At 32.3% G+C, this 72,089-nt stretch overlaps 2 protein-coding genes and 1 pseudogene across 2 annotated transcripts; 2 read left to right on the top strand and 1 right to left on the bottom strand.

Annotated features, from left to right (window-relative positions):
- Window positions 1-544, top strand: part of LOC132268654 (cytochrome c oxidase subunit 3-like) — a 799-nt pseudogene extending 255 nt beyond the window's left edge.
- A 28,805-nt stretch (window positions 545-29,349) lies between these two features.
- On the bottom strand, window positions 29,350-41,211 carry LOC132270273 (F-box protein SKIP23-like). Its single transcript, XM_059771460.1, has 3 exons — window positions 41,058-41,211; window positions 30,093-30,326; window positions 29,350-29,984 (listed from the first exon to the last, which is right to left on the bottom strand). Exons 1-3 carry the CDS (start codon window positions 41,209-41,211, stop codon window positions 29,350-29,352), a joined length of 1,023 nt encoding a protein of 340 aa, XP_059627443.1.
- Window positions 41,212-47,471: 6,260 nt separating this feature from the next.
- LOC132270272 (F-box protein SKIP23-like) lies at window positions 47,472-48,662 on the top strand. The gene has a single exon (XM_059771459.1). The coding sequence runs from the start codon at window positions 47,472-47,474 to the stop codon at window positions 48,660-48,662; it is 1,191 nt and encodes a 396-aa protein (XP_059627442.1).
- The last annotated feature ends 23,427 nt before the right edge of the window (window positions 48,663-72,089 follow it).

Genomic DNA, 72,089 nt, shown 5'->3' with positions numbered 1-72,089 from the left:
TTTCTTTTGTTTATCGTATCGGAGGTTATGTTCCTTTTTGCTCTTTTTCGGGCTTCTTCTCATTCTTCTTTGGCACCTACGGTAGAGATCGGAGGTATTTGGCCCCCAAAAGGGATTTGGGTTTTAGATCCTTGGGAAATCCCTTTTCTTAATACCCTTATTCCCCCTTCATCCGGAGCTGCCGTAACTTGGGCTCATCATGCTAAACTCGCGCGGAAGGAAAAACGAGCAGTTTATGCTTTAGTAGCTACCGTTTCACTGGCTCTAGTATTCACTGGCTTTCAAGGAATGGAATATTATCAAGCACCCTCCACTATTTCGGATGGTATTTATGGTTCTACCTTTTTCCTTAGCAACCGACTTTCATGGTTTTCATGTGATTATAGGTACTCTTTTCTCGATTGTATGTGGTATTCGCCAATATCTTGGTCATCTGACCAAGGAGCCTCACGTTGGCTTTGAAGCAGCTGCATGATACTGGCATTTTGTAGACGTGGTTCGGTTATTCCCATTTGTCTCTATCTATTGGTGGGGAGGTATATGAACGAATCAGTGGATTGAGGAATGAAAGCTCGAAGACAAAGAGAACCGGGCTTTTCCAAAGAATAACTACTGCTTTTCCACTCCCTTTTCTTATAATATACAAAAAACTCTATTCCACTTTCCTACCAAATCTTTCTTTATTCTGGCACATAAATGAAGGGATCGGAGAGATTATGGCAGATCATGTTCACCAAGAAATGACCCGAAATTGGATCTTGGTCTATTTGAGATTGTTCTTTTTAATCGTAATCAAAGATGTTTTCTTGTTTCTCGTTTCTTTTCTGAACAAATCGAAGAACCTAATGGATCGAACTTGAACTCTAGGTGACTTTACAGAGGACCCCCGGGCGGCAAAGCGGTTGGTGGATCCAACCACAGGAAAAATAGGGTTTCGCTAAATAAATGCAGAAATTCAAAAATGATTCAAAAACCTCTGGGGTTATTTAAAGCTACAAGCGGGGGATCGATAAGATTCTTCAAAAGCGAAGCTTCCCTCGGTATCGGACTATACTTTACACGTTTTGTGGTATAAAATTTCACTTCCCAAACCAGAGCCATCGGATTCCGTAGAAGTATTACAACCAAAAATGGGGTGGGTTTGTCAACGATATTTCACACCTATTTGATGAAAGGCATATCCCTCCTAAGGGGCATATCTAGGAAGAACTATCACAAGAGCTTGTTTACTAGAATGACGGACACGAGGGATATCGATATTGAGACATGTGGTAATATATTCATAAACCCACACAACTTGACCAGTGATTTCACCAGTCATTCTCTTATTATATGGCCAAAATGATCCTAACCTCATGGAACAGCTAAACCAATTTCATGGTGGTAGATTTTTGCTTTCTTTTCTTTTTTTTGTTTGTTCTGTTTTCTTATAACAAAATCGTTTTGTGTGTGTGAGAGAGGGGGGAGAGAGCAAATTATCTGAAACCCATTTTTGATTCCTTCTAATTTCACATTCCTTTACCATTCGGAAAAGGGAAAAAAAAAAAAAAAAAAAAAAAAAAAAAATCTCTGCTTTGTGAATGTTGTAACCAGAAGATAAATTTAATTACAATTTTTTTTTTTTTTTTTTTGATTTTAGCATTGAACTATGTTTTACTCTTAGATGCTTGATGGCATGAAGTATGTGTGAATGAGATAGAGTGATGGAGATTTTTTTTTCCTGCTCTGCCCTTGTTGTGGAGATTGGGTTAAGCTAAATTGTAGAGATTTTCTTTTATTTATTATTTGTTGAATAAGTTGCATATATATAGATAGTGAAAGAGAGGTTCAGTGTTGATAAACAATATATGTGTATATATACATATATATAGATGGTGCATTGGGTGGGGAGAGAGGTTCAACGAGTAGAGACGATATATATATATATATATATATATATATATATATTGAGAAGAGCAGTGGTGTTTGGCTGTGTGGATAAGTTAGAAGTGTTTGGATTGATGGTAACAAAATGAGTAATGTTATCCTTTCATATTCATAAGGGCACTGTGGTCATATACATTCAAAATGCGTGTCAAACCAACAATTGGTAGGGTAAAGGCACCGGAATGGGTAAGTTGCAACCAAACAAGTAATTGAAGGGGGATTTTCTGCTACTTTAGAAATTCAGGGTGTTTTTTTGCCTATTGGGATATAATTGAGGGGGGTTTATTGCACTTTACCCTAATTTAAATTATATACAAAATTTTCTATTTCTATTACCAGGCTTATGTGTTTTTCTTATTCTCTTGCAATTCTTGTTAATTGTTAACAACAAAATTAGAACTCTCAGTAGGAGACTCCAAGTTGCCAATAAGATGATGTAGTGACAATGAAAATAATAATTTCATTGGCAGTAGCAAAAATTGAACTCTCATTAGGAAACTCCATAGTGATCAAACAAAAGAGGTGACTATCATAGGATTTCAAAGCTAAGACAATCACTTTAAAAACCTAATTGTTCCAACTATTTTTTTATTAATATATTATCAATGTAATTTCAAGTAATTTTCTTAATATTCAATTCTTGTAAATATTAATTATATCCAAGTTTTGTGTTTACTTTTCAATTGTTATTCTTAAGTTTCAATCGAATCAATTTGTTCCATGAAAAGTGTTATTTTGCATGCTTAACTTATTTTGGCAATGTGTAAGCTCACACCTAACCAAATAATAATAATAATAATAATAATAAGAAGGTGTGAGCTCATATTGTTTTCAAGATTATTTGACCGTAAATCGATGACCTATTGCGAGATAATTTATTTTTTATTTTAGCAAGAAATTTACTCGTACACCTAAGGAACTTGAAAAAAATATTACCAAATTACTAATTTACTTGTTATTTATTTTTATCTTTTTGGTAGTAGAAGGGAGTCTAAAATAAAGAATATTGTTTGTAAATTTTTATATTTTTAAATTTTTAAATTTCTAATTACAAGAACAACTGAAGAAAGATAACATCCTTACTTTTGAAAATTTAATAAAGTTATAAAAAGGCTTTAGTCGCATAACTTCTCATTCTCAAATAGGGAGGTTCTCGTTCAAGTGTCATTAAAAACATGTGAACAAATTAATAATAATAAGTGGCGCGTGTGTGTTTTTTTTCTTAAAAAAAAAAAATAATAATTAATTAACAAAGCTTCCAACTGCACTTCTCCAGCTGGCCAGCATTTTTTTTTTTTTCAAAAATTTAAGCTACTGTCATAAATTAAAATAGTATTTACAATAGTGGGCCTAGGCCATAACAAGTGAGAGACAACAGGTCCAAAGGCAAATACAACAAGGGACTAGCCCAAACCAAAAACCAATTGAGAGAACAAGCTTACAACCAGTCACGTGATTTTACATTACCATTTTTGCCCAAACAAAGACTCATTCTAGAAATTAAGTCAATTAACAAAAAAAGGTTTAGACGATGACATAGGAATGATAAAGCATCTACATTGTAAGCTTTTATTCTTTCTCTTCATGTAGTATGTATATATATAGCTATTTTTGTTTTTCTGGCAACTAATAAAGCTTTTTTCATTAATATTGATTCAGGGCAAACTTACTTTACTCTTTATGTATTCACGCCAATCTTATATGTATTCTTTATATGCACGGTGATATTTGCACTCCACTTTTTAATATTTGTATTACAATTTTAAATGAAATGACTAGTCTAACCCGACATTTACAAATAAATAATTATTACTTTTTACATGACACAACTGCTCTTTTATAATTTCTCTCTTTATCTCTAATCTTTAATATTTTAAGTATTTTTTGACAACACAAATAAAGTAAAATAAAATTGAATACTTTTTTTTTAAGCGACCAAAAAAAAAATTTATTATGTTGAATAAATTGTCTATTTTGGCCGGATAAAAAAATAAAAAGTAGCCACTTAAAAAATTATCTCTTTCGACATGAAGAAAAAAAACCAAAAAAAATACATTTATTGAATAAATTATCTATGTTGTCGAGATCTTAAAAATAATAATAATAAAAAAAAGTATAAAAGGAAGATGATTAAATATATATATATCTCTAAATAAAGTGGTATAAAGGGTAGTTATGACATTATAAATTAAGGAATTGTACATTAATGAATTCAAGGACTTTCTTGTCATTTTCTCTAAAAAAAAATAATAAATGTAGTGCAATTATAAAAAAGTGGAGGGTACATATCGCCTCCGTATATTATATTACGTTACATTATATACACACACACACTTTAAAAGTTTCGTTGTAAAATTGTATATTCTGTAAATGGTAGTGGAGCACTCTGTAGTCTATGCTTTGTTTCATTTTCATTACATTATATACACGCACACACACTTTAAAAGTTTCGTTGTTGTAAAATTGTATATTCTGTACATGGTAGTGGAGCACTCTGTAGTCTATGCTTTGTTTCATTTTCATTTGTTAATTTGGCATTCTGTACTTTTAGAATTTTTTTAGGTCAAACGTAACAATCCTTTTGTATTAAAATGGATGTTTCATTTCGGTAACTATAAAATAATAATGCAGTATTCCAGATCAATTTCTTTGTAATATGGTTATGGGACAGCGGTCAAAGAAGGGAAGGAGTCATGGTGGTGGCAGTCCAGGCTCTGGATTTATTAAGGGGTCGTGGTGGGAAGGTATCTGCAGAAGATCTTGATGCTGATTTGGAGAAATATCATACAGAAGCAATGCAGACTAACTGAAGGCATAATCAAAATTTATAGCTCGTCTCTTCGCGCTTGCTATTGCCACTGTGTACTTGATGATGCAACATCCCCTTACTATTTTGTGTATTTCTATCGACATCCAACTCTTTGAGTAAAAACGGAGAAAGTACTTGCAGAGAACTGTCGGAGAAACTTTATTTAGAGAGCGCGGGCTTTTATTTTTTATTATTTCTTTTGATGGGTTAGTGGATCATTGTTTAGACTGCACCTCAACTTTTGGTTCCATTAGCTAGCGAAGTCGTCATTTCTTTATCCCTCATGCAGAGGCATAAAAATGGGAACTATTTCCTTTTGTTGACCGAAACACAACGATGGCATTGTACATCAGGTGGTGGAGAATTAAGTTAAAGGAGAATCTCTACTACTGATGGCATTGTCAGTAAGGTGGTGGAGAATTATGCTAAAGATGAATCTCTACCATTTGAAATGCTGGGATTTGCTTCGGCTCGTTAACATCGAAGAGATACCAACTTTAGGTAATTTCTTTATGGTTTACTTCTGTGAACTTTCTTGACTGTTTAAGTAGCATCTCTTGCTTTATGGCACAATTATGTGGTTATTAGGTGTTTAGTTGTTTTGGGTTGCAGTTTTTATTCTTCTTTGGTAGTACCCTTTCCAGGGATTTACTTACTAGTGTTTATATGAAATGAAACTTGACATGGTACAGACAACAATGAGATCATATGAAATTTGACCTGTTGACATTTGTGGATGAACAGGTCAATATAATTCCAATGGCATGGTTAAAAGGTGGGGAAGAAGGAAGAAGTCGAATGATGTTTGCTTGTTTGGAAGCACATCTAGAAGCAATGCACGCAGTTTGGAGCGCAAGAGTTCTACGGCTTCGCGGGAAAGAGGAATAAGCTGGAACTTGAATCATGTTTGCTTGTTTGGAAGCACATCTAGAAGCGATGCACACAGTCTGGAGCACAAGAGTTCTATAGCTTCGTAGGAAAGAGGAATAAGCTGGAACTTGAAGGAGGGGCCTACTCACTTTGGACTGAAACCATGCAATAATTCCTTATAAGTCAAAGGATCTAATAAAGGTTGCCTTTCTTTGTGTTGAAAAGTGATGATGTGTATCCTTAATTTCATATTTCATATTAATGTCGCTGTATAGCATAAACAACAATTTTGCCCATGTTACAATGTCTATTGGTTTCGGACCAGAATTATGTAATAATTTCTCATAGGTCAAAGAATTTAATAAAGCTTGTCTTTCTTTATATTGAAAAGTGATGATGTATACCATTAATGTCATATTAATGTTACTGTATATATTCAAAGACACTAAGACAGAAACAACAGTTTTCAACTTAAATGCCCATGTTACAATGTCTATATAATCTCATACAACACATATTCATCTCATACAAACACATCAGGTTATTATAGTAAAGACAACAGTTTTTAGGGTTTAAAATTTAAGGGCCAAACTACACCTCCAAGTACTCTTTCTTTACATTTCTGAAAAGAAATTTGACAGGAAGCATAAGCAAATCACTGTAGAGGAGGATATGCCAATCTTATAATATGCATTCACTCACTAAAACCAAACTCAAATTGGAATGTTAAAACATGAATCATATTTCTAATTAAATTAACAATTCTTCACTGGCCGACAAATTTTAAATTTAACAATCACATTGCAATCATGCGTTCTTCATAATGAAAATTCATATTGCATCAATGCCAGCCTTAAAAAATAAAATATAAAAAATAAAAAAGTCTCTTGCATTTCTGCAGAGTTAAACTCTAATAAATACATAACCGTATATCATAAACATTAATAACTGTACATCATAACCATTCATTACTCTAATCACTAGGTTTGCTACTACTTTGTCAAGAGGAGCAGATCCACTTCTCACTCAGAAAGCCAACTGTAAAAAAGTAATTTGGAATATTAGTTCTTCTGAAAAATGTCAAAAAAAAAAACCCAAAATTTAAAATTAAAAAAAAAAAAAAAAACACATATGGGCACCATCTCTCCGAAAGTACACATGGCAACAAAAGTACGGTGTTGAATCATGAAGTGCACCAACCAGTGCACAGTTCCCATCAAACAGAACTAAGAGGAAGGGGACTCCATTTGTATCACACATGGCGCCACCTCTCCAAGAAAGCTTTAAAATAGAGTTTACTCAAAACACAATCACTTGCAATCACACTTTCAAAAATATGATGTAATTGATTAATATGTAGTTCTCTTTGAGTGCTCGTCAAGGCTTTTACAAAATGGAGATCGACAAATTGCAAAAGATTGGATATAATAGCAATGGTGTGAAAAATTTTAAATTTAAATTCTTTGGTGTCCAAGTTTTTAATATTGTGTTGCATCTTAGCTATCAGCTGCAGGGACAACTCATCCATTAATATCCAATTGAAAAAAAAAACGACTCTTACCTTGACACACAGGTACTCCTCAAAATGTGAGGTCTTCACAAAACAAGACACCAAAATCTGCAATACAATACAGGCCAAAGAGAAAATATCAACATCATTAAAATAATGGTCTTCTATTATAAATTTATAACTAATTAAACATACCAAATCCGGCAATTTCATAGTACGTGAATGCTTTACCAATCAATAAATGTAAGAATATAGTATGTACTTCTAATGAAAAAGGAAAATGTGCGTTTTTGATGTCACGTGTGATATTTTCTTGGATCAACGAGAACAATCGAAACACCCATCCCTTTTAGATGTTAAACTAGCAATTAATCACCATGTTAGAAGACTACAACAGCTCTGTTTGGAACAATGAAGTATCTCAGCTAATGAATAGGCAGCTTATGTTATTCAGTGAGGATTGAAAATTTTGCGTTATGAAGAGGGGCAACTCACAAGCATATTTTTTACTAATTCAACTATGCATCAATATATCAACAAACATAATATTTCAATTCAACCTAACAGAGCACCGCATATAGAGTTCTAAGAACTTCAATCAAACATAGTAGTAAGACGACTTTTCCATATATTCACTTTGCTGATCAAGTTGTATGCTCAGTAAAAAAAGAAAAAAAAAAATTATGAAAAAGTAAAAAATGATTGTGAAACAAGACAATGTGAAACGCTTGCTAATTTTTAATTACTTCATCCCTTGTAAGTTTTGATAGGCCTTTTTGTCGGCCAAACACCTCTTCTTATTCTAACCGGCGCATCTTCGGATCTACATTGTATATGACCATATACCTAGGTCCACTTTCTCTAATTTTATCATTAGTAGGCATTGTACCTAGTTTTCCTCACTCGTTCATTTCTATCTCGTTTGGTCACTCCTATCATCCATCATAGCGCCCTCATTTCCATAACATAAATGCATTATGCTTCTAGTACTTTTCAAATTTGCTATATTTATTTTAAATTACTAATTTTTAGGCCTTTTGTTTTTAAAATCTTTCTCCATGTTTTTTAACTTTGTAGATAAGGCTTCCTTGCAAGTATCTAATAAACTATGTCCGGCAAACACATGCACCATGAAAGGTTTTCTTGGATATCTTACAATACTTCATCAGACAATATTGTAAAAAAGGTATGGACTTATCATATGTATACACAAATAAAAGATATCAAATTAAATCCTTCCTTTTGTGAAAGTTGAACTTACAGAGTTGACTCCACCTCTTGCAGCAGCTCTTGTAGAGCCTGCAGCTCCCCTTATTCTAACGGTGCATCTTACAGCTTCATTGGGAAGAGGAATAAGCTGGAACTTAAAAGACTCACTTTGTTTTTGGCACGAGACCATGTAATAATAATAATTTCTCAACACAGAGTAGGTCAAACGATCTATATTAATGTTCTGTATATATTCAAAGGCACTAAGGCACAAACAACAATTTACAACTTGAATGCCCATGTTACAATGTCCATATAATCTCAAACAACACATTTTCATATCATATAACACATCAGGTCGTTGTCGTGTTATGATTATACTGAAGACAACTTAAAATTTAGGGTTTAGGAGGGGCCAAACTACACCTCCAAGTACTCTTTTTCTTTACATATCTGAAAAGAAATTTTACAGGAAGAATAAGGAATTCACTGTAAAGGATATGTCAACATTCTAATATGCATTCACTCACCAAAAACAAACTAAAATTGGAATGTTGAAACATGAATCATCTTTCTAATTAAATTGCCAAATCTTCAATGGGTAATAATGGGTTCTTCACCACGAAAATAAGCATTACACCAATGCCAGCCTTAATTAAAAAAACAAAAAACACAGTTTCTTAGGGTTAAAACTACTAGAAAATAAAACTGTAATACTCTCCGATTCTATTAGTACAATTTTGAGTTCTTTTGCATGCTTTTGCCTTATTTGAAAAAATGCTCTTCTGCATGCTTGCCTTGTGGTGGCAATGTGTAAGATCATACCTAACATAATAATAATAAAAATAAAAGACAGTGTGTGTAAGCTCATATTATTTTTAAGATTATTTGACAGCAAAAATAAAAATAAAAATGAGATGTCAAAACAATCAAATCGAGATAATTTTATTTTAATTTTAGTAAAAAATTTACTCATACTCACCTTGTCTCGAGATATATGTATATATACACACCTACTAAAATCAATATTTAGTTTCTGCATTTCCGGTAATTTTTCAATTGCCCTAGTTTGTAGGGGCATCCCCTCATAGGGGTGCAATTGCCCTAGTATGTAAGGGCTTCCAAGGGTGGCAACTAGGTAATTTTAGCCTTGATTTGAATTTGTTGGCAATCCCTATTGCAAAGCTTTTTTTCTTGACCCCATTCATATATACCTAAATATATATTTGATAAATATGATTTGATCCGAAGTCAAATTTAAAAGTTTCTTGTTTATCTGAAGAAAAAAAAAAGAGAGTTTTGTTACATGAAAAGCATGAACGAGCTATTTACAATTTCTTTTTTCCATAACGCATCCATATTGTAAACATAATAGTATGAAAGGATTAACTTTTCATCAAAACTGATTGATTCAATTGAAACTAAAGAATAAGAGTTGAAAAGTAAATTGAAAACTCAAATGCATATTTTTCACAGAATTAATATTACAAGCAAATAACATAAAGAAAATTACTTGAAATTACATTAATAAAATTTTAGTAAAAGGTAAGGCTTTAAGAGTGATTATTTTAGCTTTGGATTCTTATGATGGTCATCTCTTTTGTACAGTCTCCTAGTGATAGTATAATTTTTGCCACTGATATCATTTTTCTCATTTTCAATGTTGCACTGCACAGTGTTATTGACTCATATTTACTATTTGATGGGAGTTGTTATGATGTTTTAAAAAAAATGAAGTTTACCAAAATGTTGAAGCGGACATAAAAAAATACTATTTATTTGTCCAAACTACTTTTACTATTAACAAAACATGTTGGTCAAAAGCTACCCCAAATATTTTCTTAACATGAAAATAGGTCTTAGTCATGTCAATAGCATTTGGAAAAGGCTAATATACATTAATTGATTTTTTTTTTTTTTAAATTTGTGTAGAATAACTCAATTCAACATTTAATTATTAAAAAATTTAAATATTTTAGTAATATATTAAATGAATTTTTCCTTAAAATTTTAAATAAAGAGACTCGACTAATAATTAAATATATATTTAAAATTCAAATATGTATTAAAAAAAAAAAAAAACTATATTTAGTTAGCAAAAATATTTATTTATGTGGCTTCTAAACTAAGTTCATCTACATTTTATTTGCCACCCTTGGATGCCCTCCATACAAGGAAAAAATGCGGATATATACCATATCATTCTCCATGTCATTTATATCATTTCCCTATCTCATCAGCTATGTTTGGCCAGAAGGGTTAAATGTAAAAACAGGAGAAGGTCTGCATCACTTGGATGTAACTTAGATGGATGAAGAAACTTGGTAGTTGAAGGAAGAATGATGGGTTTTTGATTTGGCCTGTGGGAATGTGTGTCAGTGTATCATAGTGAGAGGTGAGTTACATTGCATCAAGATTAATTGAAGTCTATTGTGAGTATGTATGTATATGAAAAAATGACGTGTGAATGAGTTGTGCTTGTGTTTGAAGTGGGGTGGTAAGTATCATTGGGTTATGCTATGGTGTGCCTAAGTGTACGTGGTGTAATGGTGTGAGTGTGTGGGAGGTAATATTTGAGTGTTTGTGTGGTGGAGAGTGACGTGCTGGTGGGTTGCTAGTGTAACGGCCCAATGAGGAATGTTATGGTGTGGCTGAGTGTATGTGATCTTTGGTAAACTAACAACGTAAATGAAATATCATGTGTACTATCACTTATATGATGTACTAGCACTTATATGCAATAGTACTAGCATGTATGTCTTCTATTGCTTGCATTTATACATTCCCATTGTAGCCCAACAAAGACTCTTTCTAGCCATTAACTCAACTAACAAACAGAAAAGTATAAATTGGACTCACACTCTCCACTATTCAAACAAAAGAGGTGACCCATAGGAATCAAAAGCTAAGACCATCACTCTAAAAATTTTATTGTTTTTTTTTTTTCATAAGTAAAATTAATTTGGAAAAATAACAAAAACTGGAAAAGATTTAGCAGGAAATTATTCACTACAACCGGCGAAAATTATAAGCGCAGTGACTCAACTCTCTTGCGATTAATCTGTGCCTCTAATGCGTGTATATACACACAGAGAGACTCTAAAAGTTTTATTGTTCAAAATGGAATGTCTATAATATCAATTTTCATATCATTTTTACTATTAAATTTTACAAATATAAATACTTTTTTCGTTAATTAGGTTTTTTATTTTTTTTTTTTTAAAGTAAATAAATAAAAATTAGATAAGGTAATATAATATTTATTAAAGAAGATTAAAAAGAAATAATATATATTTTTTATTTAACTATTATTAAATTAGATAAATGTCTTTAATGAGTTAAAAGTAAGAAAGCTATTTGTGCAAATGTCAAGGACATCAATGTAATTTACCTTTATAAAAAAAAAGTTACTCTTAAGTTATATATACAATCGCTTACCTTTTTTTCATTTCTAAACATTAACAAATCTTGACTTAAAATCACACATGTTACACAGAAAAGTACTTATCCTTTCCTCTTCGGTACACGCACACAGCCTCCTATCTTCTTCTTCATTGTGGAAAAGGATCACACCAGACAAATTTTGCACATCTCATCCATCGAAAGTTTTTGATTCGGTTAAAAAAGAAAAAAGAAAAGGCAAGCGACTGTATATGTAACTCGAGACTCTCGATGAATGAGATATGCAAAATTTGCTCTAATGTGATCATTTTCTTTGGGATTTTAATTATTAATATATAATTGGTTGCATGATTTTGAGCAATTGACTTAGATATTCTAAGCAATTGGGATTTTAATTAAATAAATTGGTTTTTGATAAATTAATACATTGTCTGAGATTTAATTATTCTAAAACCATATTCAACCTATTCTTATTGTGTGAGATTGGCGGCTAAGGGCTTCTCAGACAATAAGAATAGAGATCATGCAATGGTGCATCACCCCTTTTTGTAAATGAACGTTTTCATAGTCTATGCCTAGGGAAGACAATTTATATACCAACATTAGTTAGAAATAGCTAGGTAGATAATTCGTGCTATTCAAAGATAGGTTATTATTAATAGAAATTCATGATTCGTCTTTCTTTAAATTGAATTAAACGAATGTTATTGAGTTTAATTCTGACTTATACATAATATTGAAATCCCAAGGTTGGATAATTGACCATAGTATGAGATGCGTGGTGAAGTCAATCCCTAAGATCTTCTCTCTCTGATCTCAATCCCTTTACGTAGTTTAATTTTTGTTCATGTTATTGAATCACAACGCACAACAAACAAATCTTTCTCCTAAATTAAAATAGTACTTAATTGAAAATTTGATAAACCACCATTGTCCTTGAGATTCGACACCCTCGAAGTAGCCGTATCCTGCAAATGATTCGTACTATTGTGAGTGGTAAAATAAACACACATCAATTTTTGGCGTCGTTGTCGGGGACTGTGTAACGGATTTATTGAGTTCGAGATCAGTTCTACTTTAATTTTTAGTTTTAGGACTTTTTGATATTTCACCTTAATTCTTTTTCTCTTCAAGTGTAGAAATCTAGCAGCGAGGACGACACTTAAGGAACAGAAGCTGCGGTTTCAAGACCTTCTGTGAGTTCTTGTCAATATTTTTCTTTACTTTGAAATTTTCTTTTTGTTACTGTTTTCACCATTAAACCTAATGCATGTTAGGTCGTCGTTCCTTGTCAGAAGTCAAAATCATCACCTGAATACGACCCTAAACTAGAAAGAACTCTTAGGCAAATTAGAAAACCTAAAAAGAATTCTAAATTGTTAGGAAAATTTGATAAATCAAACATGGCTACTAATGATGGTGATAATGCACTAGGAGCTCATATACCATCTACACCTGTTCCTACACCACTGAGGGATCATTACATTCCCACTTCATACACTTCCCCCTTGTGCTTCCAATTCCCAAACACTAATACAACCCACTTTCAGATCAAGCCTGTTATGATCCAAATGCTTTCTTCGTTCCACAGGTTTGCAACTGAAGATCCCTATTAGCACTTAGATGAGTTTCTGGAATTGTGTTCAACTACCAAGTTGTCCACTCTTTCTGATGATGTTTTTAGGACGAGACTCTTTCAATTCTCTCTCAAGGACAAAGCAAGAACTTAGTTGCATGCCCTACCAAACAATTCCATAGGCACATGGGATAAGTTGCAACATGAATTCTTGAAAAAGTACTACACTATGGGTAAAACCACACAAATGAAAAGAGAAATCATGCAATTTACCCAAATCTCGGATTAACAACTTCATGATTCTTAGGAGAGATATAATGATCTTCTGAAAAAGTGTCCGCACCATGATATTGCTAAATGGCATTTGGTGTAGATCTTCTATGATGGATTATCATATCCGCAAAGAAAATGGTAGATGCTTCCAGTAATGGAGCTTTCTTTCATAAGAGTGCAGATGACGCTTGGAACTGTTTGAGGCCCTAAGTGAAAACTCCATACAACATGCTTCTTTCTCTAGGTCGAGGTTTACTCTTGGTGTCCATAAGGTTAAAAATCTATATAAAATTGAGAAATCTAGAGAGTTAGCTACTCAAATAAAAGCGTTGAACCGAAGATTCGACCAAGTTTTATCATTTGGCTATGTTCCCATCTTTTCTTAGCATGCCTCTTTTCCAAGTCTTATCATCTGGTGTGTTCAATCTATGCTAATCCAGCTCATCTTACTGATAGTTGTCCTCTTATAGGTCAATCTTCTGAAATTCCTCAAGAGCAAGCAAATGCTACAATCTCCAGACGAGGGTATAATCTATATTCTAATACCTATAATCCAGGCTGGAGAGATCATTAAAATCTATCATGGCAGAATCAAAGCTAAGACAATATTGTTCCCCAATCTCAGGGACAGTACCAAAATTTATCCAATCCTCCGCCCCAAAATAATTCTTTCAATCAATCTTTTATCATCGTCCACCTCAATTTAGGAATCAATCCACTCAAGTTCCTCTTCCTCATCCTCCTAGAAATTACAATAAAGAAGAAGATAGGAGGTTGTGTGCGCGTACTGAAGAGGAAAGGAAAAGTACTTTACTGTGTAATATGTGTGATTTTAAGTCGAGGGTAACTGATGTTCAGAAATGAAAAAAAGGCAAGCGACTATATATATAACTCGAGGGTGGTTGATGTTCAAAATGGAAAAAAAGGCAAGCGCCTATATATATAACTCGAGAGTTATATATATAACTTTTTTTATAAAGGTAAATTACATTGGTGTCCCTGAGATTTGTACAAATAACTTCCTTAAAGTGTACAATTTTTTGTTTATCTAATTTAATTATAGTTAAATAATATATATATTATTTCTTTTTAATCTTCTTTAATAAATACTTTATTACCTTATCTATTTTATTTTTATTTTAAAAAAAAAAAAAACCCTAATTAACAGAGAAAAAAAATTGTAAAATTTAATAATAAAAAAGATATGAAAATTGATATTATAGACACTCCATTTTGAACAATAAAACTTTTAGAGTGATTGTCTTAACTTTCTATTCCCATGGGACACCTCTTTTGTTTGAATAGTGTAAAGTGTGAGTCCAACTTATACGTGGCTATTTGCTAGTTGAGTTAATGGCTAGAAAGAGTCTTTGTTGGGCTACAATGGGAATGTATAAATACAATAGAAGACGTACACGCTTGTACTATTGCATGTAAGTGCTAGCACACATGATATTACTTGCACATTGTTAGTTAACCTATGATCACATACTCGAATATTACCTCCCCCATACACATTCCACCATGTATACTTGGGCACACTATATCATAACCCATTCATACTTACCACCCCACTTTGAACACAAGGACAACCCACTCACACGTCATTTTTTCATACACATACATACACACAATAGACTCCAATTAATCTTGATGCACTGTAACTCACCTCTCACTATGATACACTCACACACATCGCCACAAGCCAAATCAAAAACCCATCATTATTCCTTCAACTACCAAGTTTCTTCATCTATATAAGTTACACCTAAATGATGCAGACCTTCTCCTGTTTTTACATTTAACTACACCTGTCAATGGATCGGATTCTGATCCGAATTCGATCTGATCACTTAGATATGGATTGAATAAAAAATCCGATAACCCGAAAATGATCCGAATCCGATAACTTAACAAATCAGATATGAATTAAGGGTAATCCGATCCGATAATAATCCGATCCGATTAAATTGTGCGTGTGTGTGTGTGTATACATATATAATATACATTATATATGTATGTTATATATATTGAATTGTTATCAACCATTAGATTCATATTTAAGAATCATCTACCGTTAGATTGAATCAGTTGCATACTTAAGATATACACCATCATATACCTTAACATCACCTTAGTACTTTAGATAGAAACCCTTACAGTGTTTCATGATTAGGTTATTAGTTATTAGAAGAGTCTAGGGACTCCACAGATAAGAGGCAAATGAAGAAGACGAAGCATGATTTGTGTTATTCTCTCCATTTTTCATTCTCCTTCTTCTTTTTCTTCTTCTCTGTTCAATCTTACAAACCCTAATTTGTGTTCTTTTTCCTCCCTTCCACATAGATCTAATTTCATATTTTGTTTTCTTTTTCCCCTTTCTTCTTCATCCTTATTATGAAAACAAAGATTTGAAGAATGAAATTATGGGATGAATTCGGTGTTGAATATTTTTAGGGATTATTAGCAAAATATTTTTTTTTTGTTTTGTTTTTCCTTGTATTTGTTATGGGTATGTATTATTATAATGTAAATATAAACAAATGAATGAGGTTTACAGGTTAATTTTTTGTTTAATTTTCCTAATTGTTTGTTGATTTGAGCAAAATTGTGTAATTGGTTTTCGGATCGGATTATTGGATCGGATATCCGAATAGAGAAGATATCGGATATGGATTGAGTATAGAAGGATCCGTCGGATTTCCGGATCGAATTGTCTAGTATACTTATCGGATTCGGATTGGATCGACCATGATCCAGTTCAAATCCGATCCGTTGACAGGTCTACATTTAACCCTTCTGCCCAAACATAGCTAATGAGATAAGGAAATGATATAGGTGACATTGGGAATGATATGGTATATATCCGCATTTTGTACTTCTATGGAGAGGCATCCAAGGGTGACAAATAAAATGTTGATAAACTTAGTTTACAAGTCACATAAATAAATGTTTTTGCTAACTATAAATATAGTTTTTGCTCAATATTTATTTGAATTTTAAATATATATTTAATTATTAGTCAAGTCTCTATATTTAAAATTTTAATGAAAATGTCATTTAATATATTACTAAAATTTTTAATAATTAAACGTTGAATTGAGTTATCCAACACAAATTTTAAAAAATCAATTAATACATATTAGCCATTTCCAAATGCTACTGACCTAACTAAGACCTATTTTCATATTATTAAGAAAATGCTAGGGGCAGCTTTTGACCGACATATTTTGTTAATAGTAAGAGTAGTTTGGACAAATAAATAGTATTTTTTATACCCGCTTCAGCATTTTGGTAAACTTCATTTTTTCGAAACATCATAACAACTCCCATCAAATAGTAAATATGAGTCAATAATACCGTGCAGTGCAGCATTGATAATAAAAAAAAATGAGATCGGTAGCAAAAATTGGACTCTCACTAGAAGACTGTACAAAAGAGATGACCATAATAAGAATCCAAAGCTAAAACAATCACTCTTAAAGCCTTACCTTTTACTAAAGTTTTATTAATGTAATTTCAAGTAATTTTCTTTATATTCTTTGCTTGTAACATTAATTCTGTGAAAAATATGCATTAGTTTTCTGTTTACTTTTCAATTCTTATCCTTTAGTTTCAATTGAATCAATCAGTTTTGATGAAAAGTTTATCCTTTTATACTATTATGTTTACAATATGGCACGTGTTGCTTGATGAGCTTTCATGTTTATTAATTTTATTTTCGGTAATTTAATAAGCTTTCATGTTTAGTTTGTGTAATTTTTTACAAGTATTATACGCATCACGCATTGACAATTTTTTTTTAATTTTTGAAATAACCTTTTATGGTTGTTTCAATTTTAATGATATTATAGTATTTCATAGGCTAATACTCTCCGACTCTATTAGTACAATTTTGAGTTCTTTGGCATGCTTTTGCCTTATTTGAAAATTTGTTCTTTTGCATGCTTACCTTGTGGTGGCAATGTGTAAGATCACACCTAACATAATAATAATAGTAATAATAAAATAAAAAAAGACATTGTGGGTAAGCTCATATTGTTTTTAAGATTATTTGACAGCGAAAATAAAAAAAAATGTAATGTCAAAACAATCAATCGAGATAATTTTATTTTAATTTTAGTAAAAAATTTACTCATACACACCTTGTCTCAAGATATACGTGTTTATATACCACCTACTGAAATCAATATTTAGTTTCTCCATTTCCTGTAATTTTTCAATTGCCCTAGTTTGTAAGGGTATCCCTTCATAGGGGTGCAATTGCCCTAGTATGTAAGGGCATCCAAGGGTGGCAACCAGACAATTTTAGCATTGTTACCAGTCAGCAACTTCAGACTTGATTTAAATTTGTTGGCAATCCCTATTGCAAAGCTTTTTTTCTTGACCCCATTCATATATAACTATACCTAACTATATATTTGATAAATATGATTTGATCCAAAATCAAATTTAAAAGTTTCTTATTTTGTTACATGTTAAGCATGAACGAGTTATTTACAATTTCCTTTTTCCATTTCAATCATTAGGAGCTAACGAAGTTAATTTTTGAAATTTCTTACTACAAATAACATTTTTATATATACATTTGTCTTGGGTATAGAGGATAACTTTTATATGCATTGGTACCAATTTTTGTGCAAACAGGTACCATTATTATTATTATTATTTGACCATGTCATTAGGTACCAATTTTTGTATGCTCAGTAAATAAAGAAAAAAAAAAATCATGAAAAAGTAAAAAATGATTGTGAAACAGGACAATGTGAAACGCTTGCTTATATTTTATTTCTTCATCCCTTGTAAATTTTGATAGGTCTCTTTGTCGGCCAAACGCCTCTTCTTATTCTAACCGGTGCATCTTCGGATCTACATTGTATATGACCATATACCTAGGTCTACTATCTCTAATTTTATCATTAGTAAACATTATACCTAGTTTTCCTTACTCGTTCATTTCTATCTCGTTGCATCACTCCTATCATCCATCATAGCGTCCTCATTTCCATAACATAAATGCATTGTTCTTCTTTCTTTTTAAACGTCCAACCCTTTACTCCATACAATATAGTTAGCCTAATAACTTTTCTATAGAATTTTCCTTTCCATTTATTTGGTATTCATTTGCCAGATAGGATACAAAATAGCTTGTCTCCAATTTGTCCCACCCTACTCCAATCCTATTTACAATATCACCAGCTATCTCCCCATCTTCTTGTATATATTGACCATAAATAACAGAATTAGTTATTTTGAATCTTTTTCATCTTGAATTGTAATATTATATTGTCATCTTCTACTACTTTTCAAATTTGCTATATTTATTTTAAATTTACTAATTTTTAGGCCTTAATTTACTAGGGTGGTGTGTGGATCCGTAATGTTTCCAGTTGTAATCATGGGTAGTGAAAAAAAGGCATTTTACGGCGTCGTTTTTGGTAAGTAAGCTGGGTGCCTAGGGAAAGTGAATTTACCTCATTATTTTAATAGGGTAACAGTAAATCTAGGGGCAAACAATTACTTAACAGAATTAAATTACTAATCTAACAAAAACAACAGGAATCAAGTTAATTAAGTTACTAAAATAAGGAAAATGATATTATTGATCACATTACTATCCCGATTTAAAAGTGATTTAGATAAAATATAACGTGGTTATTTTAAAATTTCAATTTAAATATGTATTATTACTACTCTTTGCTTTCATAAAATACATCATATTTTTCTTTCCTTATTTTTCAATTTTTCATAACCCTTTTCTTGTTAGTTTTTCATTTATGGTTGTACCATATTCTTATTTTCCTTCTTTTGTTTTCACACCAAATTGCGTCTTACTCAAATATAAGAATTTGATTTGCACAAAATCTATAATAAAAATTAAAATATTTTTTTTACAATTTTTCAATATTTTACATTTTTTAAAAAATTCCCTCCTTATTTTTGTTTATGGGAGTTAAATATATCAATAGTTTTAACCATTATTGTTAGAATATATTAATATATATTCTTATTATATTATATAATATTATCTATCTTGTATAGATTACAATATATAGTTACCTTATACATATAGGATTATAGTTACCTTACATGTATAAGATTACTTGTTCATTACTCATAAGCCTCCCTATATAAACCACTCTTTTATCTCTTATTATTTACATCAATATACAGAGTTCAATTTTGTCTTTTACTTCTAATATGGTATCAGAGCCAAGTTCTCTGTATATTTTATTTTAAATATATATATCTATATATATTTATTTTTTTCTTTCTCCTCCTATACTTTTAGGGGTTTGAAAGGTGTTTCAGAAGGTCTTTTCGAATTCTGAGCATATCAGGCGCAAGAACACCCTCAGATCATCCCAATGCCACCAAAAAGGCCGGAAAACACCTTGCATGCGCCCCCACGCGCTGCCACAAGGTTCAGCCCCTTTTTCCGTCAAGCTACGCGCTTTCACGCCCCACCACGCGCTGTCACGCGCTCAGGTGCGTTAGTTCAAACGCTTCACCACGTCAGCTTCCACGTCACTTTAGATTGCCACGTCATCAGCCACGTCACCAAGTACACATCATCTGCAATGTCAGCAAGTGCCACGTCACCAGTACACTGCCACGTCAGCAGTGTCAGAAAATTTTTCTAGAAACACCTATCCAACCCAGTTTTTCATGCTGATTCCGAATTTGCAGTCCGTTTTTGTATTTGGAATTTCTAAATGGCCCAAAACGAGGTAACTCACCTTATTTCAGTTATTCTTAATGGTGACAATTACTCCTTTTGGAGTCAATCTATGCGCAGTTTTTTGAAAGGTCGCAAACTATGGTCCTATGTCACTGGAAATCGTACAGCACTTACTCAAGCCACATAAGAGACATCAGATGCCTATGCCACACGTGTTGAAGATTGGGATAGTAACAATCACAAGATCATCACATGGTTACGCAACATATCCAATTCTTCTATTGGTATGGAATTTGGAAGTTACGAGACAACCAAGGAGATCTGGGACATACTTGTTTCTTGCTACTCTGGTTATAATGGGGCTCGTCAATTTCAATTAATGGTTCACCTTTCTACTCTTAAACAAGAATCAGGTTCTTCTCTTAGATAAAATGCATATGGGATCAATTAGCTCTTTCCGAACCATCATGGGAGCATTCTTCTGAAGCAAAAAAATTTCTTGAGTATCGCAACCACATTCGACTTTATCAGTTTTTTTATGAGTCTTTATGATGATTTTGAACCAGTACGCAGTCAGCTTCTCCATAGCTCACCTCTTCCGTTACTTGATCAAGCTCTCAATGAACTTGTTCGAGAGGAGACATGTTTGTAGACTCGTCGTTCTCAGAATCATATCACTGTTTTAGCTACACCATCTTCTACTCCTCAGTTAGTGCCATCTCAGTCCGCAGCAGATTGCACCGCCTCATTTTTTCGACAAAATGGACACAACAATACCAATCAGTCTGGCTCTAAGGGATATAACAATAACAATCGTTCTGGCTCTCGGCAATCTAACAATAAAAAGGACCATTCAAGTCTTTACTGTACTTTCTATCGGATTCTAGGGCATAGCATTGACTTTTGTCGTACTCGTGCTAGACTTTCCACTACAGCTGTGGCTAACACAGAATATCTGTCACCACCATTTTCAACACCAGTCAACAACTCTTCTAGCGAAATCTACATCCGCCCAATCTATTTTCTCTGCAACTGACCTTGAGGCAGTTATCAACCAGGTTTTATCTCGCTATTAAGGTGCATCTTCCACTGCTCTTTGTACTACACCAGGTAAATATGGTTTTTGGTATTTTAACTCTGCTTACTGCAATCACATGACACTTGATCCTACCTTCCTCACATCTCCGACTTCTACTTCTCACTCTCCTGTTATACACACAGCTGATGGTTCCACTGTGCCTATTAGTCACATATGAACTATTTCTCAATCTTAGTTATTTGTGCCTCATGTTTATCTTGTTCCAAATCTTTCCTTTAATCTTTTATCTGTTGGACAACTAACTGAGTTGGGATTAACAATAACTTTTTCTTCTAATGGTTGTGTTGTACAGGATCCTCGGACAAGACAGATCATTGGGACAGGCCGTAAGATAGGACGACTATTTGAACTTTCTTCATTACATCTGCCTACTACCACTGTTTCTACTTCCTCCACACTATCCAAAACTCATACACTTGAGTTGTGGCATTCTCGTTTGGGTTATGCGTCATTATCTCGTGTCAAAACCTTTGCATCTATGGGGTTGTTAGGTCAGGTTAAACTTGAGTCTTTTGATTGTATTTCATGTCATTTGGGAAAATAGCCTGCCTTACCATTTAATAAAAGTGAGTATTTTGCTTCTGCTCAATTTGATCTTATTCATTCTGATGTTTGGGGACCTTCAACTATATCTACTATGGGAGGATCGCGATATTTTGTTATTTTTGTTGATGATTTTTCACGATTCACATGGATTTTTTTTAATGAAAAATTGTTCTGAATTACTTAAAATATTTCATGATTTTACTCAAATGATTGCTAGTCAGTTTTCCAAACCAATCAAAATGTTTCAGTCTGATAATAATCAAGAGTACCGTCAAAATGAATTTTAAAAAATTCTTCAACATTACGGTACAATTTTTCACACTTTTTGTACTGGCACATCTCAACAGAATGGTCGAGCTGAACAAAAACTTCGACATATTTTAGATTTAACTCGTTCACTCACTCTTTCTGCTTCTGTGCCTTCATCTTTTTGGGGTGAAACATCTCTTACTGTTGTTTATACTATGAATCGTGGTCCAACACCACTTTTACAAATTCAAACACCCTATGAACGTCTCTATGGAAAACTTCCCGACTACAGTCATCTTAGAGTTTTTAGGTGTGCCTGTTTTGTTCTTCTTCAACCTCATGAGCGAAATAAGTTACAACCACGTTCTCGACTTTGTTGTTTTCTTGGCTATGGAATTGAACGAAAGGGGTATAGATGTTATGATCCTATTGATAAATGCCTCAGCATTTCTCGTTATGTCATTTTCTGGGAGCATAAACTGTTTCATACATTATCTAAGTTTAGTGGCGTCCATGATCAGGCTTTTCCTCTTCCCCCATTTGACACCTCTGCAGATATATTCTTAGTTCCACAGAATCATCTGATATAGTCAACTCTTTGCCGGCTGCGTCCCACTCACCTACTCAGTCCGAGGTTCCTGACAGTGCGCTTACCACACATCTTCGCCCTCATTCCACCCGGGTAAGAAATCCACCTGCACATCTCAGTGATTTTCATTGTTATTATGCTCTTACTACCTTACATGAACCTTCAATTTGGCGTGAGGCATCCTCTGACCCCATATGGCAGCATGTAATGCAAGAAGAGTTAGATGCACTATCCAAAACTCATACATGGGATCTGGTTGATCTGCCTCCTGGAAAGTCTGTTGTAGGATGCAAATGGGTTTACAAGATCAAAACTCATTCAGATGGGTCTGTAGAGCCCTACAAAGCTCGACTTGTTATTAGAGGGTTCACACAGGAATATGGCATTGATTTTGAGGAGACATTTGCTCTTGTTGCACGTCTTTCCTCTGTTCGAACTCTTATTGCCGTGGCAGCTTCTCATCATTGGGGACTTTTTTAAATGGATGTCAAGAATGCTTTTCTCAATAGTGATTTACTCGAGGAAGTATACATGCAGCCTCCTCCAGGTTTTCCTCATTATTCTAAAAAGGTGTGTCGCTTTAGAAGTGCTTTGTATGGTCTCAAACAGGCACCGCGAGCTTGGTTTACCAATTTCAGTCAGACTATCTCTCGACTTGGCTACTTTGCTAGTCCATATGACTCTGCTTTATTTGTTCGCCGCACCAATCGAGGTATCATTCTCCTTTTACTTTATGTTGATGATATGATTATTACTGGAGATGATTTGATAGATATTCAGGAGCTCAAACAATTTCTCAATTGTTAGTTCGAGATGAAGGATCTTGGACCCCTCAGTTATTTTCTTAGTCTTGAGATACGTACCTCTACCGATCGATACTATCTTACTCAGGCGAAATACATATCTGATCTTCTCTCGAAATTCGGTCTCACTAACAACAAGATTGTTAATACCCCCCTTAAGTGCAATACCAGACTTAATCTATATGATGGAGAATCTCTCCGAGATGGTACTTTGTATCGCCAATTGGTAGGTAGTCTGGTTTATCTCACTGTCACTCGTCTCGACATCTCTCATGCCGTTCACATAGTTAGTCAGTTCATGACTGCTCCTCGGTCCACTCATTTTGCTGCTGTTCATCGCATCCTTCGTTATCTCAAAGGCACTATGTTTCATGGACTGCATTATTCTTTCCAGTCATCGTTTATTCTTCGTGCCTATTTCGATGCAAACTGGGCAGGAGACCCTACTGATCATCGTTCTACCACCAGATATTGTTTCTTTTTTGGTGATTCACTTATCTTTTGGCATAGCAAGAAACAGATTATGGTTGCACGATCTAACACAAAAGCTGAGTATAGGGCGCTTGCTGATACTACTTCTGAGCTTCTATGGTTGCGTTGGCTCCTTCAAGACATGGGAGTTTCTTCATCCACTGCTATTCCTATTTATTGTGATAATAGGAATGCAATCCAGATTGCACATAATGATGTTTTTCATGAGCGCACTAAATATATTGAGATTGACTATCATTTTGTTCGTCACCATCTTCTTCAGAAGACCTTACAATTGTGGTCTATCACTTCACATGATCAGATCGCTGATGTTTTCACCAAATCGCTTCTGGCATGCCGGTTTCAAGATCTCATTTCCAAACTCAAGATGGTTTCATTCAATCCACCTTGAGTTTGAGGGGGGCTGTTAGAATATATTAATATATATTCTTACTATATTATATAATATTATCTACCTTGTATAGATTACAATATATAGTTACCTTATACATATATGATTATTGTTACTATAAGATTACTTGTTCATTACTCATAACCCTCCCTATATAAATCACTCTTGTATCTCTTATTATTTACATCAATATACAGAGTTCAATTCTGTCTCTTATTTCTAACAATTATAACAATTAGCAAATGTATATCAAAGCAATTGATGTATATTAATGATCAAATATACAATATTTTATATATAATGAGGGATACATAATTTTACAGGGATGCAATGTGATGTGTGTATATATATATATATATATACAATAGATACACAATTTGATATGCATGGTGATTGAAACTTTAATTGACAATAAATATACTATACTATGTTAAGATAAAACGTAAAAAAAAAGACTACAACTTTCTAAATAGCTAATTACCTTGTATTTTAATATGATCTCATTATATTTGACATATAAATAGATACATTGATTCCGTAAAATAATAGGTTTTTATTTATTAAGCTAAATAACATGACTCCTAACATAATATTGATTTACAAATTGAAGTGATGTGAACAGTTGGGGACTTTCTATATTCATTGGCATATATATATATACATATATACATACATACATATACATAGAGTATATATTATTCGGCGAGGTCGACCATCACCGGGCATTATTTGGAGGGGTATGAAAACTCTAGATTCAGGTTGTTAGTTATTGAATTTAGATTTATATACTCATTTTTTAATCAAGATATTGTGTTATGAAGGTGATTATTCAAACTTTCAAAATCCCAATTAACTTTTCAATTCGATTTCACTGTATTTGAAACCTTTGAAACCTAACATAGGGATTCAAAATACAGTTTATTTATATGATCTGTTACAAAATTAATGACTAATATTGTCATCTAATAGATTATTACACCTAAATATTTGTGGTTTAGGGTAAAATAGGTTTGTAATCTATTTGATACTTCAAATTTTAAAAAATCCCAAATTACTTTTCAATTGGACTAATCAAGAGTTGATACCTAAAATTAGGGTTTGAAAATATTGTTTCCTCATGTAATGTGTTATGAAACCCGACCTTCTATTCTTCTGTAAAAGTATTCTAGACTCGAGTTTAGGTTTTAATCTTATTTTTGTTATCGAAATTGTCATAAACTCTATTTTTTTTTCCACATATTCAATACTATTATACATCATTACAATAGGATAGTTAACATAATAAAAGTTATTCACATTTATTTCACCTTTGCATAGTAATAATGAATTTCCGGATACGCCAACACGATTCCATCATTCGCGAGATCTTCATAGAAATAATTAACTCTTTCATTCTAATTTTTTTCTAAATTTATGAATGGCGTATTTTGTTAATTTAAAGAACAAAAGAATATATTTATTGATAACGATGGGTTGGGTATGACTCCGGACTTGTATCTTCGTGCTCAGTGACCCGAACCCTCTGGATTTTGGTCTTGACAATGGTCCCCTCCATGATCTTTCTATTCATCACTCTTATTCCTCTTATATTTAATTGGGATTGATAATAAGATTTAGTAATTTCACTAAGATTGCAGAAAGGTCGAGAGAGGTGGGAGGTTTGCGCGAGTTTTAAGTGACGGGCAATTTCAGCAGGTATTGAGGAGAAACTGAAAATGGTCAAATTCAAGTACTTTAGGGTCTTTATTAGCCTTCTCAACTACCATTTCATTTATGTTATTTCATTCATGTCATTTTTGTTAATAACATGAATGCTAACCTACCAAAGGCCCTTCGGCCCAATGGTTTAACCTACCCATCTTTAAAGAAGGGGGGAGGGGTTCGAGTCCTGGTGTGGACAAAAAATGTGTGTTTGCTTAAAAAAAAAAAAAGAAAAAAAAATCAATCTGTATACTCTATGATACTTCAACATTGTTGCAATCGCCAATTCTGTAGTGGTGAAAAGTCTTCTATCATGGGTAGATATCAAGCATAAAGAGAAGGTCTTAAAAGAACAAAGGGACAAAGAATCATTAACGAAATTTACAAATAAAAGGTTGTTTATTTGTAATTTTGAAAATAGTTTTGAAAAATTTTTAAAATAGAAAATTGTCTTAAGAAAATAATAAAGTATAGTTATCTGAAAATAACCCTTTTTATAATCGAGTTTTCAAATAACTGAACCATGTAGAGTTTTCGTACAGTTTTATAATTTCAATTCTATTTTCGGAGTTATAAACTAAGTAGGACCTAATAATTTATGAAAAGTTGCTTCAATCATTTGTCTCTTCACATCTCTCTCTAATATACAAACTTTCTTTCATAAAATCATTTATTCTCTATTTTTTTTATTTTTTGTTCTTGCCTTGAAGAGTCTTCATCCATGAATAATAAAGATATAATGGCATTGGGCAATAAATTATTGACCACATGACATGACATAGATTGTGGTTGATCCAATCAGATAATCTAATTCAATATAATATAACATATAATATGTTATAAATATATTACTAATGGTATAATATATAATAATACTTATAAATGATTAAAATTCTTTTTTATCATTATTGTCTTTTTCTTCTGTCTCCCTATTTTATCTCTTTTTATTATTTTTTTTCTTTACTAAAAACTCAAATACCAATTTTTTACCCTCTTTTTTTGTTTATTTATTCTTTATTTTTTTGTGAATTCTATTTTTTATTTTTCTCTTTGTTTCCAAATTTCATTTGATATTAAATTTTAACCAAAAAAATTACTTATTTAATGGATCGAGTTATCAGATCGAATGTTTAATTAATAACAAATCAAATAGAAATTCCTTTATAAATAATTCATCAAATAATCGTTTCGGATCAAGTTTGATTCAGTCCGAATCTAATCCATATACGGACCTAAACGCAACATACAAAAGCAATGACATAAAAAAATATTGTTTTTATTTTTATAAGATATAATTCTTAGTAATACACACACACGGGACATAAAGGATAATTTGTTCCTATGTAATCAATACATTTTGGAGAATCAATAGTTGTTGACTACGAAAATTTCTAAACCACCCAATCTTCAATTCATAATCCTACCAAATTAGATTAAAAAATTTGAAATTATAACTTCTATCAGAATTGATATGTGATTCAATTTTTATATATGATTATTTTAATAAGTCTAGAATTTCTACCAAAAGAATTTTTCCACTTTATATATATATTTTAAGAAAATTATTATTGCACTAAAGTGTTAAACCACTTAGTTAAATTGGTATAAATAGCCAATTAAAATTATTCGGTTATACAATTCACTGCAACTGTACAATGTAAATATCACTGCTCTATATTTTATTCTCAAAATAATGAATCTAAAGTACAAATACTAACAATGATGCTGATGATGATAAATTATTCAAATTATTTTGATAAAAAGCAATTATTATATTCTTTTACCTCTTTTTAGTGGATTTTTTTATTTTAATATTTTTATCATCCTAAATTCTTCCCAAGTTTTTGGAATTGCAACGATCTAACTAAATTTATTATAATTTAAATTCATAATATAATATATATCTATTAATTTAAATTAAAAGAACATAAAAACATAAAACAAAAGGATTAAGTATATCAAAATTTCAAATGAAAATTATAATTGCAAATATTTTATTCTATTTGGAAAAGTTATAAATAAAAAATTTAGTGGTTTAGAAGTTAAATAAAAAATAATAACAACTTCCAGCTCTCCAAATAAAAATAAGGGAACAAAGGAAAACAGAAAATTTCTTGGTCTCAAGATGTCTGTTGTCTGTCATTTTTAGCTTTCAAAATTCTTAAACTTCACTGTACAATATTAGTTTGTGATGTGAAACCATGAAAGCAGGTCTCCTTTATAAAAGTTACTCAAAACACATTGTATCACAAAACAATTTCATAGGCACAATGTTCAGAGTCATATAACATGAATCACAACAAAATCATGTATAAGAAAAGACATGTCTCAAGTCTCGAGAGGCATTGACATCCATTTTAAGATCTGAAAATCAATTTAGTAGTTAAAAAATTCGGTTCAGTTGATCCTCATCAAGCTAAATTGAAATGAAATGATTACATAACTTACTTTTTCAGAATAGATGGTTGCTAACATTGTACATGGACTTACAATTAAAATTGAAAACACGTGTTGGACCAAAGAAGGCCACACTCAACAGATCAATGAACGTCTCAAATTAAGTAGTTAGAATTATTTAAGTAGTCCATCTGTATGTTAGATACAAACAAATTAATGAGGTAAATGCAGTATAAAGTGCTTCTGTAATTACAATTGTTATCAAGCATTGTTCAGATCTTTCCAGCCTCTGGTTTTAAGGAATATTGTTCATGATGCCAACAGAGAAAAAAGACAAGCAGTTCCTTGTAAACAAAATAAATAAATAAATCGATCTCCGGTCATATATTTATGATAACCATAAATAGATTATGAGAACCAATCACAAATAATATTTACTTAAAGTCTCACAAACATGATCTAATATTCACAACCAGAGAAAAAAAAAAAAAATTGTTTTAGCACTGGTGAAAAAATAATAATAATAATAATAATAATAATAAAGCCAAATAAATTAGATTAGACCAAAAGATTGTCAAGAAATTAATTCTGTACTCAATTACCTACCATACTGGGCACAATCCAAATTGAGGTCGGCATATGCTTATGCGAAGGATCAAGAATGTAATGCGTTCCAAAGCTTCCATTCTCTATGTTAAAGATACCAATGTCCCGGCGACCAAATGGGAGATGGTGAACAAAGTCAATATAATCGTCTGTGTAGTATATGGAATTTGGTTGACACCCGGGCCAGTTGGAAGATGAAACACAAATTGAATGGTTATCTCACAAAAACAGACTGTCTCCACATAAGCTCTTCATTTCAACCCGCTTAGCAAAACCCTCTTCAGTTTGTTGTAAAAGTATCTTGAAAACCTTAGACACTGAGGTTGCAAGCTGACCATCTATATATTTTAGATACCTTTCTACAACAAGTAGATTTCCGCTAGATGATTCCACGAGATATATCCGCATTTGATTGAACCTATAAGTCTGCGGCAGTGTAATTACTTTCTGTTGGGGAACCTTACTCTCCCGAGCACTTCTATTGAGATTAATCATTTTGATTCTACCCCAAAGATCAACAGCAAGAATCTGACCTTTATAATATATGACATCTTCGTAGGCACTATCGAATTTATCTCGATCAGTATAAGTCCAAACTTTGTCTCCTGGCTGAATGAATGCCAATCTTCCATTAATATTATCATAGATTGCGGAAACAATATAGTCATTAACCGATAAAGCAGGGTCAGCTAACAATGCAACCTTCTTAACTACAAACTCAACCTCAACTTGAGTTGTGTCATCATCGGAATCGTCATCGCTCTCATAACGTTTGAATTTTGAGCGGTCAATAACCGGAGGAAGCTCAATGGTGGCCCCACAGAATGGGTTGATTAGGGTTAAGGCAAAAGATTCTTCAACGGTAAATAACTAACCATGTGAGGAACCACAAAACCTCTTTTTGTAAGGTACTTGTAACTGAAAATCATATAGTTTATTGTGAGTAATGCTGTATAGACTACGTCTTTCCTCGCTATTATCTTCTGTAGGGACCATCAACAATGGAACTTGTTGATTCTTTTTAAAGAATTGAACTCTGTTCTGTATTGCTAATGATTGCCATTCTTTACAGACGGCACCAAAGCGAATATAGTCGGAAAGAGAAACTAAATTGTCTAGAATCATATCCAGTAAGTGATTTGGAAGCCAAGCCCAATTGGACTGCGATACTGAGCCCATATCCAGAATCAATAGCACTGCAATGACGACAAATCAAAAAAATTGATTGGCAAAAATTCGAATGGGATAATGAGATTCCTAAACTGAATGATTAAATAAAATAATAATAATAATAAGTTATAGTTGTAATTTTCATCAAACAAATTATATACATATAATACGTAAGAAACTATAGCCAACTTAAATTTGTTGTTATCCATTTATATAAAAAAAGAAAAAAGAAATAAAAGAGATATTTACATGAATTTAATCAAGCATATGAATACATGGCAGAATAATCGTAATTTCAGCCAATATATGAATCTATATAATCACAATAACTCCTGAAGCGACTCAAACAAGTAAAAGAGAATCAAAAAACCAAAGTGAACTAAGTGATATATTAATATGACAGGGATGATAGTGATATATATATATATATATATATATATATATATATATATATATAAAGTGTTAAATGACAGTAGTATCCCTGTTATTCCTTGCACGCTTTCTGGCTTCTCTATCTTGTATCTGTATCTAAATTGTGTTCAATTACATCAGTAATTGGGTTACAATTTGTGACAAGTCTGATTTCATAGTATGGAGTTGGTTTGGCTATTTTTCCATGAAATATTTGTGGAATAAATTTGATAATCAAGAATTTTAAAGAAAATATCAAATAAAAGGTAAGTTTTCATATTATTTATATTAATAAAATACTATTTTTTAATTTCTCATATATTTATTGACGAATTTAAAAGGAAAAATAAAATTTAAAGGGCTAAGAGCTCTTTTCATGCAAAAGAAAATAAAGAAATCATAAGGTAAAGAAAAAAATTTTGTTAGGCCTAAACCCAAAAGTTGAAAGAAACACAAAAAAAAAAATAAAAATAAATAAATAAATAAAGAAAAGGGAAACTAAAAAAAATTACAATACGTATATCTATAAGTATATGTGATCGGTAATTTGATGGATACAATTGAATTTTTATTAGAAAAAGTATTTGAATGACATAAAATAGTAGGCTTTTCTCTTATTTTGTTTAGTTGAATAAAAAAATAAATTTTTTTTTTTTTTTTTGAGGGGAAAGAGTTTTGCACAATTTAACTATGCTATATATATGCAAAAGAAATAAAATGTAGTTGCATTCATAATTATGTCACGTAAGCAGAACGTACCTTGAATCCACAAAGAAGAAAAAAAAAAGAAGTCAGCAGAGAAATCTGATAATATATTAATAATTGAATGAATGATCCTAACTGTAGTACATGTAATTATAATAAAGGAAATTCTAAAACAGGAAGGAAACTAGCAGCGTAAGGAAACTGCTCAAAAATAAATTTGCTCAGAGGATTCTGTAAAATAAGGAAAGAAACCTAATTATTAAAATAACAAAAGAAACTAAATTACTAAAAAGTTTAGTGGTTTAGAAGTTAAATAAAAAATAATTTTAAATTAAGACTTATTGCCTTATTGGTCTTAATGAAAAGTCTGAACCATGAACGCCCATGGGATTAGTCCAAATAATGGGCTTCAGTAAGTTGAATGGAGGGCCCAAAGGCATAGTCTCGACTCCTTAGCTTTGATAGGACTTTAAATATGGGCTAACATTGGACTTCGTAGATAACATTGCTAAGAAGGTATGAAGTAAATCAGGTGTACCGTGCCTCGATTTCATTGAATCTAGGTCAAAGAAATCCTTCCAATCAGAGCTTTGACAAGGAACTATTAGTTTCACAGTTCTATACTGCTGTCAATACCATAAGACACGGGCATATCTAGGGGGTGGACTGGAGCCTATCCCAAAATAATTTATTATTAGTATTAACCTACTAAAAAAAATATTAACCTTATCACATTGACAATTCCTAAATCCGCCCTCGCCGTTATTGACATGGCACCGAACTATGTAGGCAGTAGCAATAACATAAACATTCTTCAACCAAATGGACAATTTGGAACTCGTTACCTAGTAAGGATAACAAACAACTTCCAGCTCCCCAAATTGATATGAAAAGTTATTATTTTTGCTTTTACTTTCATTTCCTAGATTAATTGATTCTTTAACAGGGAGGCAAAGATCATGGTAAAGCCTGGCATATATCCCTGTTTTATTTGAATGATGTTTGGTCTGGTTTGGTGGAAAATAAAAATAAGGGAACAAAGGAAAACATAAAATTTCTAGGTCTCAAGATGTCTGTTGTCTGTCATTTTTAGCTTTCAAAATTCTTAAACTTCACTGTATAATATTACTTTGGGATGTGAAACCATGAAAGCAGGTCTCCTTTGTAGAAGTTACTCAAAACACATTGTATCACAAAACAATTTCATAGGCACAATGTTCACACTCATATACCATGAATCACAACAAAATCATGTATAAGAAAAGACATGTCTCAAGTCTCGAGAGGCATTGACATCCATTTTAAGATCTGAAAATCAATTTAGTAATTAAGAAATTCGGTTTAGTTGATCCTCATCAAGCTAAATTGAAATGAAATTATCACAGTAGCTTACTTTTTCAGAGTAGATGGTTGCTAACATGGTAATTAGCTTGAATCCACAAGAAAGAAAAAAAAGAAGTTGCAGAGAAATCTGATAATATATTAATAATGGAATGAATGATCTACTTTGCAGTATACGTATTTATAATAAAGGAAATTCTAAAACCTTAAGAAAATTAGCAGTGCAAGGAAACTGCTCAAAAATAAAAATATTCTGTAAAATAAGAAAATAAATCTAATTATTAAAATAAGGAAAGAAACCTAATTACTAAAAAATTTAGTAGTTTAGAAGTTAAATAAAAATTAATTTTAAATTAAGACTTATTGTCTTATGGTCTTAATGAAAAGTCTGGAACCTTGAACGCCTATGGGATTAGTCCAAATAATGGGCTTCAGTAAGCTGAATGGAGGGCCCAAAGGTATAGTCCTGACTCCTGAGCCTGATAGGAGGGCCCAAAGGCATAGTCCTGACTCTTGATAGGACTTTCAATATGGGCTAACATTGGACTTCGTAGACAACATTGATAAGAAGGTATTGAGTGAGCTCGGCACACTGTGTCCCGATTTCATTCTATTAATAGTATATTTAAGATGGTATTGTCTATCTTGTATATATATAACTTTGCTTTATCTTAAATTCATTACAGTTCTCATTGTTTTTGCATACTCGTACTTACCTTGATCAGAAACGCTTAAAAAATATAGCAACTTTGTCAACAAAGAGTTTATACTGTTTTCAATAAAAGAACTTCGATGGTCAATTCCTTCAATGGTTGAGGTCCTGAAACTAGGTCAAAGAAAGATCTTTTTCTGTTCTTCCAAGCGGGGCTTTGACAAGGAACTATTAGTTTCACCATTCTACTTATCATGACAATTATGATTACATTGATTAAGAGAATGAGCATACTACACTCAACACCTTATTTTCTGTAATTTTTCAATTGTCCGATTATGTAGGGGCATCCCCTTTATAAGTGTTCAATTATCATAGTATGTAAGGGCATCCAAGGGTGGCAAATAGACAATTTTAGCCTTCGGATATGCCACCATTTTCACACTTGTTTTTATTTATTTATTTATTTATTTTTATCTCTTCCAGAAAGTAAAGTATTTGTATATACGTTGAATGTACAGATGGGCCGAAGCCCCAAAATAAAGCCCAAGAGACACCCTTGAGCACCAAACCAGCCCATACCCAAAGGTAAAGCAAAAAACAAAAACTTGCCCTAATCGTTGAGTAAATATGCCAACCACAATCCGGTGAGTGAAGATGGGACTAAACTTGCCCTAACATTGTTCAATGTTCTTAGAAATACATCTCTGGTGCAATGAATGTATAATAAAGATAATGTTCTTATTTAGATTTTTTCATTGAATATAGTTAAAAATGTCATTTTACAGGCAATTAACAATCTAACTTTTAATAATTTAGGGGATTAGCTGCTTCAATAGGTAGCTAATCATGCAAAAGAACACTTTTTCAGCTTACACGTTGCCACTAAGCATATTTGGACTCTTGTTTTCGGCTCAATGGATGAGGACTCAATTGGTTTGGGATAGATGTTTTTTGGACTATGAGCATTCCACAAGCTTGCTCTTCCGGGTAAATGAATAATAAAACCAGAATTTACAACACACAGCCTCAATACTAAGAAAACATGTCAATTCATTCATATATATGGATGTGCACACACACACACACACACACACACACACATACACACATATATATATATATAGAACACTTATTAGCTGGCTAGCATTTACCTTTGATGTTGCAGACAAAGACTCATTCTACCTATTTATCCTCTAATAGCTTAAAGCAATTACTGGATATAACCGACTGCAGTGATCCAATATGACACAGTAAATTACTGAATATGACCGACTACAGTGATCCTTTACATGGTGAGGACTCTTATTTCCAACCATAAAGATAACCTAGGACTATTTATTTGTTTGGTTGTTTTGAAATAAAATGGAAATATGTCCTAGATCATGTTTATGATTTTTGTTTGAATCCTTTTCATTTGAAGAGTTAAAAGAGAAACATTAAGCATGGTTTTTGTATGAACTCTTTGCATTTGAAGAATTTTTTTTTTTTTTTTTGAAAGTTAAATTCAATTAATAAGAAACGGAATAGTATAAGACTAGCAATAGCTAACCAATGGACCAAGGAGGCCCGGAGATACAACATACAACGGCCCACAATACAAGGATCAGAAATGGAGCCTAAAATGAGGAACCCCACAATTCTAATGAAGACGAGAAATGCATTTTGGGAAGGGATAATTGGCTGCAAGAAGGGAACTAGATATCAGTTTATGGCATTGACTGCGTTGACCGACGTTGACTTTTTCGGCCGAGGATGCATTTTGCCTACTTTTGAGGTAAGGGTCTTCTAATGTTTCGATATTTGTCTCTTAATTGAGTAATTCTATCTCTACTGCAAGTATATTTTGAAGATTTCTAAATTTTGAAATGAAATTGTTGCCTTGTGTATGTTAATAATGTGTTAAGTGCCTCAAACATAAATTGCTTTCAATTATGTGTTAAAAGCATGCTTAACTTTGTTTTATGGAAGTTGTGTTAATGTATAGTTGATAACATGATGTTGGCATGTATGTGACCCTTTACTGAGCATGTTTATGGCTAATTCTTGTGAATGCCTTATTTGAAATAGTAATATGAAGGATGTTCATGTTATAGTGGAATTATGAAGTATGCCATGTTTATATATTAATGTTGTTTCATGAATGAAGGTGTTGCATTGCATATCATGGCAAGAAAGGGGTTTTGAAAAGGTTTCTGAAAAAGGGAGTTTTATAAAAAGGAAAAGTTTTATTCGAAAGGTGAAGTTTTCCTAAATTAAACCGAATTTCGCGAGTTCGGGGCTAGCTTGACCTAGAGGGAGCGTGACCCGGTGTAAGGCGTGAAAAAGTTGATACTAGGCCCTTTAACGGTTGTTAGGCATTACCAGAATTGGAACTAGGGATAGCTATCAATCTCACCTTAGTAACGTCAATTAGCGGTTTTCGAAAAGTGAAAAGTGGATCGTTAGACACCAAGTACGGGGCAAGGTACATTACATTTCATATCATGCATGTCATTCGTTGGAATGTGGTTGTTGGTTCGTTTATGTTATAGTATGATTTGAATTCCCATTGCATGACCCCAACTTCTTTTCCATCCCATACATGTTATGTGGCTCAAGAGAGTCCAAAGCTGATGCCTTAGGCAACTTCTACTGAGCCGTTGTGCTCACATCTTATTTTATTACATTTTTCAGGTCACGGAAAGGAAGTGACGGACGACGCTACTCCATAAGTTTGAATGGGGTTAGTGGATTGTTTTGACATCTTTTATATTAGTGATCTCAGTTTTTTGTATAGCCTTGGGATGACACATATATTATGTATCGACCTTAGAATGAACCATAGTGCCCTTAGACGACTTTGGGTATGGGTAAGGACCCGGTTAGCAATTCGAGCCCCCGGTTTGGGTCGTTACAAATATATATATATATATATATATATAGAGAGAGAGAGAGAGAGAAAGAGAAAGAGCACTTGTTAACTGGCCATCATTTACCTTTGATGCTACAGACAAAGACTCATTTTACCTATTTATCCTCTAACAACTTAAAGCAATTACCGAATGTGATCGACTGTAGTGATCCATTATGACATAGTAAATTACTGAATGTGACCGACTGCAATGATCCTTTACGTGGTGAGGCCTCTTGTTTCCAACCATAAAGATAACCTAGGACTATTTATTTGTTTGGTTGTTTTGAAATGAAATGGAAATTTATGTTAAATCATGTTTATGGTTTTTGTTTGAACCCTTTTTCATTTGAAGAGTTGAAAGATTGAGCATGGTTTTTGTATGAACTTTTTGCATTTGAAGAGGTTTTTTTTTTTTTTTTGAAAGTTAAATTCAATTAATAAGAAACGGAATAGTACAAGGCTAGCAATAGCTAACCAATGGACCATGGAGGCCCGGAGACACAACATACAACGGCGCACAATATAAGGCTCATAAATGGAGCCCTAAATGAGGAACCCCATAATTCCAATGAAGAAGAGAAATGCATTTTGGGAAGGGATAATTGGTTGTAAGAAGGGAACAAGACATCAGTTTATGGCATTGACCGCATAGATCGACGTTGACTTTTCCTGTTGAGGATGCATTTTGGCTTGTTTTGAGGTAGGGGTCTTCTAATGCTTCGATCTTTATTTCTTAATTGAGTAATTATATCTCTACTGCAAGTATATTTTGAATATTTGTAAATTTTTGAAATGAAATTGTTGCCTTGTATATGTTAATAATGTGTTAAGTGCCTCAAGCATAAATTGCTTTCAATTATGTGTTAAAAGCATGATTGACTTTGTTTTATGGAAGTTGTGTTAATGTATAGTTGATAACATGATGTTAGCATGTATGTGACCCTTGTAATTGATGGCGTCAAGCAATATTGGTAGTTGGTCACTGTTGTGGTGGTGGCGGATTTGATGATCTTGGCTTGGTCGAAGTTGGTGACTTCGACAATTGCTCCGCCCCGAAGTTAGGGTGGTATGTGTGTGGGTGCGGTGGTGGGTGCAGTGGTGGTTGTAGTGGGTGTTCAGTGTTGTGTGGTGGTGTTTGTGTGGGTGTGGCGGTGGTTGCAGTGGGTGTTGTATGGCAGTGGTTGTGGTGGTGGGTGTTGTTGCGGTGGCGGTAGCAGTAGGTATTGTGGTGGCGCGCGGTTTAGGCAATGGCAGTGGCGTTGGTGGCATGGTGGATATATATATATATATATATATATATATATATATATATATATATAATAAATAAAAATGGAAGGATGAAGGAAGAGAGAATGGAGAGAGAAGAGAATGAGAGAAATGGGTTACTAAGGTTAGAAGGGTAATTTTAAATTTAAAATTGGTCAATATAAAAAATTAAAAAAAAATTTAAAAAGGGCAAAAATGTCAATTCATTACTATTAGGGTGTCTTTAGTAACTATATGAAACTTGAGGGGGTGTCACTATCCAAAAATAGAATAAATTGTATAACTTGTATTTGTATGTTCTTCTGACACACCTTAACGAGTATTGTTGTACTTTATCTTTTTCTTAACATTTACACCAGATATTCCAAATCGCATATTTTCCTAGATAAACTTATTATTAACCACTCCTTTATTTATTTATTTATTTATTTTTCTTTTTTGGTCTTGTCTTTCCATGTCATATGAAACCAAGGCACACAAGTTTGTGTTTGTGTGTGGTGCGTAGGTTTACACAAATGTTTTTTTTTCTTTTTTTTTCTCTTCTTCTCTTATTTTCTTTCTAAACCAACTCTTCCTATTTAAACTTTTACCCACTACAAATCATTACCACTTAAATGTAACCAAGTATTATAAATAAATAAATAAACTTTTTTTTGGGTTTTTACAAGTAAAATGGATCATTTCACGAGTTACTCTTAACAAGTTAAAGGGTAAATTAATCGCTTTTTGATACTACAATAGTTTGAAGGGATGTGTTTGCAAAACTTTTCAAACCTAAGGAGTCAAACAACACACACGTTGACTGTCATCCGAATGAAATTGACCAAAACGTTAGTGTGTTAGTGCAATTAACCAATATTTTTTTGATATCATTGTTAATTTTGTATTTCATTTTTACTATTCACGTGTGTATATTAATTCTCTCAATCAATAGAATCAAAAAGTTTCCTTATACTGTACATCACTCGTTCCGTTTCTTACAATACACTCTCCCTCTTATACTTCTCTCTCCGCTATCCTAATTACAAAAGAACGGTATTTATATTCAGATTATTGCTTTCCATAATATTGTTAATTTTGTATACATTTACAGTGTTGTTGCTTAATTTGCCTTTTTGTGGTTATATCAATCTTGCATTGTAATCAGATTACCCTTTTTTTTTCTTTTTCTTTTTCTTTTTTTTTTTATCAATTTGAAGGAACCAAAAAAAAAAAAATCTCTGATAGAAAACTTTTATAAGATATAAAATAGATAGAGCAGAGCTAGAGGTTAAATTTGTTGTTAATATCTATTTCATTTTTATGTTTTATTGAACTCCCTGTGTTTAAGTTTCATTGTTTATTTTTGTTTTCAAAACTTGTTTTATTAATTGTATTCTTATAGTGGTAATTGAATTTTTAGTCTGTCCACTTCGAACTCCAGTTGCTTGATAAATTGCTATTAGTAGTTGAAGATATCTATTGTTTTCAAACACATGTCAGTGTTTGTGTTATTTTTTTGACTTATTATGATTTACAATTAAGTCTAATGGCTTAAAATATAAATATTAATTTTAAATTTAATATTTATTTAAAATTAATATTTATATTTTATGATTGAAAATAACTTAAATGAGAAATTGCAACTTTTTAAATTTTATTATTTACTTTTAGAAATTTGTTTATTGCTAATGAATGTGAAAAAGATATCACATTTTATTTCATAAATATTTAAAATTTAAATTAGTCAAAACAAGTTACTAATTAATTATTCAATTACTCAAAACAAATTGCTAACTAATTACTCCGTATTTGTAAAAAGGTTATATATATATATACTATTATCTATATCTATCAATACTATTATTACAATTTCAGTATTTTAGTAAGTATTTATAAATATAAAAAGAATTTTTAAAAGAGTTTCTATAAAACTCTAACACAAAATTTCTATTTAGTATGAGTTTTTATTTTTTCAATTAATATAAGGTGTTTAAAAAAGTTTCTATAAAAATACTTAATAATAAAAAAAATTAAAAGAGTTTCTATAAAATTCTAACACAAATTACCTATTTAGTGTTTAGAAGAGTTTCTATATAAAAAAACTCAAATTACTTATTTATTATGAATTTTTTTAATAAAATAAAATAATTTGAGTTTTTTATATAGAAACTCTCCTAAACACTTAGATAAGGAAATATAAATATATACGTCATAGTAGAGTTAGAAGTTTTTATAAAAACTTTAAACATAAATTACCTATTTATTATGAATTTTTTTAAAATTAATATAAGGTCTTTAAAAGAGTTTCTATAAAACTCAAATTATATATTTATTATGAATTTTTTTAATAAAAATAAATCAAATTAGATAAGAAAATTTATAATTTAATATTGTAATGATTTTGTAAATTGTTATCATTATTTAATCTTGTAATCTATTTATCTTAATTAATATATCAATGTAATTATTTTAATAAATTAATTTTAATTATCATTGAGAAAATAATTATTTTATTATTTTATTGATTATTAATTTAAATTAGATTTTACTCACTAGTTATTATTAAAAGTTTAAAGAGTTTCAGTATTTATTTATTAATATAAAAAAATATTTTTTAATTGATATAAAAAGAGTTTCTATAAAAAATTAACACAAATTAGTTATTTATTATGTGTTTTTATTTTTTAATTAATATAAGATGTTTAGAAGAGTTTCTATAAAATTCAAATGACTTATTTATTATGTGAGTTTTTTAATTAAAAAAAATCTAATTAGAAAAATAATATATAAAAAATAAATAAATAATTCATATTTTTTATTTATTTTATTTTTCTTATTATTATATTTTCTTGAATTTTGTTAAGTTAGCGATAATGAGTCCTCCACCTGATGATGGCCCATCCTTAGCTGTATTTATTTAAATAATATTGAATCAGTTCATGAAATTAGATTGAAAAATAACCAATAAATCTAATTGTTGATTTTGATAAAATAAAAAAATAGTGACGGGAAGGAAAAAAAAAAAAAAAAAGTAACCATTAAAAATTATATCTTTTGACATGAAAAAAAATTCCCAAAAAAATATATTTATTGAAGAAATAATCTCTTCTGTCAAGATCAAAAATAAATAAATAAATAAAAAATAAAATGTAGTAGTACGAAAAGAGGAGCATTAAACATATATGTTTTTTATCTCTATCAAATATATTATCTCTTTTAATAATACCTCAAAATATATATATATATTTATATATATATATATATATATATATATATATATATATTTTGAGAATAAATTATTTCTTTTGAGATAATTCATACAAAATTACCAGTCAAAAATTACAAAAAACAATAAAAAAAAAAAAATTAAGTGAAAAAAAGTTAAATTCATATAAAAAGACAAAATTACCCTTTAACATTAAATTCAGATATATTACAAAATATACGACCTTGAAACAACGCAATAGCCCCTTATTTTTTCCCTTCTCTCTCTTCCTATCACACTATCTATGCTTCTCTCTCTGTATCCCCTAACAGATACGCTTGTGTACGACACCGCCACCAACACCGGCTGTAGCACAAATGTAGATGAAACCATAACCTCTTCTCTAATCCCCAATGTTACCGCTATAAAAGTTGCCAATGCCCAATAATTCATCTCGTTCTCTCTCCTCTCTGTCCTCAACACCAAAGACAACCGGCAATTTTGATTCATTCACAAAACAGATAAAATAAAGAGGTCAAGAGATAGAGCACATGACAAAAATGTCTAAATTTGAGAGTGATTCATTTGTTATTTTTTTTTTTATATACCTCTCTCCACTCTCTCTTCTCTTCTATTTTCTTCTTAGTTTATATAGAGAAACAAGAAGAAGAGAGCAGTCTATATCAATCCCATCTTTTTCCAGCTCACTCTCTTTCTTGGTTACCATTAATATTAGAGAACCCATTTGGAGTTCATTTGCTAAGACAAGCCAAGAACATGATTGTGTGGGTGGTGGCGGCGATTGATGATTTGGATTGTGTGGGTGGTGTCTACGGCGGCGATTGGTGATGGACTGTGATTAGAATTGTGTGGGTTTTGGCAGTGGCGGCGATGGGTGGTGGCGGTGGGCGGCGATTTTGTCGTGTGCGTACATACATACATAGAGAGAGAGGGGTTTGGGTTTAAGGGTCTGGGTTTGATCCAAGTATTTAACTCAATCAAAATATCAATTTTATATAAAAGGTAATAAAGTCAGTGTGTGTTTGTCCATTTTTTAAGGGTCTCTTTGTTCAAAAAATCTGTTTGTCATTTTGCTAAATTTCATGGGTGCGATTATACTTTACAAAAAAATAAAAATAAAAATAAAAAACAAATAAATAAAGAAAAAGAAGTAAAGAAATTATAAAGGGTAGTTATGACATTATAAATTAAGGATGATATATTAATATAATCACGCCAACCTTATATGTTCTTTGTATTAAAATATTATATTACATTACATTTATATATATATATACACACACACACTTTAATATTAATATTATTAACTTACTAAATAAGAAAATTAAGTTTTTTAATATTACATTAAAGAGTTTCAGTTGAAAATTTTAAAATCTATACAATATTTTTTTTTCTTTTGTCGAGTTTTTTTTTTCTTTCTTTTATAAATAAATTACCCAAACACAGTTTTTATCCCTTAGTTTAATTAGAACATAACCTCTACGGAGTATAACAATAGGTAAGTTTTTAAATATCATCTCAATCAGTTGAAATTTTACATAAACTATACAATTATTTTTATTTTCTTTTTGCCAGTTATTTTACATGTTTTTGTCCTTTAGTTTAATTAGAACACAACTTCTATAATAAATTAAGTTTTTTAACTAATTGAAACACAAACTCTATAATAATAGGTAGGTTTGATAAGTGTAGATATTAAAATAAAAATTATCGTATACACACGTCCATATATATATATATATGCCTACACGTAAGAATCAAGACAGGAAAGAGAAGAAAAGTTTTAAATAAATTACCCAAACACAGTTTTTATCCCTTGGTTTAATTAGAACATAACCTCTATAATAATAGGTAAGTTTTCAAATATCATATCAATCAGTTGAAATTTTACATAAATTATACAATTATTTTTATTTTCTTTTTGCCAGTTATTTTACATGTTTTTGTCCTTTAGTTTAATTAGAACACAACTTCTATAATAAGTTAAGTTTTTTAACTAATTGAAACACAAACTCTATAATAATAGATAGGTTTGATAAGTGAAAATATTAAAATAAAAAATTATCGTAATTATATAACACACGTCCATATAAATAAATATATATATATGTATATATATATATATATATACACGCGTACACGTATGAATCAAGACCTGAAAGAGAATAAAAGTTTTAAGGGTATTTTTGTCCTAAAAGATAACTTTTTTGGTCTGCCATTCGTTAACGAAACAAGTAATTAATAAAGTTGAAATGGCCAATGACTTTGGCTTAATTTTTCTTACCATTCCTCTTATTTCATATATATATATTATAATTTATCTATTCCTATAATACATTTAAAAAATAATAATTATACCTTGACTAATCCTTGTTGTATTAGAATTCTTAGAAGTTTTTCCTTTATTCCTTTCTTGATTAGGGGAGGAATTGTAAGCATCTCTCTCTATATATATATAAACACATCGACACAGCTTCATAAATCTCACTGTACTCATTGTTAGTTGTGGAAGTTATTATTGCATACTTTGGTAAGATCTTTAAACTATTCATATTCTTTATTTTCGTTCTCTTTTTTTATGTACTTATTCCTTTTTAAAATTATAATGCTGTTTCTTATTGTGTTTTTACCTGCTTGCTACTATTCGATCATGTATTTATATTCATATGCTAAAATAGTTTCATATATAATTATACCATCAACTAATTGTATCATGTTATATAAATAAAATAAAAATACTTTGAAAAAAAAAAAACACTTTGCATCAATATTAAGGCTTCTGCCATGAAACACAAACGTCTAAGGGTACCGTGGTGTAGTTACTGTGCGCAATTTCAACATTGGTGAGGGGGTTTAACATGTAATTTACAGACTTTTATACATCATCCTTAATCCCTAAAAAATCCAAGTATATTGTTCAGACTTTAGAGAGTGTCATTATATTACTTGCAATTCAAGGGTAATTTGAGAATTATTTGAAAATATACCAGCTCGTGTATGAACCGACGCCAAAGGGAGGGTCTTTTTTACAACATTGATATAGATGAGGGTTCAATTTGCAAGTCCAAATAGTTTAGGGTGTATTTTTGACTTTTGATCATAGAGGGTTTTTGGCACTTTTGCCTTATTTTTGTTTTCAAAACTTGTTTTTATTAATTGGATTCTTATAGTGGTAATTGAATTTATACTTTATCCTCTTCAAACTCCAGTTGCTTGATAAATTGCTATTAGTCGTTGAAGATAATTTATTGATATATATTATTTTAAAACATATTATCCGTGTTGTGTGTTATTTTTTTTGACCTATTATGATTTACAATTATGTCTAATTACTTAAAATATGAATTTTAATATTTATTTATAATTAGCATTTATATCTTATGATTAAAAATAACTTAAATAAGAAATTACAACTCCTTAAACTTTATTATTTACTTTTAGAAATTTGTTTGTTGCTAATGAATGTGAAAAGGACAACACATTTGATTTCATAAATATCTAAAATTTAAATTAGTCAGAACAAGTTACTAATTAATTATTTAATTACTCAAAACAATTGCTGACTAATTATTTGTAAAAAGGTTTAATTTATGTATATATATAATTTTGTATATGAAAAATTAATTAAAATTATAAATAAAATTTTGAGTTTCGAGCACCTGCTTTTTACTAATAATATGATTCTGTAAAAATGTTAGTTGAGGAAGTTATCAATAATGATTTTGTTAAAATGTTAGTTGAAGATGTAATTATTATTATTTCATAAATATATATATATATATATATATATATATATATATATATATATATATATTTATGATTTTCTCCAATTTATTTATTTTTATTATAATATATCTATCCCTATAATACATTTTTTGGACAATAAAACCCTGACTAATCTCATAAAAATATATATACATCTACGCAGCTTCAGAAATCTCACTGTATTCTTCATCGTGGAAGTTATTATTGCAAACTTTTGTAAGTTCTTTAAACTATTCATATTATTTATTTTCTTCTTTTTTTATTTGTTTTTATTTACTTATTCCATTTAAGATTATAATATTATTTTTTATTGTGTTTTTACTTATTTTGCCATTATTCAATCATGTATTTATATGGTTAAATAAATTCATATATAAACTTAATATATTATCAATCAATTGTATCATGTTACATAAATAAAAATTCTTTTTATTTTAGTGAGTTTAATTTATCACTTCGTGTGGTGAAAAAAATATAAATCACTACATGTCAATATCAAGACTTGCTATGAAACACAATTACCGACAACGATACTGTGTGCAATTTCCTTAAATAAACTCTCGTTTTTCTGTTTAAGGAAATATTATATCTTTATATATAAAGAAAACAAAATAAACTCTCGACGTTTATACATCTACTCATAAGGTTTGCATCCCCCAAGTGTGAAGTTTAAGATTATTTAAGGAAAGTTGTTTTGATTGTTTATATTGGAAAAGTTACCACACTTTTTAATATGTTAAATTACAAATTTATCCATATTAAAAAAAAAAAAAATTACTTTTTTCTCTCTTCCTTCTCTCTCCTATATAACACACACACACACACACACACACACACACACATATATATATATATATATATATATATATATATATATCTACAGATTATATACAATTCAACTCTCTTCTTTACTGTTGAATCGCTTTTTTATTTTTTATTTTTGTCAATTCCAATTAAAATTAATTATGATCCTTTAATTTGTATTTATATCCAATTTAGGAAATTGAGTTATAGTTCTCCAATAATATATATTTAAGAGTTTGAACAGTTTTGTTGATTGCCATCACCAAGCATTGGAATTATTAATTGATTCGAAGGCTTCAAGCTTAAACAGTTTTGTTGATTGAAGGTTTTAGAGAGAGAGTTGTCAATGGCAGATCAAGAGAAGGAGCAAAGTGGGTTTGTTCTAGCCATATATATATATATATATATATATAGGGGAGAGAAGGAAGAGACTAGAAAGAGAAAAAAAGTTTTTTTTTTTTTTTAATGTGGGTAAATCTATAATTTAATATAGTTAGATATTTTAAGTAAATGCAGTAACTTTTAATATATTTAGTGAGTCAAAGAAGTAGTTGACGTGGCGCCTTAATAGTCATAGGATTAATACCTGTAGATGCTAGGAGAAAATTTTTCTTGGAGAGGATCCACTCCCGTTTATATTCAATATATATATATATTGATATTGTTTTTATGGGTTGGGACGGATTGTGACTTGAATTTGGTTGTGGCTCAATCAGATTTTAATATTGAAAGATTAGTTTTTTCAGATTTGTTAGTAACGAGTTTGATATGATGAAAGAGGCATTACACCACTAACTTATTCATACTATAGTTAACCACCAGTAAGTTTGTCAATTTTATTTTATTTTATTTTATTTTTTATTATTTTTTTATTTTTGTGAATTATTTAGTTTAAAATTATAAATCCCGTTCGAATTTTTGCCAATTATTTGAGTATCGTAGATATAATGTAAGTTATTGTGATTATTTGAGTATTGTAGATATAATGTAAGTTATTAAAATTATAAATTCCATTTGAATTTTTGCCAATTATTTGAGTATTGTAGATATAATATAAGTTTATGTGATTATTTATATTCTTTGATTTGTTGACATTGCAAGAAATTAACGGGTCAGTGGAGTCAGATTGGGCACGGTTTCCCAAGAAGTTATTGGATATGATTCTGGACAAGTTGGTTTCGCTTTCTGAATTTGTTCGATTTGGTTATAGATATACGTATTGTAATTTTTTTTAGTTTCCCTTTTCTTTTTTTCTTTTTTTATTTTTATTTTTTTTGTGTTTCTTTCAACTTTTGGGTTTAGGCCTAACAAAATTTTTTTCTTTACCTTATGATTTCTTTATTTTCTTTTGCATGAAAAGAGCTCTTAGCCCTTTAAATTTTATTTTTACTTTTAAATTCTTCAATAAATATATGAGAACTTAAAAAATAGTATTTTATTAATATAAATAATATGAAAACTTACCTTTTATTTGATATTTTCTTTAAAATTCTTGATTATCAAATTTATTCCACAAATATTTCATGGAAAAATAGCCAAACCAACTCCATACTATGAAATCAGACTTGTCACAAATTGTAACCCAATTACTGATGTAATTGAACACAATTTAGATACAGATACAAGATAGAGAAGCCAGAAAGCGTGCAAGGAATAACAGGGATACTACTGTCATTTAACACTTTATATATATATATATATATATATATATATATCACTATCATCCCTGTCATATTAATATATCACTTAGTTCACTTTGGTTTTTTGATTCTCTTTTACTTGTTTGAGTCGCTTCAGGAGTTATTGTGATTATATAGATTCATATATTGGCTGAAATTACGATTATTCTGCCATGTATTCATATGCTTGATTAAATTCATGTAAATATCTCTTTTATTTCTTTTTTCTTTTTTTATATAAATGGATAACAACAAATTTAAGTTGGCTATAGTTTCTTACGTATTATATGTATATAATTTGTTTGATGAAAATTGCAACTCTAACTTATTATTATTATTATTATTTTATTTAATCATTCAGTTTAGGAATCTCATTATCCCATTCGAATTTTTGCCAATCAATTTTTTTGATTTGTCGTCATTGCAGTGCTATTGATTCTGGATATGGGCTCAGTATCGCAGTCCAATTGGGCTTGGCTTCCAAATCACTTACTGGATATGATTCTAGACAATTTAGTTTCTCTTTCCGACTATATTCGCTTTGGTGCCGTCTGTAAAGAATGGCAATCATTGGCAATACAGAACAGAGTTCAATTCTTTAAAAAGAATCAACAAGTTCCATTGTTGATGGTCCCTACAGAAGATAATAGCGAGGAAAGACGTAGTCTATACAGCATTACTCACAATAAACTATATGATTTTCAGTTACAAGTACCTTACAAAAAGAGGTTTTGTGGTTCCTCACATGGTTGGTTATTTACCGTTGAAGAATCTTTTGCCTTAACCCTAATCAACCCATTCTGTGGGGCCACCATTGAGCTTCCTCCGGTTATTAACCGCTCAAAATTCAAACGTTATGAGAGCGATGACGATTCTGATGATGACACAACTCAAGTTGAGGTTGAGTTTGTACTTAAGAAGGTTGCATTGTTAGCTGACCCTGCTTTATCGGTTAATGACTATATTGTTTCCGCAATCTATGATAATATTAATGGAAGATTGGCATTCATTCAGCCAGGAGACAAAGTTTGGACTTATACTGATCGAGATAAATTCGATAGTGCTTACGAAGATGTCATATATTATAAAGGTCAGATTCTTGCTGTTGATCTTTGGGGTAGAATCAAAATGATTAATCTTAATAGAAGTGCTCGGGAGAGTAAGGTTCCCCAACAGAAAGTAATTACACTGCCGCAGACTTATAGGGTCAATCAAATGCGGATGTATCTCGTGGAATCATCAAGCGGAAATCTACTTGTTGTAGAAAGGTATCTAAAATATATAGATGATCAGCTTGCAACCTCAGTGTTTAAGGTTTTCAAGATACTTTTACAACAAACTGAAGAGGGTTTTGCTAATCGGGTTGAAATGAAGAGCTTATGTGGAGACAGTCTGTTTTTGGGAGATAACCATTCAATTTGTGTTTCATCTTCCAACTGGCCCGGGTGTCAACCAAATTCCATATACTACACAGACGATTATATTGACTTTGTTCACCATCTCCCATTTGGTCGCCGGGACATTGGTATCTTTAACATAGAGAATGGAAGCTTTGGAACGCATTACATTCTTGATCCTTCGCATAAGCATATGCCGACCTCAATTTGGATTGTGCCCAGTATGGTAGGTAATTGAGTACAGAATTAATTTCTTGAGGATCTTTTGGTCTAATCTAATTTATTTGGCTTTTTTATTATTATTATTATTATTTTTCTCCAGTGCTGAAACAAATTTTTTTTTTTTTTTTTTTTTTTTTTTTTTTTTTTTTTTCTCTAGTTGTGAATATTAGATCATGTTTTTGAGACTTTAAGTAAATATTATTTGTGATTGGTTCTCATAATCTATTTATGGTTATCATAAATATATGACCGGAGATCGATTTATTTATTTATTTTGTTTACAAGGAATTGCTTGTCTTTTTTCTCTATTAGCATCATGAACAATATTCCTTAAAACCAGACGTTGGAAAGATCTGAACAATGCTTGATAACAATTGTAATTACAGAAGCACTTTATACTGCATTTACCTCATTAATTTGTTTGTATCTAACATACAGATAGACTACTAAAATAATTCTAACAACTTAATTTGAGACGTTCATTGATCTGTTGAGTGTGGCCTTCTTTGGTCCAACACGTGTTTACAATTTTAATTGTCAGTCCATGTACCATGTTAGCAACCATCTATTCTGAAAAAGTAAGTTATGTAATCATTTCAATTCAATTTAGCTTGATGAGGATCAATTGAACTGAATTTTTTAACTACTAAATTGATTTTCAGATCTTAAAATGGATGTCAATGCCTCTCGAGACTTGAGACATGTCTTTTCTTATACATGATTTTGTTGTGATTCATGTTATATGACTCTGAACATTGTGCCTATGAAATTGTTTTGTGATACAATGTGTTTTGAGTAACTTTTATAAAGGAGACCCTCTTTCATGGTTTCACATCCCAAAGTAATATTGTACAGTGAAGTTTAAGAATTTTGAAAGCTAAAAATGACGGACAACAGACATCTTGAGACCAAGAAATTTTCTGTTTTCCTTTGTTCCCTTATTTTTATTTGGAGAGCTGGAAGTTGTTATTATTTTTTATTTAACTTCTAAACCACTAAATTTTTTATTTATAACTTTTCCAAATAGAATAAAATATTTGCAATTATAATTTTCATTTGAAATTTTGATATACTTAATCCTTTTGTTTTATGTTTTTATGTTCTTTTAATTTAAATTAATAGATATATATTATATTATGAATTTAAATTATAATAAATTTAGTTAGATCGTTGCAATTCCAAAAACTTGTGAAGAATTTAGGATGATAAAAATATTAAAATAAAAAAATCCACTAAAAAGAGGTAAAAGAATATAATAATTGCTTTTTATCAAAATAATTTGAATAATTTATCATCATCAGCATCATTGTTAGTATTTGTACTTTAGATTCATTATTTTGAGAATAAAATATAGAGCAGTGATATTTACATTGTACACTTGCAGTGAATTGTATAACCGAATAATTTTAATTGGCTATTTATACCAAATTTAACTAAGTGGTTTAACAGTTTAGTGCAATAATAATTTTCTTAAAATATATATATAAAGTGGAAAAATCCTTTTGGTAGAAATTCTAGACTTATTAAAATAATCATATATAAAAATTGAATCACATATCAATTCTGATAGAAGTTATAATTTCAAATTTTTTAATCTAATTTGGTAGGATTATGAATTGAAGATTGGGTGGTTTAGAAATTTTCGTAGTCAACAACTATTGATTCTCCGAAATGTATTGATTACATAGGAACAAATTATTCTTTATGTCCCGTGTGTGTGTATTACTAAGAATTATATCTTATAAAAATAAAAACAATATTTTTTTATGTCATTGCTTTTGTATGTTGCGTTTAGGTCCGTACATGGATTAGATTCGGACTGAATCAAACTTGATCCGAAACGATTATTTGATGAATTATTTATAAAGGAATTTCTATTTGATTTGTTATTAATTAAACATTCGATCTGATAACTCGATCCATTAAATAAGTAATTTTTTTGGTTAAAATTTAATATCAAATGAAATTCGGAAACAAAGAGAAAAATAAAAAATAGAATTCACAAAAAAATAAAGAATAAATAAACAAAAAAAGAGGGTAAAAAATTGGTATTTGAGTTTTTAGTAAAGAAAAAAAATAATAAAAAGAGATAAAATAGGGAGACAGAAGAAAAAGACAATAATGATAAAAAAGAATTTTAATCATTTATAAGTATTATTATATATTATACCATTAGTAATATATTTATAACATATTATATGTTTTATTATATTGAATTAGATTATCTGATCGGATCAACCACAATCTATGTCATGTCATGTGGTCAATAATTTATTGCCCAATGCCATTATATCTTTATTATTCATGGATGAAGACTCTTCAAGGCAAGAACAAAATATAAAAAAAATAGAGAATAAATGATTTTATGAAAGAAAGTTTGTATATTAGAGAGAGATGTGAAGAGACAAATGATTGAAGCAACTTTTCAGAAATTATTAGGTCCTACTTAGTTTATAACTCTGAAAATAGAATTGAAATTATAAAACTGTACGAAAACTCTACATGGTTCAGTTTTTTGAAAACTCGATTATAAAAAGGGTTATTTTCAAATAACTATATTTTATTATTTTTCTTAAGACAATTTTCTATTTTTAAAATTTTTCAAAACTATTTTCAAAATTACAAATAAACAACCTTTTATTTGTAAATTCCGTTAATGATTCTTTGTCCCTTTGTTCTTTTAAGATCTTCTCTTTATGCTTGATATCTACCCATGATAGAAGACTTTTCACCACTACAGAATTGGCGATTGCAACAATGTTGACTAACAAAAATATCATAGAGTATACAGATTGATTTTTTTGGATATATATTTAATAAATAATGATGCAAACCTTTGTTTTTTAAGAACTCTTGTGAGAGTTACCATTTGGACCCAAAACAGTTTTGGAGAATGGTTAAGGTCTTTTTTGCTTTGGAATCAAATCTGTGGTTGTCAATAACAAGATTGAGGAACACCCACAAATAGTTCTTCACATTACGAGGTTAGCATTCCTTTTTCTTTCTGTTTTTTTTTTCTTTTCTTTTTTTAAGCAAACAAACACATTTTTTGTCCACACCAGGACTCAAACCCCTCCCCCTTTCTTTAAAGATGGGGAGGTTAAACCATTGGGCCGAAGGGCCTTTGGTAGGTTAGCATTCATGTTATTAACAAAAATGACATGAATGAAATAACATAAATGAAATGGTAGTTGAGAAGGCTAATAAAGACCCTAAAGTACTTGAATTTGACCATTTTCAGTTTCTCCTCAATACCTGCTGAAATTGCCCGTCACTTAAAACTCGCACCTCTCTCGACCTTTCTGCAATCTTAGTGAAATTACTAAATCTTATTATCAATCCCAATTAAATATAAGAGGAATAAGAGTGATGAATAGAAAGATCATGGAGGGGACCATTGTCAAGACCAAAATCCAGAGGGTTCGGGTCATTGAGCACGAAGATACAAGTCCGGAGTCATACCCAACCCATCGTTATCAATAAATATATTCTTTTGTTCTTTAAATTAACAAAATACGCCATTCATAAATGTGACACCCCCAACATTTTTCACGCATAAGTTGATCAGGCTTATACACGAAAAACGAGGGATATCAAAAACAATTGGCAATATATAAGCATGGAATACAAAATGATGGTAATAAAAGAATTTAGACAGGAAAGGAACACTAAATAATACAACATCCATCCATCCTTTATTTAATACAGTACTCCATTACAACTTGGAAATCCTATGTCAAGGATCCCAAAATATAAACCGGAGAGTTTAACGTCAAAAGTAAATAAAAACTGAAACTGAAGTAATGCATAAAACTTCTACCCTGAACTGGATCGTAAGAGTAGATGAGTTCGGATAGTGGTCCCACACTGCTAACCTCAACCTTGGAACGGGTACTGACCGTATCCTGAAATAACAACAATGGTGGGTCAACCCCACGAGCAAGTCCTCTCTACTATGACCCAAATAAGAGAATCAAATAAATTAATCATTATGAATCGGACGAGTACTATATCTGTATACATCCTAAGGGAACTACCCAATGTATAATATGACCTCAACCAGAATAGACGGTGATCACTTAGACTCACACTAGGTGGTTAAGTGTCACCTTTCCCTACCCGGGAAATCAGCTATTATACATGGTGCACGATACTGACAACACAGACTGTAAAGACTACACAGTAGTAACGCATCTCAATGTACTAATGAGTTACTGAGCATAACAATTAGGCAATACATGCCAATAATAATACTAAATAAACTGAGTATGTCAATTAGGCAACACATGCCAATAATATTAAACCACATACCCCGACAGCCACACATCTGTCTATAGCAATGAATGCATAAGGTATAAATGAGTCTAAACTTATTAGCCAGCTCACATGGTTTTATATGGCAACACATCCATATAATATAAATGTGACATAATTAAACAGTCCATTTATTTCCTGAAATGCAGACAGCATAATAATCATGGTTTATATATCATTTAACAGTATAAACATCCCATAAAATATCATGGATAATTTATATGACTAAAACCATGGCATTATTTAATTTAACAGTAATGTTTGATACCATTTAATAAGATAATAACACTATTTATATTTAACAATGTCATTAAATAAATCACATTAATATCCGTACTGTAAACGAGCCAATAAATGCTTAGAAAAGATTAATCGGCCATAAGAATAATTACCGGGTATTAAAATAATAATTTCGTGGCCCGTTAAACCCGTAAATCCCAACACAGTACCTAAAAATCCACGTTTAAGGTTCTGGAATTTACAAAACAGGCCCTAAGCGTATTCTAGTAATTTCCAGTAGCTGATAGGGCCCTTCATGCGCCCCCATGCGCCGCCCTAAGCTCCCCCACGCGCAGCCCTATGTTTTCCACTCTCTCACGCGCGCACACGCGCCTCCACGCGCGTCTAGCATCAGCCACGCGCGCGTTGATGGCTTCTTGCTGACGCGGCGACCTCCGGTTGGTTGGCTGCATCATCTTTCCTACATGCGCGCCACACCGGATCAATCCACCTATGCTCCTTTCATCCTGCGGCTGATGATTAGCGCGCACCATCATATGGTGTTCCGCGCTACGCCGTATCAATCTAAGGATCCACAACCCATCTAACGGCTGCGGATCCATGCGCATGCTTATTACAATACGCCGCAACACACCAGATAACTCCGGTCACCTTCCTCACTGCCGGTGGCCGGAAACCTCGCCGGAGTTTCGCCGGAAATTGCAGAAAAGCCCCGAAAAAATCTAGAAAAATCCCTAAAGCCTTATTTAATTATTTTCAGCCATTATTAATTTCATAGGATATTAAATAAATATATACCATCCTATATAATTAAAATTTCATTAATTTAATAAACTAAAATTAATAATTTATTAACCTCCTAACCTGGGCTCTATGCATAAAAATAAACTAAACAGTTAATTTATTAATTCAAAGGGGAAAAGTAGATAATAACTTGCCTTTTTGGATTTAAAATAAATCCACCGATTGCGCGTAGTCGGGTAAATTTCTCCTACACCGGTCCAAGCTCCTTTCTTTCTCTCTCTTCCTTTCCACACTTTTACAATGGCTCACTAAAAAATATAACTTTTTCTAACTCCCTTCCATTCCTTCTAAGATAGGCTAGTTAATTTATATACAATTTATATAATCTAAATATTACAAATATCTAATTTTGCATTTAACTAACCACATTCCCAACCATATGGCTTCAAGTCTTACCCATAAACATTAATGAAATCCTATCCTAATCTCTAATTTCATCATGACTTATGATTTAATACTATTATTATTATTATAAATATTATTATTATTATTATTATTAATAAACTATTATAATTATTATTATTATTACATAAGAATACATTATATCATCATAATACTTTATAACACAAATATAATACTTTAATTAACTAATAATGCTTAATTAAACATAATCAACAAATAAAATTATTAAGAATAATACATGCACCATTAAATGAACTCAATATAAGAATGGTAAAGAAATTTACACATTAATTAATTCAAATAAACTAAACTCTCTAATAAAATACGGGGTATTACATTCTCCCCCCCTAATAAAGGAATTTCGTCCCCGAAATTCACTACATACCTGTAGTAAAAAGCTCTGGATACTTGGCACGGATAATATCTTCCCGTTCCCAAGTAGACTCTGTAGCACTATGATGACTCCACTGTACACGTACTAATGGAATAGTCTTCGTGCGCAGTATCTGATTCCTACGATCGAGAATACAGTAAGGTTGTTCCAAATAGGTTGCATCGGGTTGCAACTCAATTTCACCCACATCAATGTGTTGATATCGATCTTCGTCCCGTAGAAATTTTCGCAGCATAGATACATGAAAAACATTATGTACCCTGTAAAGATTATCTGGTAGAGCCAGACGATAAGCTACTGCCCCAATCCGATCTGTAATCATAAAAGGACCCACAAAACGAGGCGATAACTTACCCTTGGACCCAAACCGCATTACTCCCTTCATGGGAGAAACCTTAAGCAAAACCTGATCACCAACCTTAAACTCCAAAACACGAGTTCGACGGTCAGCATAACTTTTCTGTCTGCTTTGAGCCGTACGCATCCGATCCCTAATGATAGCGATCTTTTCTGACGTGTCCTTAATAAATTCAGGACCCAAAAAGCTGTTCTCACCAACTCCAAGCCAACAGACAGGAGACCTACACGGTCTACCGTACAAAGCCTCAAATGGTGCCATACCAATAGTTTTCTGATAACTATTGTTATAAGCAAACTTAGAAAGCGGCAAATATTCCTCCCAATTGCCCTTAAAATCAAGAACACATGCCCGCAACATGTCTTCTAAAATCTGATTAACTCGCTCAGTCTGTCCATCTGTCTGAGGATGATAGGCAATGCTAAGATAAAGTTCTGTACCCAAAGCCTGCTGAAAGCTCCTCCAAAATCCTGATACAAACTTCGGATCTCTATCTGATACGATGGACAATGGTACGCCATGAAGTTTCACCATTTCTGCAATATAAAGCTTAGCATACTGTTCTGACGTAAAGTTTGAACGAACAGGCAGAAAATGAGCGGACTTGGTCAATTTATCAACAATGACCCAAATAGAGTTGTGATTATGATGTGAAGTAGGTAATCCCTCTATAAAGTCCATAGAAATACTCTCCCATTTCCACTCTGGTATAGGAAGTGGCTGTAACGATCCTGGCGGTCTCTGATGATCAATCTTAATCATCTGACAGGTGCTACATTTAGAGACAAAGATAGCTATATCTCTCTTCATGCCGGCCCACCAAAACTGGCATTTCATGTCCTGATACATCTTGTCTCCCCTTGGATGTACAGAGAACTGAGAAGTGTGTGTCTCTCTCATCACAACATTTCTCAAATTATCAGCTGAAGGCACAATTAAATGTCCCTTGTACCTCAATCCTCCATCAGTCCCTACAGAATAAAAAGGAACATCTCCGGAGGCTAACTCCGAAACCCGATCAATACACTGTTGATTTGAGAGTTGCGCTTGAATGACCTGATGAATGATAGAAGGAATTACTACCACACATGCCATAAAAGCGTCTGCTAACTCATCAACAGTCTTCAAAGCATCCCACTCTGTTGCAAACAAAGCTGAAAGGCTGACATAGGGTCGGCGGCTGAGTGCGTCTGCTACAACATTCGCTTTCCCTGGATGATACTGAATAGAGAAGTGATAGTCTTTCACGAACTCCAACCATCTGCGCTGTCTCATATTCAGTTCCCTCTGTGTGAACAAATACTGTAGACTTTTATGATCGCTAAACAATCAAAAAGTCTCCCCCAAAAGATAATGCCTCCAAATACGCAAGGCAAAAACCACTGCTGCAAGCTCTAGATCGTGAGTCGGGTAATTAAGCTCATGAGGCTTAAGCTTCCTAGACCCATAAGAAACTGGTCGCTCTTCTTGCATCAGCACACAACCCAAACCCTTCAGAGAAGCGTCGGTAAACACTAAATACTCGATTCCACTCTGAGGTGTGGTTAAGACAGGTGCAGAAGTTAACTTACTCTTCAATTCAGCAAAAGCAGTCTGACAAGAATCATCCCATACAAATGGTACATTCTTCTTAGTCAGATGAGTAAGTGGACCTGCAATTTTGGAAAATCCCTGGATGAACCTGCGATAATACCCCGCCAATCCCAGAAAACTGTGAATCTCTGTCGGTGAGGTGGGCTGTCCCCACTCCATAACGGCCGCAACCTTGGCTGGATCTACTGCTAACCCTTCTTCTGACACTACATGACCCAGAAATTTGACCTCTTTCTGCCAAAATTCACACTTCTCAAACTTCGCAAACAACTGATGTTCTCGAAGTGTCTGCAACACTGTGCGTAAATGTCTGGCATGGTCCTTCTCCGACTTAGAGTAAACCAGAATATCATCAATGAAAACAATGACAAACTGATCTAAGTATTCTCTGAATACTCTATTCATCAAGTCCATAAAGACAGCTGGGGCATTAGTTAAGCCGAAAGGCATAACACGAAACTCATAAGATCCGTACCTTGTGAGAAATGCTGTCTTTGGAACATCTTGTTCTCTGACTCGTAGCTGATGATAACCAGACCTCAAATCGATCTTTGAGAAGTAAGTAGCTCCCTTCAACTGATCAAATAGGTCATCAATTCTGGGTAACGGGTACTTGTTGCGAATAGTGACCTTATTCAGTTCTCTGTAATCAATACAAAGACGAAGAGATCCATCCTTCTTCTTGACAAACAGTATTGGTGCGCCCCATGGTGAAGTACTCCTGCGAATAAATCCCTGGCTGAGCAGCTGCTGAATTTGATCTTTCAACTCTCGCATCTCCACTGGTGCCATTCTGTACGGCGCCTTAGCAATAGGCGTAGTGCCTGGAGCTAAATCAATGACGAAGTCTATCTCTCGACTCGGTGGCAAGCCTGGAATTTCTTGGAATACATCCTGGAATTCCTGTACTACCGGGATACTGTCCAGAGATACCGCAGTCGCTTCCTGTGAGTCCTCCTCAAGAACGAATAAATAAGTGCTAGGCCCTCTGTCAGGTTGTGGTACAACAAGAAAATACATCTCCTGTCCTGGTATAGCAAATACAATAGACTTTTCGTAACAGTTAACCCAAGCATGGTACTGAGATAACCAGTCCATCCCAAGTATAACATCATACGAATGCATATCTAACACTAACAAATTTGCAAAATCGAAGCCGGCCCATATCTATAAGGATATCACCGCTACACTCTCGTAAAATTGCGCCAACTCCCAATGGTGTATAAATATTAAGAGGTTGGTCACATAACTGAGTCATCATACCAGATAAGATAACAAAAGATCTAGACACAAAAGAATGTGATGCACCAGTGTCAAACAGTATACGAGCAGTTCTACCATGTATAGAAAACATACCCTCAATAGCCTAAGGAGCCTGCGCATTATGTGGCATGAAGTTATAAACTCTGCCATGATGCAACTGCTGTGGAGGTTGTCCTGGAGTAAATGGTGGTGTGGAAGTGCCGAAAAATTCTGAACTTGCCCACGTGGCATCGGTGGGGCCGGTAGAGGTAATGGCTGATTAGGTCTCGGCTGCCCATACTGTCCCTGCTTAGCTTTGGGACACATCTTGGCCGGATGCCCAATCTCTCTACAATGATAACAATGTCCTGTAAAAGGACCTGCCTGTCTCCTCTGTTGACTTCCCGAAAACTGTTCCTGTCCGGTTTGAGGTACCCCACCTTGTCTACCCTGATTAGGGACTCCATCCCTCTGCACATCTGGGTTTCCTTTATTTTTCTTCCAAGGTTGATGTCCTTGAAATCTGCCCCGATCATTGGACTTGGTACCACTGCTGCTTCCTTTCTCCACTGTCTGGTAGTCTCGGTTAGCCCGCTTATCTCCCTTGGACTTCCGGTAATCACTCCTCATCTGGCAGTGCTGTAAAGCGGCATTAACCACCTGGATATAAGTAGTATATGCAGGACTACCTATGATCACCACTTTAATCGGCCATATCAACCCCTTAACAAAGCGGTCTCTCTTCTTTTCTTCCGTATTGACCTCCTCTGGTGCAAATAATGACAAATTAATGAACTTCTGTTCATACTCAGCCACAGTCATATCCTCCTGTTGCAGATCCAGAAATTCAGTCTTCATCGCTAATCTTACTGACATAGGAAAATACTTGTCATCAAAGCGAGTCTAAAATTTAGCATAAGTCAATCTGGTCCTCTCATCGACAGTAGTAATAGACTCCCACCACTGCAATGCATTGCCTATCAGCATAAATGTAGCTAGCATCTGTTTCTGCACTTCGGTACAGATTACCATCCGAAGATGACGCTCGCTCTCCTGTTTCCACTGATATGCTAACAAGACATCTGTGGACCCTGCAAACGATGGTGGATTCCTTCTGATAAACGAGTGACGAGTTTTGTCCCATGACATTGGCTGTGCCACTGGTTCAGGAACAGGTACTATCGGAGGAGGTTGCTGGTTTCGTAGAGCAGATGCTACTCCTGCTGCTACAGCTCGTGCAATAATATCAGCAACTTGAGGGGAAAATTCCTGATTCTCATTTTGAGTTGGGGAAATACTACGATGACGGTGCGTATTCCTTGTCCCACGCTGAGACATCCTTCTTTTAAATTCAGAAAAATCTAACGTCAGTACATTATAATGGACCGACTAAAAGAATACAAAGAACCCTAATACTTAGGCTCTAATTATCAGAATACACAACGCGGAAGTATAGTAATCACAGATCCCTAAGACACTCGAACCTGGAATGCTCTGATACCAACTATGACACCCCCAACATTTTCAACGCATAAGTTGATCAGGCTTATACAAGAAAAACGAGGGATATCAAAAACAATTGGCAATATACAAGCATGGAATACAAAATGATGGTAATAAAAGAATTTAGACAGGAAAGGAACACTAAATAATACAACATCCATCCATCCTTTATTTAATACAGTACTCCATTACAACTTAGAAATCCTATGTCAAGGATCCCTAAATATAAACCGGAGAGTTCAACGTCAAAAGTAAATAAAAATTGAAACTGAAGTAATGCATAAAACTTCTACCCTGAACTGGATCGTAAGAGTAGATGAGTTCGGATGGTGGTCCCACACTACTAACCTCAACCTTGGAACGGGTACTGACCGTATCCTGAAATAACAACAATGGTGGGTCAACCCCACGAGCAAGTCCTCTCTACTATGACCCAAATCAGAGAATCAAATAAATTAATCATTATGAATCGGATGAGTACTATATCTGTATACATCCTAAGGGAACTACCCAATGTATAATATGACCTCAACCAGAATAGACGGTGATCACTTAGACTCACACTAGGTGGTTAAGTGTCGCTTTTCCCTACCCGGGAAATTAGCTATTATACATGGTGCACGGTACTGACAACACAGACTGTAAAGACTACACAGTAGTAACGCATCTCAATGTACTAATGAGTTACTGAGCATAACAATTAGGCAATACATGCCAATAATAATACTAAATAAACTGAGTATGTCAATTAGGCAACACATGCCAATAATACTAAACCACATACCCCGACAGCCACACATCTGTCTATAGCAACGAATGCATAAGGTATAAATGAGTCTAAACTTATTAGCCAGCTCACATGGTTCTATATGGCAACATATCCATATAATATAAATGTGACATAATTAAACAGTCCATTTATTTCCTGAAATGCACACAGCATAATAATCATGGTTTATATATCATTTAACAGTATAAACATCCCATAAGATATCATGGATAATTTATATGACTAAAACCATGGCATTATTTAATTTAACAGTAATGTTTGATACCATTTAATAAGATAATAACACTATTTATATTTAACAATGTCATTAAATAAATCACATTAATATCCGTACTGTAAACGAGCCAATAAATGCTTAGAAAAGATTAATCGGCCATAAGAATAATTACCGGATATTAAAATAATAATTTCGTGGCCCGTTAAACCCGTAAATACCAACACAGTACCTAAAAATCCACGTTTAAGGTTCTGGAATTTACAAAACAGGCCCTAAGGGTATTCTGGTAATTTCCAGCAGCTGACAGGGCCCTTCATGCGCCCCCACGCGCCGCCCTAAGCTCCCCCACGCGCAGCCCTATGTTTTCCACTCTCTCACGCGCGCGCACGCGCCTTCACGCGCGTCTGGCATCAACACGCGCGCGTTGATGGCTTCTTGCTGACGCGGCGACCTCCGGTTGGTTGGCTGCATCATTTTTCCTACATGCGCGCCACACCGGATCAATCCACCTATGCTCCTTTCATCATGCGGCTGATGATTAGCGCGCACCATCATATGGTGTTCCGCGCTACGCCGTATCAATCTAAGGATCCACAACCCATCTAACGGCTGCGGATCCATGCGCATGCTTGTTACAATACGCTGCAACACACCAGATAACTCCGGTCACCTTCCTCACTGCCGGGGGCCGGAAACCTCGCCGGAGTTTCGCCGGAAATTGCAGAAAAGCCCCGGAAAAATCTAGAAAAATCCCTAAAGCCTTATTTAATTATTTTCAGCCATTATTAATTTCATAGGATATTAAATAAATATATACCATCCTATATAATTAAAATTTCATTAATTTAATAAACTAAAATTAATAATTTATTAACCTCCTAACCTGGGCTCTATGCATAAAAATAAACTAAACAATTAATTTATTAATTCAAAGGGGAAAAGTAGATAATAACTTGCCTTTTTGGATTTAAAATAAATCCACCGATTGCGCGTAGTCGGGTAAATTTCTCCTACACCGGTCCAAGCTCCTTTCTTTCTCTCTCTTCATTTCCACACTTTTACAATGGCTCACTAAAAAATATAACTTTTTCTAACTCCCTTCCATTCCTTCTAAAGTAGGCTAGCTAATTTATATACAATTTATATAATCTAAATATTACAAATATCTAATTTTGCATTTAACTAACCACATTCCCAACCATATGGCTTCAAGTCTTACCCATAAACATTAATGAAATCCTATCCTAATCTCTAATTTCATCATGACTTATGATTTAATACTATTATTATTATTATAAATATTATTATTATTATTATTATTATTATATTATTATTATTATTATTAATAAATTATTATTATTATTATTATTATTACATAAGAATACATTATATTATCATAATACTTTATAACACAAATTTAATACTTTAATTAACTAATAATGCTTAATTAAACATAATCAACAAATAAAATTATTAAGAATAATACATGCACCATTAAATGAACTCAATATAAGAATGGTAAAGAAATTTACACATTAATTAATTCAAATAAACTAAACTCTTTAATAAAATACGGGGTATTACAATAAATTTAGAAAAAAAATTAGAATGAAAGAGTTAATTATTTCTATGAAGATCTCGCGAATGATGGAATCGTGTTGGCATATCCGGAAATTCATTATTACTATGCAAAGGTGAAATAAATGTGAATAACTTTTATATGTTAACTATCCTATTGTAATGATGTATAACAGTATTGAATATGTGGAAAAAAAAAATAGAGTTTATGACAATTTCGATAACAAAAATAAGATTAAAACATAAACTCGAGTCTAGAATACTTTTACAGAAGAATAGAAGGTTGGGTTTCATGACACATTACATGAGGAAACAATATTTTCAAACCCTAATTTTAGGTATCAACTCTTGATTAGTCCAATTGAAAAGTAATTTCGGATATTTTAAAATTTGAAGTATCAAATAGATTACAAACCTATTTTACCCTAAACCACAAATATTTAGGTGTAATAATCTATTAGATGACAATATTAGTCATTAATTTTGTAACAGATCATATAAATAAACTGTATTTTGAATCCCTATGTTAGGTTTCAAATACAGTGAAATCGAATTGAAAAGTTAATTGGGATTTTGAAAGTTTGAATAATCACCTTCATAACACAATATCTTGATTTAAAAATGAGTATATAAATCTAAATTCAATAACTAACAACCTGAAACTAGAGTTTTCATGCCCCTCCAAATAATGCCCGTTGATGGTCGACCTCGCCGAATAATATATACTCTGTGTATATGTATGTATGTATATATATATATATATATATATATGCCAATGAATATAGAAAGTCCCCAACTGTTCACATGACTTCAATTTGTAAATCAATATTATGTTAGGAGTCATGTTATTTAGCTCAATAAATAAAAACCTATTATTTTACGGAATCAATGTATCTATTTATATGTCAAATATAATGAGATCATATTAAAATACAAGGTAATTAGCTATTTAGAAAGTTGTAGTCTTTTTTTTACGTTTTATCTTAACATAGTATAGTATATTTATTGTCAATTAAAGTTTCAATCACCATGCATATCAAATTGTGTATCTATTGTATATATATATATACACACATCACATAGCATCCCTGTAAAATTATGTATCCCTCATTATATATAAAACATTGTATATTTGATCATTAATATACATCAATTGCTTTGATATACATTTGCTAATTGTTATAATTGTTAGAAATAAGAGACAGAATTGAACTATGTATATTGATGTAAATAATAAGAGATACAAGAGTGATTTATATAGGGAGGGTTATGAGTAATGAACAAGTAATCTTATAGTAACAATAATCATATATGTTTAAGGTAACTATATATTGTAATCTATACAAGGTAGATAATATTATATAATATAGTAAGAATATATATTAATATATTCTAACAGCCCCCCTCAAACTCAAGGTGGATTGAATGAAACCATCTTGAGTTTGGAAATGAGATCTTGAAACCGGCATGGCGGAAGCGATTTGGTGAAAACATCAGCGATCTAATCATGTGAAGTGATAGACCACAATTGTAAGGTCTTCTGAAGAAGATGGTGACAAACAAAATGATAGTCAATCTCAATATATTTAGTGCGCTCATGAAAAATATCATTATGTGTAATCTGGATTGCACTCCTATTATCACAATAAATAGGAATAACAGTGGATGAAGAAACTCCCATGTCTTGAAGGAGCCAACGCAACCATAGAAGCTCAGAAGTAGTATCAGCAAGCGCCCTATACTCAGCTTTTGTGTTAGATCGTGCAACCATAATCTGTGTCTTGCTATGCCAAGAGATAAGTGAATCACCAAAAAAGAAACAATATCCGGTGGTGGAACGATGATTAGTATGGTCTCCTGCCCAATTTGCATCGAAATAGGCACGAAGAATAAATGATGACTGGAAAGAATAATGCAGTCCATGAAACATAGTGCCTTTGAGATAACGAAGGATGTGATGAACAGAAGCAAAATGAGTGGACCGAGGAGCAGTCATGAACTAACTAACTATGTGAACGGCATGAGAGATGTCGAGACGAGTGATAATGAGATAAACCAGACTACCTACCGATTGGCGATACAAAGTACCATCTCGGAGAGATTCTCCATCATGTAGATTAAGTCTGGTATTGCACTTAAGGGGGGTATCAACAATCTTGTTGTCAGTTAGACCGAATTTCGAGAGAAGATCAGATATGTATTTCGCCTGAGTAAGATAGTATCCATCGGTAGAGGTACGTATCTTAAGACCAAGAAAATAACTTAGGGGTCCAAGATCCTTCATCTCGAACTAACAATTGAGAAATTGTTTGAGCTCCTGAATACCTATCAAATCATCTCCAGTAATGATCATATCATTAACATAAAGTAAAAGGAGAATGATACCTCGATTGGTGCGGCAAACAAATAAAGCAGAGTCATATGGACTAGCAAAGTAGCCAAGTCGAGAGATAGTCTGACTGAATTTGGCAAACCAAGCTCGCGGTGCCTGTTTGAGACCATACAAAGCACTTCTAAGGTGACACACCTTTTTAGAATAATGAGGAAAACCTGGAGGAGGCTGCATGTATACTTCCTCGAGTAAATCACTATTGAGAAAGCATTCTTGACATCCATTTAAAAAAGTCCCCAATGATGAGAAGCTGCCACGGCAATAAGAGTTCAAACAGAGGAAAGACGTGCAACAGGAGCAAATGTCTCCTCAAAATCAATGCCATATTCCTGTGTGAACCCTCTAATAACAAGTCGAGCTTTGTAGGGCTCTACAGACCCATCTGAATGAGTCTTGATCTTGTAAACCCATTTGCATCCTACAGCAGACTTTCCAGGAGGCAGATCAACCAGATCCCATGTATGAGTTTTGGATAGTGCATCTAACTCTTCTTGCATTGCATGCTGCCATATGGGGTCAGAGGATGCCTCACGAAAATTTTGAGGTTCATGTAAGGTAGCAAGAGCATAATAACAATGAAAATCACTGAGATGTGCAGGTGGATTTCTTACCCGGGTGGAATGAGGGCGAAGATGTGTGGTAAGCGCACTGTCAGGAACCTCGGACTGAGTAGATGAGTGGGACGCAGCCGGCAAAGAGTTGACTATATCAGATGATTCTGTGGAACTAAGAAAATATCTGCAGAGGTGTCAAATGGGGGAAGAGGAAAAGCCTGATCATGGACGCCACTAAACTTAGATAATGTATAAAACAGTTTATGCTCCCAGAAAATGACATAGCGAGAAATGCTGAGGCATTTATCAATAGGATCATAACATCTATACCCCTTTTGTTCAATTCCATAGCCAAGAAAACAAAAAAGTCGAGAACGTGGTTGTAACTTATTTCGCTCATGAGGTTGAAAAAGAACAAAACAGGCACACCTAAAAACTCTAAGCTGACTGTAGTCGGGAAGTTTTCCATAGAGATGTTCATAGGGTGTTTGAATTTGTAAAAGTGGTGTTGGACCACGATTCATAGTATAAACAGCAGTAAGAGATGTTTCACCCCAAAAAGATGAAGGCACAGAAGCAGAAAGAGTGAGTGAACGAGTTAAATCTAAAATATGTTGAAGTTTTTGTTCAGCTCGACCATTCTGTTGAGATGTGCCAGTATAAGAAGTGTGAAAAATTGTACCGTAATGTTGAAGAATTTTTTAAAATTCATTCTGACGGTACTCTTGAGTATTATCAGACCGAAACATTTTGATTGGTTTGGAAAACTGACTAGCAATCATTTGAGTTAAATCATGAAATATTTTAAGTAATTCAGAACGATTTTTCATTAAAAAAAATCCATGTGAATCGTGAAAAATCAGCAGCAAAAATAACAAAATATCGCGATCCTCCCATAGTAGATATAGTCGAAGGTCCCCAAACATCAAAATGAATAAGATCAAATGGAGCAGAAGCAAAATACTCACTTTTTTTAAATGGTAAGGCAGGCTATTTTCCCAATTGACATGAAATACAATCAAAAGACTCAAGTTTAACTTGACCTAACAACCCCATAGATGCAAGGGTTTTGACACGAGATAATGACGCATGACCCAAACGAGAATGCCACAACTCAAGTGTATGAGTTTTGGATAGTGTGGAGGAAGCAGAAACAATGGTAGTAGGCAGATGTAATGAAGAAAGTTCAAATAGTCGTCCTATCTTACGGCCTGTCCCAATGATCTGTCTTGTCTGAGGATCCTGTACAACACAACCATTAGAAGAAAAAGTTATTGTTAATCCCAACTCAGTTAGTTGTCCAACAGATAAAAGATTAAGGGAAAGATTTGGAACAAGATAAACATGAGGCACAAATAACTAAGATTGAGAAATAGTTCATATGTGACTAATAGGCATAGTGGAACCATTAGCTGTGTGTATAACAGGAGAGTGAGAAGTAGAAGTCGGAGATGTGAGGAAGGTAGGATCAAGTGTCATGTGATTGCAGCAAACAGAGTTAAAATACCAAAAACCATATTTACCTGGTGTAGTACAAAGAGCAGTGGAAGATGCACCTTAATAGCGAGATAAAACCTGGTTGATAACTGCCTCAAGGTCAGTTACAGAGAAAATAAATGGGGCGGATGTAGATTTCGCTAAAAGAGTTGTTGACTGGTGTTGAATATGGTGGTGACAAATTTTCTGTGTTAGCCACAGCTGTAGTGGAAAGTCTAGCACGAGTACGACAAAAGTCAATGCTATGCCCTAGAATCCGACAGAAAGTACAGTAAAGACTTGAATGGTCCTTTTTATTGTTAGATTGCCGAGAGCCAGAACGATTGTTATTGTTATATCCCTTAGAGCCAGACTGATTGGTATTGTTGTGTCCATTTTGTCGAAAAAATGAGGCGGTGCAATTTGCTGCGGACTGAGATGGCACTAACTGAGGGGTAGAAGATGGTGTAGCTAAAACAGTGATATGATTCTGAGAATGACGAGTTTGCAAACGTGTCTCCTCTCGAACAAGTTCATTGAGAGATTGATCAAGTGAAGGAAGAGGTGAGCTATGGAGAAGCTGACTGCGTACTGGTTCAAAATCATCATAAAGACTCATAAAAAAACTGATAAAGTCGAATGTGGTTGCGATACTCAAGAAATTTTTTTGCTTCAGAAGAATGCTCCCATGATGGTTTGGAAAGAGCTAATTGATCCCATATGCATTTTATCTAAGAGAAGAACCTGATTCTTGTTTAAGAGTAGAAAGGTGAACCATTAATTGAAATTGACGAGCCCCATTACAACCAGAGTAGCAAGAAACAAGCATGTCCCAGATCTCCTTGGTTGTCTCGTAACTTCCAAATTCCATACCAATAGAAGAATTGGATATGTTGCGTAACCATGTGATGATCTTGTGATTGTTACTATCCCAATTTTCAACACGTGTGGCATAGGCATCTGATGTCTCTTATGTGGCTTGAGTAAGTGCTGTACGATTTCCAGTGACATAGGACCATAGTTTGCGACCTTTCAAAAAACTGCGCATAGATTGACTCCAAAAGGAGTAATTGTCACCATTAAGAATAACTGAAATAAGGTGAGTTACCTCGTTTTGGGCCATTTAGAAATTCCAAATACAAAAACGGACTGCAAATTCGGAATCAGCGTGAAAAACTGGGCTGGATAGGTGTTTCCAGAAAAATTTTCTGACACTGCTGACGTGGCAGTGTACTGGTGACGTGGCACTGTTGACATTGCAGATGATGTGTACTGCTGACGTGGCTGATGACGTGGCAATCTAAAGTGACGTGGAAGCTGACGTGGTGAAGCGTGTGGACTAACGCACCTGAGCGCGTGACAGTGCATGGTGGCGCGTGAAAGCGCATAGCTTGACGGAAAAAGGGGCTGAACCTTGTGGCAGCGCGTGGGGGCGCATGCAAGGTGTTTTCCGGCCTTTTTGGTGGCGTTGGGATGATCTGAGGGTGTTCTTGCGCCTGGTATGCTCAGAATTCGAAAAGACCTTCTGAAACTCCCTTTCAAACCCCTAACAGTATAGGAGGAGAAAGAAAAAAATAAATATATATATAAATATATATATTTAAAATAAAATATACAGAAAACTTGGCTCTGATACCATATTAGAAATAAGAGACAAAATTGAACTCTGTATATTGATGTAAATAATAAGAGATAAAAGAGTGGTTTATATAGGGAGGGTTATGAGTAATGAACAAGTAATCTTATACATGTAAGGTAACTGTAATCCTATATGTATAAGGTAACTATATATTGTAATCTATACAAGATAGATAATATTCTATAATATAGTAAGAATATATATTAATATATTCTAACAATAATGGTCAAAACTATTGATATATTTAACTCCCATAAACAAAAATAAGGAGGGAATTTTTAAAAAAATTGTAAAATATTGAAAAATTGTAAAAAAAAATATTGTAATTTTTATTGTATATTTTGTGCAAATCAAATTCTTATATTTGAGTAAGACGCAATTTGGTGTGAAAACAAAAGAAGGAAAATAAGAATATGGTACAACCATAAATGAAAAACTAACAAGAAAAGGGTTATGAAAAATTGAAAAATAAAGAAAGAAAAATATGATGTATTTTATGAAAGCAAAGAGTAGTAATAATACATATTTAAATTGAAATTTTAAAATAACCACGTTATATTTTATCTAAATCACTTTTAAATCGGGATAGTAATGTGATCAATAATATCATTTTCCTTATTTTAGTAACTTAATTAACTTGATTCATGTTGTTTTTGTTAGATTAGTAATTTAATTCTGTTAAGTAATTGTTTGCCCCTAGATTTACTGTTACCCTATTAAAATAATGAGGTAAATTCACTTTCCCTAGGCACCCAGCTTACTTACCAAAAACGACGCCGTAAAATGCCTTTTTTTCACTACCCATGATTACAGCTGGAAACATTACGGATCCACACACCACCCTAGTAAATTAAGGCCTAAAAATTAGTAAATTTAAAATAAATATAGCAAATTTGAAAAGTAGTAGAAGATGACAATATAATATTACAATTCAAGATGAAAAAGATTCAAAATAACTAATTCTGTTATTTATGGTCAATATATACAAGAAGATGGGGAGATAGCTGGTGATATTGTAAATTGGATTGGAGTAGGGTGGGACAAATTGGAGACAAGCTATTTTGTATCCTATCTGGCAAATGAATACCAAATAAATGGAAAGGAAAATTCTATAGAAAAGTTATTAGGCTAACTATATTGTATGGAGTAAAGGGTTGGACGTTTAAAAAGAAAGAAGAACAATGCATTTATGTTATGGAAATGAGGACGCTATGATGGATGATAGGAGTGACGAAACGAGATAGAAATGAACGAGTAAGGAAAAGTAGGTATAATGTTTACTAATGATAAAATTAGAGAAAGTAGACCTAGGTATATGGTCATATACAATGTAGATCCGAAGATGCACCGGTTAGAATAAGAAGAGGCGTTTGGCCGACAAAGAGACCTATCAAAACTTACAAGGGATGAAGAAATAAAATATAAGCAAGCGTTTCACATTGTCCTGTTTCACAATCATTTTTTACTTTTTCATGATTTTTTTTTTCTTTATTTACTGAGCATACAAAAATTGGTACCTAATGACATGGTCAAATAATAATAATAATAATGGTACCTGCTTGCACAAAAATTGGTACCAATGCGTATAAAAGTTATCCTCTATACCCAAGACAAAAGTATATATAAAAATGTTATTTGTAGTAAGAAATTTCAAAAATTAACTCCGTTAGCTCCTGATGATTGAAATGGAAAAAGGAAATTGTAAATAACTCGTTCATGCTTAACATGTAACAAAATAAGAAACTTTTAAATTTGATTTTGGATCAAATCATATTTATCAAATATATAGTTAGGTATAGTTATATATGAATGGGGTCAAGAAAAAAAGCTTTGCAATAAGGATTGCCAACAAATTTAAATCAAGTCTGAAGTTGCTGACTGGTACCAATGCTAAAATTGTCTAGTTGCCACCCTTGGATGCCCTTACATACTAGGGCAATTGCACCCCTATGAAGGGATGCCCTTACAAACTAGGGCAATTGAAAAATTACAGGAAATGGAGAAACTAAATATTGATTTCAGTAGGTGTGTATATAAACACGTATATCTTGAGACAAGGATGAGTAAATTTTTTACTAAAATTAAAATAAAATTATCTCGATTGATTGTTTTGACATTACATTTTTTTTATTTTCGCAGTCAAATAATCTTAAAAACAATATGAGCTTACCCACAATGTCTTTTTTTATTTTATTATTACTATTATTATTATGTTAGGTGTGATCTTACACATTGCCACCACAAGGTAAGCATGCAAAAGAACAAATTTTCAAATAAGGCAAAAGCATGCCAAAGAACTCAAAATTGTACTAATAGAGTCCGAGAGTATTAGCCTATGAAATACTATAATATCATTAAAATTGAAACAACCATAAAAGGTTATTTTAAAAATTAAAAAAAATTGTCAATGCGTGATGCGTATAATACTTGTAAAAAATTACACAAACTAAACATGAAAGCTTATCAAATTACCGAAAATAAAATTAATAAACATGAAAGCTCATCAAGCAACACGTGCCATATTGTAAACATAATAGTATAAAAGGATAAACTTTTCATCAAAACTGATTGATTCAATTGAAACTAAAGAATAAGAATTGAAAAGTAAACAGAAAACTAATGCATATTTTTCACAGAATTAATGTTACAAGCAAAGAATATAAAGAAAATTACTTGAAATTACATTAATAAAACTTTAGTAAAAGGTAAGGCTTTAAGAGTGATTGTTTTAGCTTTGGATTCTTATTATGGTCATCTCTTTTGTACAGTCTTCTAGTGAGAGTCCAATTTTTGCTACCGATCTCATTTTTTTATTATCAATGCTGCACTGCACGGTATTATTGACTCATATTTACTATTTGATTGGAGCTGTTATGATGTTTCGAAAAAATGAAGTTTACCAAAATGCTGAAGCGGATATAAAAAATACTATTTATTTGTCCAAACTACTCTTACTATTAACAAAATATGTCGGTCAAAAGCTGCCCCTAGCATTTTCTTAATAATATGAAAATAGGTCTTAGTTAGGTCAGTAGCATTTGGAAATGGCTAATATGCATTAATTGATTTTTTAAAATTTGTGTTGGATAACTCAATTCAATGTTTAATTATTAAAAATTTTAGTAATATATTAAATGACATTTTCATTAAAATTTTAAATATAGAGACTTGACTAATAATTAAATATATATTTAAAATTCAAATAAATATTGAGCAAAAACTATATTTATAGTTAGCAAAAACATTTATTTATGTGACTTGTAAACTAAGTTCATCAACATTTTATTTGTCACCCTTGGATGCCTCTCCATAGAAGTACAAAATGCGGATATATACCATATCATTCCCAATGTCACCTATATCATTTCCTTATCTCATCAGCTATGTTTGGGCAGAAGGGTTAAATGTAAACCCGTCAACGGATCGGATTTGAACTGGATCATGGTCGATCCGATCCGAATCCGATAAGTATACTAGACAATCCGATCCGGAAATCCGACGGATCCTTCTATACTCAATCCATATCCGATATCTTCTCTATTCGGATATCCGATCCAATAATCCGATCCGAAAATCAATTACACAATTTTGCTCAAATCAACAAACAATTAGGAAAATTAAACAAAAAATTAACCTGTAAACCTCATTCATTTGTTTATATTTACATTATAATAATACATACCCATAACAAATACAAGGAAAAACAAAACAAAAAAAAATATTTTGCTAATAATCCTTAAAAATATTCAACACCGAATTCATCCCATAATTTCATTCTTCAAATCTTTGTTTTCATAATAAGGATGAAGAATAAAGGGGAAAAAGAAAACAAAATATGAAATTAGATCTATGTGGAAGGGAGGAAAAAGAACACAAATTAGGGTTTGTAAGATTGAACAGAGAAGAAGAAAAAGAAGAAGGAGAATGAAAAATGGAGAGAAGAACAC

Source organism: Cornus florida, unplaced genomic scaffold (assembly GCF_030987335.1).
Source record: "Cornus florida cultivar Cherokee Brave unplaced genomic scaffold, ASM3098733v1 CherokeeBrave_3.0.0_Hap2_Chr08, whole genome shotgun sequence".
In the NCBI taxonomy this organism is placed as follows: domain Eukaryota; kingdom Viridiplantae; phylum Streptophyta; class Magnoliopsida; order Cornales; family Cornaceae; genus Cornus; species Cornus florida.
This window is presented reverse-complemented; position numbering and strand designations above follow the sequence as displayed.

Coding starts and splice junctions, on each gene's coding strand:
- LOC132270273 (XM_059771460.1), bottom strand. CDS start 41,211: ATGAATTATTGGGCATTGGCAACTTTTATAGCGGTAACATTGGGGATT. Junction 30,327..41,057: donor CAGAGAGAGAAGCATAGATA/GTGTGATAGGAA, acceptor TCGTCATTGCAG/TGCTATTGATTCTGGATATG. Junction 29,985..30,092: donor AGATAATAGCGAGGAAAGAC/GTAGTCTATACA, acceptor TTACCGTTGAAG/AATCTTTTGCCTTAACCCTA.
- LOC132270272 (XM_059771459.1), top strand. CDS start 47,472: ATGGGCTCAGTATCGCAGTCCAATTGGGCTTGGCTTCCAAATCACTTA.